General features: G+C 47.4%; 3 protein-coding genes across 3 annotated transcripts; 2 read left to right on the top strand and 1 right to left on the bottom strand.

Moving 5' to 3' along the window:
- Nucleotides 1-50003: 50003 nt before the first annotated feature.
- LOC135373145 (uncharacterized) lies at nt 50004-50963 on the bottom strand. Its single transcript, XM_064606403.1, has one exon. The coding sequence runs from the start codon at nt 50961-50963 to the stop codon at nt 50004-50006; it is 960 nt and encodes a 319-aa protein (XP_064462473.1).
- A 476-nt stretch (nt 50964-51439) lies between these two features.
- LOC135373143 (uncharacterized) lies at nt 51440-59441 on the top strand. The gene is made up of 2 exons (XM_064606402.1): nt 51440-56669; nt 58882-59441. Exons 1-2 carry the CDS (start codon nt 51440-51442, stop codon nt 59439-59441), a joined length of 5790 nt encoding a protein of 1929 aa, XP_064462472.1.
- Nucleotides 59442-64282: 4841 nt separating this feature from the next.
- Nucleotides 64283-68519, top strand: LOC135373142 (uncharacterized). The gene is made up of 6 exons (XM_064606401.1): nt 64283-64397; nt 64511-65202; nt 65656-66093; nt 66212-66916; nt 66981-67838; nt 68454-68519. Exons 1-6 carry the CDS (start codon nt 64283-64285, stop codon nt 68517-68519), a joined length of 2874 nt encoding a protein of 957 aa, XP_064462471.1.
- The last annotated feature ends 3570 nt before the right edge of the window (nt 68520-72089 follow it).

Below are 72089 nucleotides of genomic sequence, written 5' to 3'. Positions count from 1 at the left end.
GCGTTTTATTTCAACACTATTTTTAGACAGAGATGCCACCGCTTTTTCGATGAAAGACGGTGACACCTTTCCCAGCGGTATGCTTTTGTCTTTTTCAACATCAGAACCTGTCAGAACAATGTACTTCGCAGTGAACTGTTTGGATAAATTTTGTAATACTTCGGTACGTGGACAACCCGATCTCAGAGTCACGGAAAACTCAAGGTTTTCCAATACAGGTTTGATGAAATGAGCAATCCCAAATGTCACCTGCATTTCATGCTCATACATATGTGCAGGTCCGGGAGTTATGATAACCCGTTTGCCGGGGCTTGACCAAGACCCCGACCGCCACCGTACAAGGTTTCCATCCCTTTACCTTTCATCCCCTCGGCACGGTACGGATAACACCTTGGGACTGGGGGCTGGGCGCGGTGGCGCCACTCACCAAACACCAGCTGAAGCCAGTGCCCCCTGCGGGGTTTACCGAGAAGACACATCAAAGGAAAAAGGTCTATAAAATCACAAGGTACCATGAGGCGTGCGGACTTCTGGCACGTTCCAACGTTCCAAACTGGCAAGGTTTCGTTTGTCTTCCATGCTTCCTATTATGCACATAACTTTGAACTGTGCCACACCCCACTGACAAAAACAGAGGAAGATGCAATAGGTGGTAAGTAATACTTTAACTGATTATTACATTGGAATGTAGGATGGCTCCGTGCAGGCCCTTGTAAAACACTATGTTGTACTGGAATGTATTTATTTTATTTTTACCTCCAAGAAACTCTTTGTTTATATTAGGGAAACTACGTCATGGCGTTGCACTGAGCGTTCTATCCTATTCTATTCTATCTAATGGGTTCAGTTGCCCACTCGTGGTGGCCACACTGGTACTCTAATAGATCACTGTGTAACAAATCTCAAATTTGTTGCAATCTGCAGTAACAGAGCGGCCTATGGAACAATTTTGTACAGATGCCCTCACCTCTTGAACGAGCAAGCAACTCACGGGCGTTACTAAAACGTTCCCTTACCTAGTGAACATCGGCGGAGGTCCAGCGACGAACTTAACGGAATATTTAGCTAATTTACTTGACCACTACTACAAATCGCATCCTCGAGCAAACCGCTGTCTGCTAGCGCATGCGCACGCGAAGCGAGCAGACGGCAGGGATGGGCAGTAATAGTAATACTTTGTATTATAATACTATTACTGTAATACTTTTGAGTATTTGTATTATGTATTATAATACTCATTTTTGAAATGTATTTTTATCTGTATTATAATACACAAAACGAGGTATTACATGTATTATAATACTTTTGAAGGTGTAATACTTTCCCAGAGGTCGTAAGTCCTACCTGCAAAGTGTCACCCGTGCACGTTATCAGTAATTTTTCGGGTCCCACAAACATTTGAACACGAACAAGGCTCCTATTTCAGTGTTCCCCTGCCCCAAATTATCCCAAAGCAAGTGACTTTGGGGCCAGAGGTTACTGGAGGGTTCCTCGCATTCCTTCTACTTCAGAATCCGTAAGGATGAGTCATACCAGTACAAGCCCTTTGTCTTATGAAAGAATGCGTCCAGTGCAGCCAGTCACCCCTGTACGTGGTTGCACTATGGGCAGTCACAGGTTTTTGAACGGCCCACATTTTATCGTCCAGAGTGGATGAAATCAGGGCTCTGCCACAGTGAGAGCAAGTTGTTCACTGCGATCGAATTGATCAGCGCTATCTGATCTTATTCAGAAAGATCAGGCCATGTGCAAAAATGTAAGCGTGAATAAAACGTCATTGGAGAATGATTGTCTCGATAAGTAATGGGCATATATCTAAGTAATTCTTCTGTTCTTTTCCTTTTTTCTTCCCAAGTTAAGTATATTACAAGCGTATTACAAGTATTACTCGTGTAATACACAGAAGTATTAGTATTATGTATTATAATACTCATTTTTGAAATGTATTTGTATCTGTATTATAATACCGATTTCTAGGAAGTATTATGTATTAGTATTATAATACAAAATATGAGTATTACTGCCCATCCCTGGCAGACGGCAAGGCAGCGGCAGCAAAGAACGGCACGTGACGTCACTGCTGGCGCACGCGCAGCGCAATTGGTTTTCCTTTCCCGAAGGCTAAGTACGTGCTGCGGTGTCTGCTCTTCAGAGAGAAGGCGCCGCTTGTGAAAGGCTAGGTTTCCAAGCAAACGACGCGGCCGTCCTCTGATAGTAAATGCTGTATTTTGTGAAAGGTGAACGTCCGTCCACTGATTAATGCAGGAATGGAGTAGGCCAGTTGTGTAGCTCTATAAGAACAAGCGCTGAACATCTCCCTTACACGTGAGCAGTAAAAATTAAACCGGTCAGAAAGCTGACAAGTGGAGAAGGAGCGGAACGGTGCCTGCATGGTTGCATGCCGCCGGTGTTTGAAAATAAATGTGGTCCTGCTTACTGGTAGTGCAGTTGTGTTGTGATGCATTGACTCTATGTTGTGCATTTACTGGTACAGTACTGCTGTGCGCCCGGACACAGCACGGCTGGCACATTTATTTTCTACATTCTTCAGTACGGTTTCAGATCTATTGACACTGCGAAAGCAGTGTGCCGGATCAACACAGTAGTCTATTTAAAATTCCATCTATATTATTTGACTTCCTTTAAAGTGCAACTCCGGACTCGGAAAACAGCGTTTATTTTTCTTTAATGCACGAAAAGAATACAAAATAAAATGAGCGGAAGCACTGAAAGTGTTTTATGCGAACCTTCTGCATCTTACGTACCCTGCTCGGGAGGTGACCGAAATAAACCGTCAAAAATAAATCGTTCCGAAATAAATCGCGTTAAATTAAATCGTTCTAAAATAAATCGTCCTAAAATAAATCGTGCCGAAATAAATCCTATCAAAAGAAACCCTAGTAATACTCCCACGGTTTTCAAAGTCCCGCTACCAACGAGAATCCCACCGCCAGCTATCCCGACACCGAGTGCCGGTCGCCCATAGCCACAGGAGCGGTGGCGGCCCGCACCCCGCACCGAGGGGAGACGCAGCCGGCACGCCGGCAGTAGATCGTGATCGTCGGCCGCCGGCCACTCGCACAGCCTGCCCCAAAAAGCCGTCTCGACGTCCCCCTCGCCGGTCTGAGGAGCCGTGGCACCCCGCACCGCCACGTTAAACATCACCTACCCATGGGAAGCCGGCCGACCGGCCAGCCGGCCAGCTCCGCGGTGGGGCCAGTGGGGCGGCGGCTCCCGCTCGCACACACGCAGCTCGCGGAGGAATACATCTCCAGTAATTCCAGGAATACATCGTCCAGCGTGTTTGGTGATGTTTCGTGTGTTTCTGGATCGTGTATATCTTCAAGGAAAGGTGCTCTTGTACTTGAGCCCGTTTGTTTTGTTCTAGATCATTGCATGTTGCATGCACGATGGCATCAAATAACTTGCGCTGACGTATGTGGCAAAAGTAATTTTTGTAATTTCTGGTGAACTCCAAACCTGTTGCCTTTGTATGATGTATTCCTTTCGCAGAGCGCGGCAAGCTCTTTTGCCGTGCACTGCTAGCCGTTGTTGAAGTTGGAGCAGTTATGGCTCTTCTGACAATTTCTAGAGTTGTCTGAAATTGTGCAAGGCTGTTGTACACTCTTAGAAATAGGTCTTCTATCGTGCCGTCAAGAGCTGCCGTGTCTTCTATGTAGATGCACGCTCAAGGCCGAAGTTCTGGACGATAGATGCCCACGTGACCCGGGAGAAAAGAAAATACCATAAAAATTGTCTTGCTTTTTTTGGCGCGTACGCCGCGTAGAAGACACGTTTATCACGTGACCAGGAATTGGACGTCGTAACGTCTATTTCGTGTTGTCTAAATTTTTGCCGTGGTTTCTATGCGCTCGTAGTTATCACCTGACCGGCGTCGAGGACCGGAGTCACGTGAACTATCAGACGGGGCCAGACATGCTGGTGGCGCGGCACTGGTCACACCTCTTCTTCGATGCCTTGCCGCCAGCGTTTCCTCGCTTTGCTGATTCTGGGATTGTTTGACAGGTAAGACACCTCCGTTTACTAAATTTTATTGCTATAACTATGCTAGTAGCACTACTATTGTAGTGGCTACATGTTACTTCCCCACGCTTCTAACGAGCATTTGGAAGGTGCAGGTGCGAATGGAAGTGTCATGGCGGTCGTGACAGAACGTCAACGAAAGTTATGTGGTGATGCTTGAGAAGTTGAGTAGTGAAGGTATTCGAAAGGGGGGGGGGGGACGCAAATGTGTTATCAGCTGTATCCGGTTTGTAGCTCTGTTAGAATTGCCTCTAAACGTGGACTTCACGAGCGCTAACGTTTGTGTATGGCGCAGGATGCTTTGTCTTTCGGGGGCTCGTTTCGACCGTGATTTGAGTAACCATTCCCTGTCTCAGCTGGCCGCAGTGGGTATGGACGTTACCTACGAAGACTTCACTGGTGTTCAACGTGCCACCTGGAGGAAATGTGCGTGCGATTCATACCGAAGACTGACAGATATTAGCCGGTACACGGCACAAGCGTTACCCGGAACATGCGTCCAATGCTTACACTCACCTGTCGACCATGTGCAAGGTAATACAAGTGGTCGCGTCGTTCGCCTTGCATGCGAGACGAGTTGATTGTAGTCATTCTTTCGTCATGGATAGCTCGGCCTGACTGGCGTGTTGATCTCAGCCGCATTCAGTAAGATACCTCTTTGATCTCTCCTCCTATATACTCGGTACTGCTGTGGTACCAATGTACCATTTTTCTCTCCTCGCTGCCTCACCTATCATCGTTTTAGTATAAGCTATAGTTCGTACCGTTTCACTGTTGTCGATAGTGACTTTTATTACACTTAATGTTGTTCCTATCCACTTTATAATGCGTCTTTGTCGTCGTTTACTTTGTCACAGTTATGCCTTGAAGCAGAATTCCGATTCGAGGCCAGGACGGGAAGCATGGAGGAAACGCTGCACAACGGGTGACAACGGCCATATCAACAGCCCCCACAAAGAGATGTAGAGCCGCTGAAATATGGTGATCATATGCCCTGAGCAACAAACAGGTCTGCATCCCAGCGAAACTTGTTTCGTAGCGAGTTTCAAGCTTGCAAATAGTTTCGCAGCAGCGGCGTCGAGCCGCGCCGTTTTGTGCAATCTGTGATATTTTGACTATGTGTGGTTCTTATCATTTTTATTTTCTCTGAGTCATTTCTCTGTGAACAGGGTATTTTGCATAGTTTCCAAGCCTAGTCAATATTCACTGTATCACTGCCACAATTTCACAACTTTGCCGAAATAAAGTATATAATCCCCTTTGAAACAAATTACGTTGACAGCAAGCCTGCCCTCCAAGCCTGCGACGGGGGAGAAAGGAAGCAGGAGCACGCGGGGAGGGGGAAACGACCGGGAAAGGAGGAAACTGCCAAGCATAAAACAGACGCCACTTTTGTGGCTTCTTCGAGGGAAACCACGTGATGCGACGTCATTCCCCGCGCTTTCGCGTGGTCTCTACGTAGAAACCCCAAAATTGCTGTTTTTCGGGTGTCTGTAGAAGACACGATAGAAGATGCGTTTCTAAGAGTGTAGGGAACCAATATGCTATCTGTTATTGTGACTAGACATTTAGCGCTTCTGTGGAACAAGTTTGGAAGAAGCCGGATTTCTCTTCAGACGGGAAGATATTTTGCGAGGTCTGCATTGAAAAGGTAAGCCGTCTCAGACACTCGCGAGCCGCGTTCGCTTGCCCTCAAAAATAGACGTGGGGCTAAATTTCGCGTGAAGCTTTTTTCATTAATGTTTGATACAACTTAATTTGAACTTCCTGCTGTTGAATGCCTCACGCAGCGGTGGTAAATGGTTCATGGAAGGTAGCTCCGGTTGTCACAAAACCCGAATGTACAATGAAAACGACTATTTCAAAGTGTTGCTATTGTTTCTGTGTGGGAATGATTCTGTGTGGGAATGATGAACGCAACTTCACCAACTAAAGTTGGTGAAGTTGCGTTAGTGAATCAAGCTCTGAAGCCCAGTAGAGCACCGCTCTATGAGCACTACCTCGCTGAGCGCATGGGGTAGTCAGCCAATCAGACAGGGTGAATTCTACAACGATTTATTTTAAGCCGTTTAATATTGCACGGTTTATTCTGAGTGATTTATTATAAGCCGTTTATTATTGTACGATTTATTCTGAATGATTTATTTTAAGCCGTTTAATATTGTACGGTTTCTTCTGAGCGATTTATTTTTACGCGGGGATATTTGGGCGTTTATTTTGAAGCGATTTATTTTAAACGGTTTATTTCGGTATACACTCATCAATTGTTTCATCCGCACAGGCCCATATAGGCGCGTCACCAATGCTGTTCCGTAATTCGTTCAACGTTACGTTGTATGTATTTGTCCCTTCTATGTTGTTCCAGCCTCAGAACATCAGTTCTTTCATGTTCAACATTTGCCGCCTGCGTCGATCCTGTCGTATGAATGTGTGTATGAGTGAGCAAAAATGTAAGAGTGAAAGGAGGATGAGTGAGTGAGAGTGGCTGATTTGTACCTTCAGATGACGCACCCTGGAAGTCGCTGAGAAGGCGTGTTAGCTTAGCTCAATTGGTAGAGCCCTTGACCGGCAATCCAGAAGATGTGGGTTCGAGTCCTACAGCTGGCTAACCTTTTCAGTGACTTTCATCTTTCATCGTTCCGCGTATTCTCGTATATCAGTGGCAAATAGGTTTTGCGTAGCGTTCATTCATTTCATAATTTCCTTCCTGTGTAAATTTCCAAGGCCCTTCGTAGTCGTGGATGATCAAAGCCAACGCCATGTGATGTTAGCGTTTCACTCAGGTCCTTGTACATCTCATCCAAATCTAGAGCAGCGGTCAGTGCGCTAGGCAGCAGGGGTTGAACATTGGCAGTTTCCTTCGCCTTTTCCGGTACGTGGTAGAGTCTTCGTGTGCTGATCCAGTTGCAACTTCTTTTTTGCAGCAACCTAGCCAGAGCAGCGAAAAAGTAATGTACCCACCATTTCCTTTTCTTATCATTCCCACACAGAAACAATAGCAACATTTTCAAATAGGACAGTCGTTTTCATTGTACATTCGGGTTTACTATTTACCACCACTGCGTGAGGCATTCAACAGCAGGAAGTTCAAATTAAGTTGTATCAAACATTAAGGAAAAAAGCTTTACGCAAAATTTAGCCCCACGTCTATATTTGAGGGCAAGTGAACGCGGCTCGCGAGTGTCTGAGACGGCTTACCTTTTTATTGCAGACCTCGCAAGATATCTTCCCGTCTGAAGAGAAATCCGGCTTCTTCCAAACTTGTGAGCTTGCGAGAGGTTAGCAGCGAAAGCAGTGGTTTTCGGCATCACACTGCGATTCGGATTAAGAGTCGAGCAGTGTACGTCTTTCTGTATGCAAACGATGAGAAAGCAACAGGCGTCTTGCCTAGTGTTACAGCATCAAGTTAATTGAACGCTGCAGTGTACACTTGCGTGGGACATAGTTGCGTCATAGGAAAAGTTGCACGTGGCTGGAGATGCGGTTACAACATCACGGAAACAATGTAATGCAAAACTGTTAAACATGCGGCAAACTCTAGTACGCGATATCGTCCTGGATATCTGCAGCTTGCGAAGTACCCGCTGAAGTACCAGGATCCGCGCGCGTGTCAGCGGTGGAATTGTACGCAATGTATTTCCAATGGAGTGCACGACATTTCCTGGTGGACCACAGACCCGACTGCACTTATTGCTTCTTTTAAAGGTACTGTACACCAACAGAAATACAATGTTATACTCCTGGCTAATTTGACAGTCTGGGTGATCAGTATGCAAACGCCACAAATATCGTACAAATCCACCTCGTCGTTTATTAGAAAATTCAGATTTGATGTTGCGGGAAACCCTGTGTGCGAGGCACGACACGAGCTCCGCAGTTCCCGTCATGTTGGGCTGAAAACATAAACATGCCAATAACAACGGGAGCGGAGAGCGGCATACGTGGACACTACCATCACCACTTCGACTTGCCGGACTGGGGCATTTTTGCGTGGGTGCCTCTCATGGTGTTTCTGCTGACCGTTTATTACTCATTTCCACGACCTAGTAATGTTCTTGCATTTTGATATAATATATATCAGGAACTAGCTCGTTTGAATAAACTTTTCGAAGAAATTTCATGAAGCCAATATTTAGCCAATGACTTAGATGATAGACGGTTGTGGATATGCAACACTGTTGCTGAACGAATAGGCGATTTTTCCCTCCAAGCGTCGCCCCTCGTCTTTTCATTGCAACTTCAGTCGTGATTAAAAAATATGTAGAGTTTTCTGTCGCACATAAAATTTGCAGTGTGGAAGTTTTTTCATATGCCTGTGTTTTGTTTGTTCGTTTTCATTTATTTCTTTGTTGACACGAAAAAGATGATAGTACGGGGGCCTAGTAGAGCTAGAGGGAGGGCCACGCAATAAAACTAATTATTTACGGACAGCTTCAGAACATATTATTCACTGACAGTTACATACATAAAAGTAAACGGAAGAAATTACGCAATTTGAGTAAACCAGCATGTATAGCAATAAGCTATACACGTATTGCAATTCGGAATAAGGTTTCAAATGCCGCTGCCAATATTAACAGCTTGCTTGCTGCTTTACAGTACCTCTAAGGCCAACACAGACACCTAGAGTGGCATTCAAAACGTCCAGTGCAGTTGGATTTCGTTCTGTTTTTTCTATATTCGTTTCGCTGAACAGCCTCTCTATTTCGGCGTTAGACCATGATAGGACAAGATGAAGCGACGATGAAAGCGACGATCAGAGGGGTACAAATCATATCCGCAGTACAACAGTTGTACAACATCGGCACACAATATTGACACGAAGTTCGGAAGTCAGACGCAAGCAGAACAGGAGATACCGAAGTAGCAGACCACAGCCATCGGAAGCGGAAATGAAGCGCTGTCCTGCGCATGCGCTTCTGCTTCCGTCTACGTGGAATCGGGTCGATGTCCCGAGCCTCCTGACGCCCCCCCCCCCCCCCCCCTTCGAGCCTCCCGACGGCCAGACCCTCGCTGAGGGCGCGCACGTTTACGTTCGAGCAGTGCCGTGTATGCCAAAGAGAGTCTGGTCATTAGGAGGAGCCTAAAAAAGAGGCTCGACCTGTCAATCAAATTGAGCGTTTTTCATTGGCTGGCGTTTTCTATGCGGGCCGCCATGACACCAAAATTTTCCCGAAAATGGCGGCGTAGCTTGGAACGGCGAAGCGAGGATTTCATGACCAATTTTTTTCACAAATTACATCAATTTTATTCCCTAAGTGTCGATTCTGTTGCAATTATCTTGCAAATCACCCCGATCGTCCTACTCGTCCGTCGTACTACTGAAACCGTTGGACGCCTCCTCGGCCTGTCCAACCTACTCCGAGCGTCCCACCACGCGTATTTCCAAACCCGCTCCTGTACAACAGATCGCCGCCGCCGCCGCCTCCAGTTGACGCGCCGGCGGCGTAATACTACGTATCCCGGCGGCGGCAGAAAATGTCATGGCGGCCGCTATATTTGTGTTCGGTGGTTAGGAGCGCGTTGCTGGACAGCTAATGAGTGAGAAGTAAATGATAGATGTGTTTAGGTGTCCTTGGATGACGTTAATCAATGTACAAGTCCTTCGGACATTTATGTGCCTTGCTTTTGAGAACGTGGGACCACGGATAGTCAACGTTTTCAGTGAAAGTGACGACGTGCTGCTGCTTCGTGTCTTCGGTTTGCGATGGCATGAACGCCCATTGTCGTTCAAATTATTTTGAGCAACATAGCGCGAACAGTGAAAAACCGAATTTGGGTTAAAGCTTTGTTGTGATTAAGCACCTTCGATGGACTGTATAGCAGTAAGAGAAATAACCCTTGTCAATCGCGTCGTAACGTTCTTTACTGCAGTTGTTCATAGTGACCAGTCTCTGTGGAGTTGCTGATGAGGAACGTTGGAACTCAATTATTAAGGAAATAAACCGTCGTTGAATTATGAAGTGGTCTGGGCGTACCTGCAAAAACAGCAAGACGTAGTGCAAGTAACTGAAGTCTGTACCGTGGTGACGTAAACACAACAGTTAAGTGTGTACGGATAGGTTTCGAACAGCCTGCAGATTACGTTTAGTGCCCTGATACACAAAACACAATAATTTGGTTACATGGCAGTGGCTGACATTGAAAATCCACTCGTTCAGAGGTTCCAGGAAGCGGGGCAAATGGTCACAATTGTTGAAGGTCATATAAATCAGAAGCAAATATTAAACAACAAAATGAGCATGTGCACCACACTTATAATGCAGCGTGCAACTTTTTTGTTTGCACATTGACATTGCACGTTGGCAGCACAATATGTAAAATACCCAGTTATACTGAAGTGAAGTATGTACTATACAAGTTAAAAGTCAGTGTTGATAATCTGGGACCTGTACTTCTATTTGATTATCTCAACTTGGTAAATGCCTAATATTAGCATCGGACACTGGACATTTTTATATTCATGCTTGCTCGTGCAACAATGGCCTGCTCTCATTAGATGTCCTGAATCTCCCTGGCAGGACAATTGAAAGGGCTGAAAGCCATAATCTCTCATAAAGCTCATCACGGTCCCTTTGTGGCCCTTTACAACAAGCCAATACATGACTTTTGGCATGGGAAGTTTGGCGTTGTGGATCAGAATAGTCTCAATATTTTGTACAAAATTTCATTTTAAAAATTACTGGTGGGTGTTTTCAGAGCTTATCGGATAAAACCAAAGCCGTATCCCTAGTCATGCAATACTACCATCATTAATGTGCCGTGTTCTGCCCATCAGACTGTGATAACAAAAAAATACTGTAGTGGCAAGATAGGAAGAAGGCTGTTCAAGCGTTGGAGGGTGTGTGCAATAAGGTTTCAGTACCAAAACAAATGTTCAGTTACTAACACAACAACTTTATTTCAGTTGCTGTCATATGCATGTAGACCAAGCAAGTAATTCACTTTGCAACATATAGTGATTTTATGGAAAGGACACAGCTGCGCAACATTACAATATCAGTCTGTCAGCACTTTAGATTGTGGAAGCCTGCATACATTAGGAACCATGGTGAAGTGACGAAGACAAAGATGACACATTACTCATCTGACATGAATAACTTATGCATTTTTTTTTCATAGCACGGTAGCGCATGCTGTTTTTTACAGGGCTGCAGTGCTCTTGGAATTGCAAACACAGCATCCTCTGACACTTAAACCTCAATTTACATGCATACATATATGTGATGTAAGGAAGTAGCGACATGATGGTTTGAGTATGATAAAGATGAAGTCAAGTGAGTGTGAACACTGGTACTGAATTTTTATTTTTTTGTATTTAACCCCTACGCAGTTCCGGGCCGAAACTACCACTTACACATTGACTATGACTACATTGTCAGCAACACTTTCACCATAGGAACACCCTGCGTTGCCATCACTCCAGATTGGCTGTAACAACTTTTCGTTGGCTGCTCTCCTTGCCCTTGTCTTGCAACCCAACAAGTGGGCTGTCACTGCTGCTCTCCTCAGTTTTCTCAGAATCTCAGGACTCGTGAACTGCATGTGCCGTTGTTCTTGTGTCTCTTTCCTTCTTTCTGTTTTACCTTTTCCTTCTTTTTCTTTTCAGTTTTTCTTCTTTCTTTTTTGGAATAGCAAGCCGGTTCTTTGCCTGGCTAACTTTTCGTATCTATTTTCTTAATAAAGATATGCCGCTCCCCCTACGGCCTTGACCAGCAAACATGTAGACCTAGAGGTTTGTTTGCCCACTGTATCCTTTCCTGAATAATAACCTGAGCAGGGATTTACACGAACATACATGTATGTTCATTTCGCTCATACTCAAGCTTGTTTCGGCAGGGGTTTCGTCCAGTACCTAGACTGCGTTTATCTGCTGAACTTTTGGGTAACTGCTTTAAGCTAGTTTATCAATCACAAACGCCTTAGCTCCATGATTTATACCTGTGGCGCAAGTATCCGTTGCTCTGTACTGCAGAACGAATTCGGCTTTATTTTACCTTATTATCCCTAACAAAATACTCATTTTCTTTAAAAAAATAGGATTTTGGTGCATTGCTTTTGTACCACAAACAATGCAAAACAGTGCGCATATTAAGGATTTTTACTGCATATTTAGAAGATTTTCATTGCATAGTTGCATGCATATTTTTGCAGTGTTTAGTGCACATTGATTCATGCTCTAATAATAACAACAAGGATCAGTGTTGGGTGTAACTCATTAATGTAAAGTACCTTCCTTTATTCAGAGAGCTGACAAGAAGCTGACTACATTGCGGGTCCCCCTGTATACTTTTAAACCTAATTAGTCGATTTTGAGTTCCGGTAACTTCTTGAAGAACCTGTTTTTTTTAGGTTATTTTGTCAAAGTAACTTGGGGAAAGTTCCAAGCTCCTTTTGAGCCCCAACATTCCCACAAGAAGAAAATCCCAGCAAATCCCCGTCTTGTATTGTATTTCCTACATGATTCAGAACTGACAGCAGAAGGGATGCTGATAATTTGACCAAAACAACCAGCGAGACAAGGTACAACATGACGTAATCCCAGTGTTTGATAAATTCGTTGCTATTGAGAATGGGATATCAGAAGGAAAATCAAGAGGGAAGCTCAGCAGAATTAATTTACGTGAAATGCATGCAAAGGAGCATGCAGGTTCACATGGCGAGTGACAAAGGGCTGACCGTGGGGTGTGCATTGGAAATCACGCTGCGAATATATACAGGCAGATCTGAAATTGACACATGATCATGACAATTGATCTGACACATGAGATACAAGGTGAAAATCTAATTGACAGACTGTAGTTAACATCACAGATGGCCATTAAATTTAGCTTTGAATATTCCTTGTGGAATGTGCAGTGGGGGCTTGTGCTAAGACAGAAAATCAAGTAATGTCTTATCTAACTACACAATAATGAATTGAAAACAAAACAAAACAATGATTATATCTCTCCAAACAACAAAAAGTGTGAATGGCATTCCTCACTGTGAGGTGAGTAACGCAGCATGCTTCATAGCGTCATCATGATATGTACCTATAGTCTTGTGTTGTCCTCTTCGTATTGTGTCTTCCTCAAACTCGAGGAAATGTTACCTCTTTCAATGTTTTTTGTCTTTGCTGTATACTTTCATTCTGTTTTATTTTGTTGCTATTTGGTACACTTGCTGTATTTAGCATACCAATGTTTTTTGCATATTATGCATGCTATTTCTCCAGTTCATTGCCACAATTACCTGCTTGTAGTCACAAGTACTGAATAAAAACACTGATCAGGAGAAAAGCTCAGTAGATTCTTTGTTGTAGTACACTGTACGGTTGTCAAAACTATTAGTTACGTAAAGATAGTGCAGTGTCTCTACTTATAACTAGTGGACATGAACCCGAAAAGTTAGGACGCACAGGTGTCCATACACACAGAAGTGTTATCTTTTGTGCATGTACTATGTTCAGACTTCAGTACATACCGTAAGTCTTGCTGTTTTTGAAGATGCGCCATGACCATGTCATAATTCGACGACGGTTTATTTCTTTAATGACTTAATTCCAATGTTCCTCGTAAACAGCCTCAGAGAGAGTGGTCGCTATGAAGAATCGCAGTAAATAACTTTACGACGGGATTGGAAAGCGTTATTTTTCATATTGATACACTCCATCGAAGGTGACACACAACAAAGCTTTAGCCTATTTTTGGTTTTTCAGTCTTCGCGCTTTGTTTCTCACAATAATTTGAACGACAATGGGCATTCATGCCATCGCAAACCAGAGAGACGAAGCAGCAGCACATCGTCACTTTCACTGAAAACGTTGACTACCCATGGTCTCACGTTCTCAAAAGCAAGGCACATAAATGTTCGGAGAACTTGTACGTTCCTTATCGTCATCCAAAGACGCCTAAACACATCTATCTCTTTTCACTCATTAACCGTCCAGCCGTGCGCACGCTCCGACCACAAACATAGCAACATAACACAGCAGCCGCCATGTTCAGAGTTTTCTGCCGCCGCCGCCGCGCTAACTGGAGGCGGCGGCGGCCGATCTGTTGTACAGGAGCGGGTTTGGAAATACGCTCCCACCACACTCTCAGCCGTTTCGCAAAACGGACGTTTGGCGGACTTCCGACTTCAGACCGCTCTGCTACCACTGCGGAGAGGCCAACCACGTCTATCGCCGATGTCCCTACCGACGCCTTGGCCTTCCCGGGTTTTCACGCGACGCCCCCCGCCCCCAGCGCGGTAGTCGCCCCGCCGCAATTGAAGACTATCTACGGCAGCAGAATGCGCCTGCTGGCTCGCGACGCGACCTGTCCCCGAGCGTCCCACACCGCAGCAGGTCGCCAGGAAGAGCACGTTCACCGTCACCGGCAAGACGACCTGTGTGGCGCAGCCCTAACCCGGAAAACTGAAGACTGCAGCTCTTGGAGGTGAAGCTGCGGACCGACGACAAGTTACAATTCCTCCAACTCGACGAACAGCAACGCAGCACCAACACGACGCTCGAAAAATTACCAATAACCTGAAAATACTCATCGACGGCCATGAGATGATTGCGTTAATCGGTACCGGAGCCGACGACTCTGTTATAAGTGGTAGGTTGGCTAAGAAGCTTCGCAAGGTGCAAACGAAGTGGGATGAGCCTGACATCGGCACTGCAGGTGGACACGTCGTAACACCGACTGGCCGATGCACGGCAGTAATACAAGTGCGTGACATCCAGTACGTCGTCAGCTTTGCCGTCTTGCCGAACTGCCCACGGGATGTAATACTCGGAATGGACTTTCTAGTCGAAAACGAAGCAATCATCGACTTCACAAATGGAGTTTTCTCTTTTAAAACGCCGGAAACAGCAGAAAACAAGTGGTGGGCACGAATAACTCCGGAGAAACACGCAAACACGGACGTAACCGCCGTGACGACTCAGCACGTCAACCTGCCTCCGTTGTCGTCAGTCCTTGTGACCGCTACGTGCGACAGAGCACCGTCTGGCTGTTTGTTGGCTGAAGGCAACACGCAACTTCTCCTCGAACGAGGAATTGGGATAGCAAGAGAAATTGTGCCCGTAAGAAACGGAGTATTCGAACTCCTGGTCACAAATTTTCGCCCGGAGCCACAACACCTGGAAAACGGAACGAAGATAGCCGTCATCGTACACCAATACTCCACGGATGTTTGCCTGATGGACACTGCTCGCATCGCGGTCACCACGGAACACGAGGCCGGACATTTTGACGTAAACCCTCAACTCAATACAACTCAAAAGCAAACCCTTCTCCAGATGCTCAACGATTTCAGTGACTGTTTCGCTGCATCGTCGAAAGTAAGACAAACGCCCATTGCGAAGCACCGCATCATCGTCGACGAAAAGGCCCGTCCAATTCACCGCATGCCGTACCGGGTCTCCTGCAAAGAGCGAGAAACGATCCGGGCGCAAGTAGAAGAAATGCTAAGAGATGACATTATCCAGCCGTCGACCAGTCCGTGGGCATCGCCGGTGGTACTAGTGAAGAAGAAGGACGGAACACTCAGGTTCTGTGTCGACTACCGGAAACTCAATGAGATAACGAAGAAGGACGTCTACCCGTTACCGCGCATCGACGACACGCTCGATCACCTTCAAAACGCAAAATTCTTCTCTTCCATGGACCTCAAGACAGGGTACTGGCAAATTGAAGTCGACGAACGGGACCGTGAGAAGACTGCCTTCGTCACTCCGGATGGACTTTTCGAATTCAAGGTTATGCCTTTCGGCCTTTGCACGGCACCAGCGACGTTCCAGCGTGTTATGGATACAGTTCCCGCCGGGTTGAACTGGCAAACCTGCCTGGTGTACCTCGACGATGTCGTCGTCTTCGCAAGAACATTCGAAGAACATGTTGAACGGCTAGAGCAAGTCCTCGAGGCTATCAGAACTGCAGGGCTGACGTTGAAGCCTCAGAAGTGTCGATTCGGCTACGAGGAACTCAGATTTCTCGGCCACCTCGTGAGGAGCGACGGCGTACGCCCCGACCCCGAGAAGACGGCGGCCATAGCAAATTACCCCGTTCCTTCTAACGTGAAAGACGTTCGAAGCTTTCTTGGCCTTTGCGCCTACTACCGACGGTTCATTGCGAACTTTTCGAGAATGGCGTCACCCCTGAATGCCCTCACGAAGGACGGATCCACGTTTATCTGGAGTGAGTCCCAGCAACAGGCGTTTGTTGAATTGAAGACGCGTCTACGGACCGCACCCGTGCTTGCCCACTTCGATCCAAACGCCGAAACAGAAATACACACCGACGCAAGCAACGATGGTCTAGGAGCCGTGCTCGTTCAACTTCACGACGGCGTCGAACGTGTCATCGCTTACGCAAGCAGAACGCTAACCAAGGCGGAGAAGAACTATTCGACGACCGAAAAAGAGTGCCTTGCACTCATATGGGCCATCACAAAGTTGCGTCCCTACCTGTACGGACGACCGTTCAAGTTCGTTCAAGACGACCGTTCAAGACCCTCTCGTAAGGACGTGCCGGGAATGACAACGACGAAAAACGCCGCCGGTACGACCTTCTGGGTACCTTCAGCCAATCGCACCGTCGTCGGCGCCGTTCGAGCAGATTGGGATGGATCTACTCGGGCCCTTCCCACGTTCGTCTTCCGGAAATCGTTGGATAATCGTCGCCACCGACTACCTGACACGCTATGCTGAGACTAAGGCACCTCCACAGGGTACAGCAACAGAAGTGGCGAAGTTCTTCATCGAGAAAATCGTACTACGGTACGGAGCTCCGACCGCCTTAATCACCGATAGGGGAACGGCATTTACAAGCAGGCTAACACAAGAAATCCTTCGACTCAGCCACACCGCTCACCGGAAGACAACGGCGTACCATCCGCAGACGAACGGGCTCACCGAACGCCTAAACAAAACCCTTGCCGACATGATTTCGATGTACGTCGACGTCGAGCACAAGACATGGGACGAAATACTGCCTTACGTCACGTTCGCCTATAACACGGCTGTCCAGGAAACAACGGGATTCACACCGTTCCGCCTTGCACACGGCCATGACGCATCGACTATGCTGGACGCGATGCTGCCCCACGAACCCAGTGATGTGGAAAACGACGCTCTGGACTTCACACAGCGAGCAGAAGAAGCCCGCCAGCTGGCCAGACTACGCATTGATCAACAACAACGCGTCGATGAAAGAAGATACAATTTGCGCCGGCGAGACGTACGCTTCAGTCCAGGCGACTTGGTATGGGTTTCGACGCCGATTCGGCGACGAGGCCTGAGTGAGAAGCTACTGAAGCGGTACTTCGGTCCCTACAAAGTACTTCGACGCATTGGAGACCTGGATTACGAAGTGGTACCTGAGGGCAGCGTTCTCTCTCGACGACCCCCGAGAACTGAAATAGTTCACGTCGTTCGACTCAAGCCGTACTATAGCAGGTAGCGCTGAAGACTGGCTGGAAGAAGACAGCATGACAAAAGAAGAAAAAAAAAAGAAGGAGAAGTAACGGCATCGAGACGATCGTCTACGGAGGGGGCAATGCCACGAATCATCATCGCGAAACTTCCAGGGCTGGCACGAAACGGTACATCTCATCCCGGCGCATGCCGAAGAAGAAGCAAGAAGCGTCCAGACACATCGCCTGCTCTCTGGCAAACGCACGTACTGTTTCTAGACTTTTCGGCGCGACGCTTAAATGCTTGTGCGCTCCGAGCTGGAGCATTCATTGTTTGGACTCAGTTGTGTTCGGAGAGCTATCACTCTTGTGTTTTGCTACCAAGTAGTCTAATAAACCGTTCGCTGTTTATCCGACGACTCGCCGACCCATTGCGCTTCGTGACAGTATGCAGGGGATAAAAACCTCTCTCTACAACTGGTCACTACAAACATGGTACTTGTTTAAGGCTGCGCGAACCAGTCAAGTGGGGACATTGCGCTCGACAATGCGGGGAAAGTTGATACACTGGGCATTCCACATGGGGATAATGTTATTCCACGCGAATGACCAGTGCAATGTGTCTTACTAATCATGAGGGGTTAGAAAAGCTATTACAGTAAGATAATGCTGAATCATTCGCACATGAGGAAATAAATGTTATTATTTATTTAGATACCTTTTATCAAAGATCTTATCTGGACAATGTGCTCAAAAGGTTATGCAAAAGGAGCAACTGATAATATCGTAAAACCTATTATTTAATGGTTCGAAAGTTATCAAGTAAGCTATAAGATAAATTTTACAAACTGAGGACTGAAAGAATTTAGACACATGGTGAATTTGCTACCGGTTTTTCCTTTGGCTTATACAGCCATACAGTTGTATAAGCTTAAAAACGGTAGCCAAGCAGTTGCTGCTCTTTTTGTTCAAAATCTGTAATGCATGCGGAAAATGCCCTTGAGCAGCACATCATTTTGCATTTGACTCATTGCATTGCCGGTCATCTCTGTGAGTATTTTCGTCAATCGATTGTAATACGTGCTGCAGATCACCCGATGCAGCGATGCAACATGACAACATTGAGTTCCTGCATATATAGTATTGCGTGAGTGTACAGGATGCTGCACATGTTCATATGTTTGTATTAATATATAGTCGGGGTGGACCTTACATATATGCAGGGTGTTTCATTTAAATCGAAAACACCTTTAAAAAGTAACGGCTGACTGCATCACAACGAAACCAACTGCATAGTATTACTAGTAGCTCAAAGTGTTTCAGAGTATTTTTGTACCGCAATGAACTAATTAATTGGTGGAAATTAATTTTCGAACTTTCTAATTACGAGGTTTACAACTACTGTGTCAACTGTGAGGTTCTGGGCTCTGTCATGAGAACGCCACGCTGCCACGAATTCAGTTGGTTTTCATGTCTCTAGCTCTAACGGCTTCTTTTTTCCCGGGTCTCCAGCAATGCGCCGGACTTCCGAAACTTGGACGGAGCACGTTTCCAACGCGCAAAAAGAGCGCTTGATCGCAGCGCCCTCCCACGTCCACATGACGAACAACGAGATATGCGATCCATTCTGTCTACACTCTTTACTATCATCCTTGCATGATGCCGTATCTGCTAGACGATCAGAGGGCGCAGTGACGATGACAACGCGGCGCTTTGTGTTTTTATTGTTTGTTTAATTCCCTCCTGTTTTTTTCTTCTTTCGCCGTGAAGCAACTGAAAGTACGGGACAGGGAAGGGAAGGGGGGGGGGGGCTAACTTTCAGCCGAAGCACCTTGATCCTTTGTTCACTTTCGTCTTCGTATGCACACTCTTTGTTGAATGCTCTGCGGGTCAAATAATGCCCTATTCCAACGAAGAAAGAGCTGACACGGTGCTTGCCCTAGGTGCTACACAGCGCAATAAGAAAAAGGCAGTGAAGATTTTTTAGATGTGGCATCCCGGCAGGAGACCAAGACCTGCAATGATTCTTCGTCAACAGGAGACGCTAAAAGAATTTGGCAAGTTTTCCCATAAGCGTCGTAGGTCATCGACACCTACAGACGACGTTCGAACGACGTTGGCGTTCTTTGAGGCACACCCTCTAGCCAGCCTCCGCGAGGCAACAGTCAGATTGACAGCGGTTGGCGACGGTGTGGAGGGTAGCAAAAGAGGCCTGCCTCTATGCTTACCACGTTCAACTGCATCAACAGTTGCAGCAAATAGACTTCGAAACCCGGTTCCCTATGCGACCCTTATTGGGGCCGTCTTCCTTGAGGAGACATTGACAGCGGACAGATACCTAAACAAGGTTCTTCAAGGCCGCGTGGAAGAGTTCTGCGCCAACCTCCCACTAGCGCGATATGGTCCGCTGTGGTTCCAGCACGATGGCGCTCCAGCACACAGCCCCAGCCCAGCTCGCGCGTATGGCGGCAACTGCATGGAGCACTTTTGCCAACTGAATGGCAGCAGAACTTGAAAGGAACGGTGACCTACTAAGCGACCTACTAATAGACGACGGACCGATGAGCCGGTTTCTGCCAAGGAAGTCTGAGGAGAGGAAGTGACCCCACCTGACGGAACCGTGTGCGCCAATGAAAACACGCTTCACAGGAAATGCCACAAGCACGTGACGTCCTAGAAGGACACGAAGGTAGTCCATCGCGCGAACTTCAAGGAGGCCACCCGTGTGGAACGCCAAACTTGATCAGTATAAGGACATCAACTTAAAATATATCCTTTGGCAGAAGGTGGCAAGGTGTGTGCAAGGCGAAGGTGACTAAATGAAACATCCAAACATTATTTGTGGCACATGGCAAATCGGAAATGTGTGAGGAGATAACGGTAACAAAAATGCAGTCTGATATTTCTTCAGTGAGCATTGCTAGAAACACTCATAAGCCAACATTCTCTTCGTATCTCAAAATTTCTTGTAAACACCTGATTTCTAGATGTTATTAGCACCGTACTTGTTCAAAAACCGCTGAAATATCATTTATGTTACTAGACAATGCGTACAGCAGTTTACTACAAAAAGCATTGCCACATCGCCTGCAAGAAGCGGTTGTAAACGCGAGGCCGACGCTTCACCATGACAACCTCAACGTTCCATGCGGTTACATAGCTTCGATACCGTTCCGTTCACGCTGAGTTAGGGCTCCGTTGGCCCGATTCAGTTGGCAAAAGTTGCTTCATGGGGTTGCCGCCTATCTCGACCACGCATTTCCTAACCAGTGGGTGGGAAGGTTCGGACCAGTGCCATGGTCTGCCAGGTCCTCGGACCTTACGCCTTTGGATTTGTTTTCGTTGGGATATGTGAACGACCGCGTGCACGTCAAGGGCACAACAACGCCTGATGCCCTCAAGTAGATCATCACTCAAGTTTGCTGTGAAATTCCCTAAGACATGTTGCGGAGGGCGATCGAGAACACAATCAGGAGATGCCGATTTTGTGTAACGACGCAAGGCGAACTCAGCGAGCACCTGCTTTCAATGTCCATAATATTGTTACTGTTACGTTGGAATACATGTGCGAAATACAGTCTCACGTTGCCGTATCTTAAAATAAGTTGTCATTAAAATACGTTACCTCAAAAAGAGGCGATTACTTTTATCCTGCTCTTTTCTGTTTTCCCTGTGCAGCACTTAGAGGAAGCATCGTACCCGCTGGCTCTTCGCTGGAATAACGCATTGCTTGTGCCACAGACCATTCTACAAAGAAATGAGTAAATGAGTAAATACGTAAATCTTAAAAGATAGTCTGAACAAATGTCACAGCGACAGCTCCTCCTTGTGTTCTCTGGTTTGCTTGCTTTTAATTTTTATTTTGTAAAAACACGCTCGAGGTTCAAGGTGCTTCCGTTGAATGATAACCTTCCCTGTCGGGTGCTTTCAGTTGCTTCACGGCGAAAGAAGTAAAAAAGAGGAGGAAATCAAAAAACAACAAAAAGACAAAGCGCGACGTTGTCATCGTCACTGTGCCCTCTGATCGCCTAGCAGGTACGGTACCATGCAAGGGTGATAGATAAGAGTGTAGGTGGCATGCATCGCATATCTCCTTGTTAGTTCGTCAAGTGGACGTGAGAGGGCGCTGTGATCGAGCCGCTGTGTTCGCGCGTCGGAGACATGCTCCGTCCAAGTTTCGGAAGTCCGGGCGCATTTCTGGAGACCGAGGAGAAACAAGTCGTTAGAGCTAGAGAGATGAAAAACAACTGGATTCGTTTTCTTACGGCAGTGCTACAACTTCACAGTTGACATCTTCGTTGTAATCCTCGTAATTAGAAAGTTAGAAAATTAATTTCAGCGAATTAATTAGTTAATTGCGGTACAAAAATACTCTGAAACACTAGTAAAACTACGCAGTTGGTTTCGTTCTGATACAGTGAGCCTTTATTTTTTTAAGGTGGGGTACAAGTTAAATGGAACACCCTGTATGTTATCTCGGAGGATTCCTGAGTTTCTGTACGTAGGCTGTACAATAAGCTGTGAAGTACAAGGTACGAAAAATTTCACATTATAAGCAGGTTAAAACACACAATAAATATTCTTTGCCGGTACACAGTTGCACTGGTCTCTACGCACTCTACAAACACTAAATATCTCATGCACAAAATTTGTGAAAGCAAAATATGTACGATATTCGTAATATCCCATATGTATCCAAATATCCGTGAAAGACGTCACGGGGACCTTCAGTGGATCTACAAACAGGGCAGAAATGCTAATCGCTGGGATATCGCATGGATGTAAAACGGATCTGTGGCACACTCCAGTGGATATCCAAACGTCCCGGGCGAGATATCTTACGGACATTTGTTGGATGTATCTGGTTTGTTGCGAGCACTTGGCCAAACAATCGTTTTCTTTTTTGAATTGTCATACGCAGCATACAACAATGGCATTTGGAATAAATCTCCAACTCACAGGAATGTATTTAGTCGTACACACATGCCCATTACTGTTCACTAATTAACGACACCTCAGCGCAATCGGAAGAGAAACCAGAACCGCGTACGATCCACCTCAACCCGGGCCGTCACGGCAACACAGAGGCCTAGCCACGCCTTCTACACTATCCGCAGTCTTGCTTTATGCAAGACGTACGGGACAAATCATGTAAGAACGCAAGTGAATGTCAAACGCAAATAAATAGCAACAGCGTCTCAGTCGGTAAGTCGCCACGATTCCGGAGCTAACAGACGATTCTGCGGGGAGCGGACGCCTCCGGTAGCCAATGAAGTGTTCGGCCGCCGGACGTCACCACACGCCAGACTCGGCTTGGGGGAGACTGTCGCCGCAGAGCGCATTCTTGCAAACTAATTTTCTCAGGAAATTCGCGCTTCTCGAGGGAAATATTTTGCGTGATAGTTTATGAAGGTAGTACGTTCATATCAAGTAGTGAAAAATATATGTTCCAAATGATTTCCATGCTCCTTTAAGACAACTGTCTCTGCATTTCCTGGTGCGTCGGAACTGCCAAGGCTCAAACGCTTCTGGCACTGGAGGCGCATCTTTACCTCAGCATGACAGCATTGTATACAAAGGCCATAGCGATGCAGTGGAAATGTCGAAGCCTGCGTATCGAGCTCCCTGGTGTTAAAGGGTCTCTGACCAGAAGCTGGAAAGACTTTTCCGCAGTGGCTACCGATAGAATACAAAAAAGCAACTTCACATAGGAAAATGCATGCCTCAACACCTCGTAGTTTTCGTAAACTCGAATTTTAAACATCGCGGTTCACGCCGACGCTGGCACACCTAGGGTCAAACCGAGAAAACGTACGCCTATACAGAAAACTCATCTGGTCATCCCGCTGGGATGACGTCAAACGCCCATGCTATCAATGCGCAGAATGCGCTTGATCAAGCACTACAACAACAACTTTCTGTAGGAACCAACATTTCTATGCCAATATACTGTTGTCACAATGCCTGGAAATAAAAAGTATGAACATACTTCGACACTTGCGTCCTGTTTTATAACTGCGATAATCCAATTAACGACATCCGTGAAAAGCGAACTAGCTACGATGACTTTCGGGATCCAGCGCGCTGTTTCACAGTGTAAATTTCGAATTTTCATTTTTTTGATATCTTTTGGAACAACCGATCAATTTGTCGAGGTACATTGTTGGACTTCATTTGACATGCCTCTCGGTTGTGTCCTCAAAGCGAGATTTCTCGGCGGGCATCCAGTTCTATACGATACAGCGCGTTCAACCGCAGCGGCAGCTATGGCTTGACAGTACTGGAAGTTGTCCTGACAGCGACGTAGAGAAGTGCAGATTTTGCCAATCGCATTTGAAGAATGCAGACTATGAGAGGGATCCGTCATTTGAGCAACAACTGAGTTTGAGTAGGAAGAACCTCCTCCGACAGCAGTCCGCACTGCCTTCCTTGAATATATTTTCCAAGACTGTTGCATCTGGACGTCACGAGGTTAGTGTGTTCTGTATAATTCATACAGTGAGTACTCTGCTAAAGTGTGCCCCTAGTGACGCCACTGTGCACACCAGACAACATTCTGTGGTAACGGCTGTGCCCCTGTTCGCCCATTGCTTCTCGACGGAGGACACGCACAGAAACAGTTCGACAAAGGGGCACTGTTTGTGAAAAAAGAAAAAAAAATCAATGAAAAAATGGCTAGGAAGCAAGCGAGCTGGTGAAGATGAAGATGAAAAAAATCAATTTCTTCTAGCTTTAAGTACTGAGGTCGCCTTCTTTGTCTGTGAACTACGTGTGAGCTGCGGGACAATGTCAGTAATGCATGTTTGACCAATATATGTACAGGTCTAGACACAATCTTGCAGAACACCAAAGCAATACTTTATGCAGCACTGAACACTAGAGAGTACACTTAATGTGTCGTGCATAAAATACACAGTCGGATGGATTTATGGGGGGTGGGGCAGATGTTCTGACCCCCTCCCCAATTTCAGTCGTTACACAGAGATTCAATTGACTTTGGTGGTGTAATAGCTTGCTGTCCAAGGCAGGACACCCCTTCAGAAACATCCTGGATACGCGTATGTGCATATGTGCACAGTCGTCTGTCTGCATGTGTTCCTGTTCCCTGCAACGTGTTGCTCCTGTGAGGATATACACCACAGTTTCTTTCTGCATTCACATTCAAGAGTCCAATCTCTTACAATGCAAACGCTTGCAAAAGGGATATTTACAAAGTGGCTCACAAAAAAGGTTTAAAGAATGTGCTCATGTTGTTTTTTGTCGTGCTGGAACACCATGAAGTAGAAATATGACTACAGCTAAAGTGGCAATCAATTTTTGTCTTCACATACTGGATAACTCAAGTTACAAATATGATTAATAGCACCAGCTTTATGACATTCTACATACAGGCTACAGAATTTAAATCTGGGTTCTAAAGTGTCTGAAAGACTTTTCAAATGCGGTTGTAGTCTGAATATTGGTATAGTATGGTTATGAATGACCATGAACTGTACTGGACTAAGTTACTTATAAACAAAAGCTGTCCATATACTAAGTTCATTTTTTCGTAAATACGGACGAAATGAGGGAAATTATGGTAAGACGTACCTCCACCAAGTATCTTGGGTACTTAAAGCATGTAGTACTTACTATGAGAACGGCTTTGCGTATCCTGTTCACCGCACAGGCTGGTATAACCATTTCCTTGCTTTTTCCAAGTTTATGCAACACCTATCTCAAACTGTTGGTATGTAGTGTATCTGTATTTGCTGTATGAGACACGCAAGCTTTGAACGAAGCTAAATATAGTAGGACGTTGAGTATTATTTCAGCTGCACCCTTTCTGAATAAGTGACGAACAATGACGAAAAGTTCAGTATTGAAACCCGCCAGCATAAGTGTGCATGAGACACGTTCTTACTTGTGAATATGAGCGCTCATGGGTTCGTGCTGCCCTCGAAGTTCTAAATATGCTACACTGTAAACTTTTTCACACCTTTAAAGGTGTGCGCTATGCACATTCAATCTGGTTGCATAACATTGCATCTCCAGGATGATATTTAACAAAACACGGAACGCATTACTAAAGATCAAGTGTCAGTGCAAATCTTGCTTTCATTACGTCTTGGATATCGTAGGTACGAGCTAATGCATATATGCATCGCTATCGATAATCGAGCACGCGCAAGTGTCTACAATACTGTTGAACAATGTTGAGATGTTGCAAGACTGAATTTTTGGAGGACAGACAACACTCGAGTAAAGAAAATTTGTGCGAAACCGTGCTCCATTATGATGTTACCAAAATTACACCTAAAAAGGCGTGCGCCATGCACGCTATTACACCTTTAAAGGTGTGAAAAGATTTAGAGTGTACTTTAAGGACAGCTCCTTGCAGCATAAGCACTCGACTTCTTTCGGCATTATTATGCATGAACCACTCCGGCACCTTAAAAAGACGGCGCCGTCAAACACGAAATTTACACAAACTTTTCGTGCGCTTCATCATGATGAATGCTGAAAGCTCATCTAGCAGTCTGTTGTTGGAACTTCCTCTTGATGCTGAGGTCGATTCGCGGCTCAAAATTTCAAAAGCAAGGCTTCCAAACTCTGGTGCACGTAGCAGAACTTCCCTCTCAGTTGCTCAAAGGCAGCTGCAGAGCTGACTTGTTGACTCCGCTGTGCTTCCTCCCCCCCACTTCGATTTCCATGTTGAAAAAAGCACCCAGCAATGCGGAAGTTGCGGAAACTACACGAACTTCCAGTGTGGACTTTCCTCCAATAAACGTCGCGGGAGTTTTACGTCATACACTAAGGAAAACCAATGCATAATAGCTAGAGTTTTGCGCTTATCGGACGAGTTGAGTGTTGAAAGCGGAACCGCTTTTCGGCTCCTTGTTTAGAATAGTTCGCGGATCCGCAGAAATCAAACGTTTCCAGTGTAACTTGGAGGCACCATGTAGGTTCGTTATCCATACAAACAGACATTTAGCAGGTTCTGGTCAGATACCCTTTAATTCACATCTATAACAGCACAAGTTCCCTTTTATTACCGTATGCGAACACGGTATGGATGCTACACATCGCGTTAATGGATACGCAATCTATCGATCTCGTCAATCCTCTAAAAGCGTAACAGCGCTATACGCACGTAATGACATAAAAGTAGCTTCCGGTGCGTGTACAGATGCACAATGTATAAATATCGCTCTTTGTAAATAGATGCGTGTTTTGGGTTTGAAAAAGGATACTTAAACCGACAGAAGCACGTGTTTAGTAATGTTTGCCGTCGTGATTCTCTTTCCGCGACCAGACTTACAGTAGCTTTGGTGTGGACTATATACGTTTTCTGCAAGCCCAGTTTGGTAAATAACCCACATGCTAATACACTCCAGGGAATGCCCGTAGAATCGTGCGGAAAGTTCTCACCGCAGTCGTAGTGCACGAAAGGGCAGCGACTGAGACGAATGGGTTTTCTTTCGCCAGACTCGCATCGTTTTCGACCGCAATTGTCGACGCTCATGAGATAGCTGCCACGTGGCGACCTTGGAATTGCAACGAAAAACATAGTAAAACTGTACTTCGTACCGAGCATGCAGAGTGCACATCGTCGTCTGTCATTCCGAACTTTCTATTCGTTTCTTGGGTTTGGGTACACGTGACAAACGGGCACAGATGATATATTGCGTTCTCTGTTAGACCTCTGCGAGTTGCTGCACTCTACCAAGCAATATGTTTGCATTTTACTTCTGCGGTGTCGTGCAGAAAGAAGTGCTCGCAATAATGAATGGGACGGGTTAAAAGGGCCGAAAGTACGTTGTTCTACGAGGGGTGTTCAAGTGAAACCGGGACATTTCATTTTTCGCAAAAGTAAAATGAACTTACAGGCGAGAAATTAGTTTTATTTTTCAACGTAATCTCCAGCTGGCACTAAAGCACTTGTCTCAGCGTTTCACGAGGGCTTGGATGCCAGCAGCGTAGAAATCCTTACCGGCGCGTAGCAGCCATGATCGGACCGCATTCTCGACCTCGTCGTCGCAGCTGAAGTGGCGGCCCCCAAGGAACGCCTTTAGTGGCCTGAAGAGTGTCTTCTGTTTTGCACAAACTTTGGACCACCACGTGGTGAACGCGGAGCCTTTTCGCGTGTGAAAATGACGAAAAAGAAATAGCGCGAGCCATTGGTACACTCAGGAGACAGAAAGGCACGGTTTGACTTGAACACCCCTAGTATGTTCCGATATTCATGAGCGACTCCAATGGTCGCCTAGTGGATTACAACTGAAAGTATTTATCACGGGCTGAGCACACCGTCCTTAAAGGGGATGTGGAACCGTCTCAAAGCATTTCGAGAAATAACGTTATAAAGACTTTTTATGTGCATGTGCTAAGCATGCATATCAAAACGCTATGTTTTTGCGATCCCGTGCTACGAAGCTATTGCACTCCGAAGGTCACGCGCTAGACGAGCTGCTCAGTCGCTCTCAACTCCTGACTCCCTTGCCCGTTTTTTCAGTGACTTTTACCGTGAAGAAAGGAAGTGCATGCATATTTCAACAAAAGAAACAAAAATAGGGACTACGAAAACACACACACCTTTTCGTTTGCATGGCGAGGTAGGTGGTTCTTAAGAGGGAGCCGGCCAAAGGAAAGCCATCTTAATTCCGTATGATGACCTTTGGATACTTCCAACACTTGAAGCAAGCGTGTACGGCTTAAACGTCACTTCCCGTTTGTCTGCCGACGCCCCTGAGTGCTGTCCGGCGCCACCGTCCACGGTGGCTCGAAAAAATCGCGGCTTTAAAAACGCAACAGTAAAAAAAAAAAAAAAAAAAAACGTTCAGTTGAGGAATGTGGGACTTGGCGTACCGAGTTCATGGATGCAACGTACGAAAGGCAGCCATATATTTAGTGAGTTGCATGTAGTTTCTCAATCCCTTTGAATCACACGGCGCAGGACCTCGTGTCTGAAGAGTATGTACGACATCAACAGATTTTTGCGAACTTGGTCGGGTTCGAGCACGGAACTTTGGGTCCCGAACGAGTCGACGCACACCAGCGTGATAGGGTCCGTGCAATATCTAATGACGAATTCAGCCTGCCGATTGGTAGCGGCTTTTTTCGCTCTGCGACAGAGAAAGCGTGTGCCACATAATTGACCAACCGAAGAGTGCATGAGTACAGAAGAGAGACGCGAACCACTGTTCGGTTCTTCAATTATAAGTCTCCCAAACTTTCATTGCTACCGTGCTTCACTGGTCGGTTGGGATTGGATTCGCGCATTTCGATGGTCGTTCAATTTAACCAGCGTTGTCGTAATTGCGCATTTTCAAGCTGGAGCAACAGGGAATGTTGGGGAGACTCGTTGCGTTTGTCGGATGAGGGTGACGAGATTGTTTGCCGGTGGTCGATTCGGATTTGGACCCACCGTACCGGATTTTGCTGCTTTGCCGCGATAAGCCACATCTCGTAACGTGTTTAGTTTAAGGGGGTAAGAACTCCTATCTGCATGTATTTAGTTGCGTGTTTAATAGATGTAATATTGTTATTCTACGCTTCGTAATTCTAGTTACAATCTATTGTTCAATTCCTCTCCTTCGCAACTTGTGCAGCGTTAATACAAAAACGCACTCTCTTTCGTATTCGGGTGAGTACACGCACCGCCGTCCAGATACCTCTATCCATCGTTACGTCATCTAAAGAACTGTAGCATCCAATCAGACGCCAAGGCGGAGGTACACATAACGTTCTGCTTTACCCTCTTCAAGATCCATTTCACTACATGACACGCTCAGCGCCAACCATAATCCCGAATGACAACGTTTTCGTCTCTGATTTGTTGAAAACGAGAGGCGTAGCCCATTTTGTAGCCGCGCATGATAGATACATAATAGGCTTCGCCTCTCGTTATCAACAAATCATGGGCGAGAACGTTGTCATTCGGGAAGATGGTTGGCTAGGAGCATGCTCTGTGCTGAAGATACGCAGCTATCAAATTCGCCTGTACAAAAGATATGTCACAGGCAACAATTTGAAATCGCCGTTTGGAGCCGACACGGTCTGCGGGCTCGCTTGGTACAGTTCATAGCTCCTTTAACTGTGATGTGGAATACTTCCTTTAGCCGCGTCATTCTTTTCTCCACAGCGTAATGCATTTTTTTTCTCGATATGGTCCTGCACGTGGGGAACGAAAAACGACTTTTGATCGTTGGATTGGATTGTATTGGAAAAAGAAAGAAAAATATGGAGAGGTTAGTCCCGACCCACTCAGAACTGGCTACTCCAGAACGCGTTTGTAGGTGAAAAAAAAAGAGCTAAGCAAACGAGAAGAACAAACAACCAACCAACCAAAAGCAGGAACGGGGTAGAGTGGGTGTAGCAGGATAAAGCGTAAAGGAAAACGGGAAAAAGGAAAGAAGGAGACGTTAGGCACCTAGAAACATTCACTGCACGATGTCAGATGCAGTGCGAACACAGTGTCACCGAAGTTGTCAAAGAGTGTCAATGGTTCGAAGCGGTAAGGAAGTCCACAAGAGCGCGCAAAAGCCGTCACCTGGTGATGGGCAGGCCAGCAGCCTAGAACCTTCCCAATGGAGAAAGGGTGATTGTCGAAGCGGGCTAGTGCCGCCTCAAGGGAAAGACGAGGCGCCTCTGTGTACTCCAATACCCCGCACTCGGAACAATTCGGTGTCGAAACCTTCCCAAGTTTAAACAGGAGGCGGCCGGTATGTGGCACATTGAGACGGAGCCGGTGAATAATGGAAGTAATGGCCCGGGCAAGCGCTGGGGGCATTAAAAACTGCAGGTCCGGATCCACTTCGTGCAATAATGAAGAAACTGGGACGCATCGACGCCAGTGTTCCCCGCTCAGACGTTTCACTACTGCGTTTATCGTGCTCTTTGCATCCCCTCTTGTGAAGTAGACGGGGTGCGTGCGAACGCCACGCGCTAGATGGCCAGGGACCAAGTGCAACTGGATGTCATGTCCCCAGGATACGGCAGAGGTGTACACTTCAAGGACGTCATGCACCATTGGAGACAGACATCCCGATCCTGTAGAGTAGAGAATGGCTTGTAGGGCGGCTTTGGAGTCTGTGTAATTGGACCAGTGAGCTGGGGATGGAGAGGATGCAATGAAGACAAGCGCCATACAAATCGCGTGAAGGTCCGCCGCCGCCGCCGACGTGCGGTGCAAGAGTCTTGCACATCATTCAGCTGACAACTGCGGGATTATATAGGCGCAAGCAGAGGCGGAAGGCGTCGTTAATGCGTCGGTGAAAACCTGAATCTTCCTTCTATCGCTGTCAAGTACGGTAAAGGTGATCTGCCGTAGAACGACTGTCGACGCAGATTTCTTCGAGGACACTCCAGGTATGTCGACACGGACAGGGGGTGTGGGAAGGGCCCAGAGAGGGACAGGGTGCCTCGGCAGAGGTTTGTGCTTGGGGATGATGCTTTGGTCATAGAATATATATAATAAATGAAATTACAGTGACGTACGAGTTCTTATTTCATTTCATTGTGTTGTCCTGCTGCGATTTTTTTTTTACCTTCTTGTAATTCACAACAGCAAAGGTACTCAGTGACAAGTCATGATTGCGCGTTCAGCATGATGTTATTTAAATATGTGACAACTGTTGACAGTCGTTAAACAGCACGCGTCATTGGAGCACATAAGAACATGCTGCAAAAGAACGCATTGTTACGCAAAGCTGTCAGAGCCTCATCCGCCTGCACTGGTGTCGTACTATTTATTTATTTATTTGAAAATACTGTTGGCCTCAGAACAGAGGCCGTTACAGGAGATGGCACAAGATGGGGCTGTCCGAGTGTCTACCAGCGGGTCGGAGGGCTGCGCGTACCCTTATCGTTCTGTATTTTTCATCTAGACCGACTTCTTTGGCGATTTTTCCCCCTGGGCCGACTTCATTCGTAATTTTTTCAGGTGGCGCGTGAGTGGTTTACATGCGAGTAGGGACACGCGGTTAGGGGCTTCCGAGTGTCTACCAGCGGGTCGGAGGGCTGCGCGTACCCTTATCGTTCTGTATTTTTCATCTAGGCCGACTTCTTTGACGATTTTTTCCCCTGGGCCGACTTCATTCGTAATTTTTTCAGGTGGCGCGTGAGTGGAGTGGTTTACATGCAAGTAGGGACATGCACACTCTCATCCCAGTCAAGCGATGATACCGTCAACCCTGGCCGACTTCTTTGGCAATTTTTCTGCCTGGGCTGACTTCTTTCATATTTTGTTTTTCGCTACAGCAGCGGTGCGGTAGGCGGTTTACACGCAAGTAGGGGCATGCACACTGACAACACCTGGGCCGAATTCATTCACATTTTTTTCACGCTGGGCAGACTTCATTCGTAATTTTTTCCGCTACAATAGCGCGGTGGGCGGCTCACATGCAAGTATACTTATGCAAAGGATAGCCATACACAAAAGTACAAGATGAAATATATTTATTAAAGCCAAATAGTGGCAGGAATTATGTTGTGACTCTACGAGAAGGAGAAAAACTCAACGAAAACAACAAAAAATAAAAGCAGAAGAAACGCAATACATATAAAAAAATATATGTGAATCTAAGTTGAATATTCCAACACGACACAATTAATCAATTTCTTACGACGTGAATAGCACACACGCAAGGAAATAACGAGAAACACGATCAACAGCTAATAGAGAGCCTAACCAATGCACCACCGAACACGTAAAGAAGAGGTACACAAAGGAAAATTAATTAACAACAATTGAAAACAATCTATCACAACGATAAATATGCACGGACCTAACACTGAATAGCAGAGAAACGCTCTAAACGGCGCATCTGCCAACGTGTAAACAACAGACACATGGAGGAAAATAATATCGAAACAAACTATCAATCATTACAAACTTAATAAATTGAAATGGAAATAATATATCTTTTGAATTATCATAAAATCATCCTTGCTACCTAATCTAATCGAACAATATACAATTTTCATCCCACTCAGGCACTATAAACATTACCTTGACGGAGATATCCAACACGCAGTAAAACCAAGCCAGCTATGCTTGCTACTTGAGCTTGGTGGGACCATTCTCTCTCTATCCCTCTATACAGCCCAAAGCGAAGAAAGACGCACGTCCTTTGTCATTCTATGGGGTGGGGACTCTCTCTCTCTCCTCTTTCACATTCTTCATTCATTCATTCATTCATTCATAGTTTTTCAGTATGGCTAATGAAAACATCAGGTAAGTTTTGTGAATTGGATCTATGTTTATGTGTGCTGCTTTGATTATGTTTGCAAAAGGAATATTTACGTATTATAATTACATACCTTCCATTGTGTTTATGCATAGTGCTCTTTGTATAGTGGTTAAACATTTCTGATGTCAGTTCTGTGATTCGATTCTCCCAAAATCTGATTGCAGTTGTGTGCCGTGTGTTACGATGATTAGAATTGTAGACTCGGCCTGCATGTCATGCTTGTCCATCACTTGCTTCGCGTCATTTGATAATAGATTCCTTTCAACATATATTGTCAACTGTCCAATCGTTTGAGAAATATATACACTGTGCAAATTAATTCATAAAATAAGCTTTCGCAAAATATTAGTGATCCTCTTTTGTAAACAAAGATTGATGCAACATGCCCCAATTAGCGATTCTTCTTCTACAATTCTATGCTTCGGATGTCGGGGTTGTATAGAGTGTGGTCGTGTAAAATCTCTGATTTCCAGCGCTGATTCCATGCGGGGATCCTTGTACATAGTGTGGAATAAACGTCTCCTTATCAATCTTCAATCTAGCCATACTAATTAGCTGTTTTCGTTGCGATGTGTAGAATACATTACATTGATGACGAATATTACATTTATTATTTCTGTTATACACTTGTTTATTTCGATAAATTGCAGTTCTATTTTCGTTTTCGTTTGTTGTCTTGATTGATGAATTCCGAAGACATCAAACAGTTTATTCTGATTATTGGCAGCTTGAATCCGGCGTTGATTAACGCACGCGATACGTTGTCGTCGTGTTTGTATTGCTTCAGCAACTTGCACTTTGTTGCGATGGACTTGCACAGTCTCTTATTGATGTTTCCTTTCTTTGTATGAAGATTCTTGAATGGCGTACAAGAGAGTATTAGATGAAAATCGCCCGGTTGTCCACCGCAATTGATATGTTTGTTGAGTTTCAATAAGTGATGATACATCAGACCTTGCACGACAATATTGAACTGCTGTTCATTCGACATCATTGCAAGAACTGGTAGAAGAAAATAAACGTGTAGACGCTCTAGTGGAACATATCACGTGATAAGCTTTTTAAGATGTATTTTCCATTTCAACCGTTAGGTGTAATTTCAACAAATCCGTAATGAATCGCGCGATATAGACTGCTTGTATATGATAATTTGAACTGATTGGTATCTTGATTAATGCAATGCCCATTGCAATGATTACAATCACATCTGGTCTACTGTATTTCAATTCTTCGTTAGCAAACCTCAAACACTCCACGATCAATCCCAGCGGCCCTTCTGATGTTGACGTACAAATATTTTTATAACTATTGTAGACTCGGCATACAAGCTCTTGCACCGTCAATTCCATAATTTGCACCATATCTCCGAATATGACCATATCTAAGACGTAATGAAATGCTGTGATAATAGAATCATTTCGCTACTCTTCTTTTTCGAAGCAGCTTTTTATCATGTCCTTCCATGACCTATGGTAGCGAGTACAAAATCCATCCATCTCTTCGTTGAAACTACCTTGTTCTGATTTCTAGTGTGCTTCTGCACTTAATTAAATCATATCGGTGCTCATTTTATTTATTAAAAATGTATTATGTTATCAGGCTTAGAATGTTATTAATATCCCGCCGTGAGAATTATGGAAAAAGATGTGATGAGTAAGAAAAACGTGTGCTTTCAATGATTCTACGTACAAGACCACACTTGACTCCCTAACTTGACTTGCAGTAGCGAGTTTATGGTTTTCAACTATACATTGTGTACCAAGACCATTGTAGAATTCCCCTACTCCCTGCGGGCGTAACCTTAACGGAAGTGTACGGGAACTTTATGGCTAGCGGTTCCCTCCCTCACTTCGAATTCACTAGTGGGTTCTGAATGAAAAAGACGTGTTTCTGTGATGTATTTACGCTGCGTGGTTAGGAAAATTTTGGCCTAAATTAATTATTGTTTTGAATTTGTTTCAGATGATCACTCGACTGATATTAATAAAAAATATTCTACTAGATGGGAATGTATTTTCGAGCTGTGTGCGTTGATTTCCGCTATAGAAAGCTTTTACAATAATTTGCATTTCAAATGAGTTGTTTGTTTGTGGCTTCCGCGTGTAGAAATTACTGTTGCAAAGTTCTCATAAAAATGATGTAATCAAATTTGTTTCTCTTTTTCGAATTAGTATTGTTTCTTCCACTGAATAAACCTGACTTTCTCTCTTTGCTTCAGATGTTCACTAGATTGATATTTTGTGAGTTGAGAATAATGTATATAATATAGATAGTGGTGTCTGATCTGAAATACAATTTACAACGTTTCTCATTTTGATTGAGTATTGTTTCCGCCGATGATATTTCTCGCTTGCTTAGACGGCTTCTGCGTGTAGAAGTTACTGTTGCAAAGTTATCATAAAGAATGATGTAATTAAATTTGTTTCTCGTTTTTTGAAAGAGCATTGTTTCTATCACTGAATAAACATGACTTTCTCTCTTTGCTTCAGATGTTCACTCGATTGATAGTTTGTGAGTTGGGAATTATTTATGCATGATAGTTGTGTCTGTTGATTTCTTGAGTAACAGTAGTTTGAACTACAATTAAAATGTTTCTAGTTTTGATTGAGTATTGTTTCCACCGAAGATAGCATAATATTTCTCGCTTGCTTAGGTGATGTTTGTGTGAACCCAGTTTGCAGTGATATTGATGTCTGTTCGTAGATTTTTTTGCTTGCTACTGTTTGTTTTGATAGAATTCTTATTGTGTTCTTGAGACTCGAATGATACTAACATCTATTTGCGATGCCTTGCAGTCTTGCATATTTGCAAAGCCTTCGAGTTCCAGAAAGGTCTGAGGTCGCGCTCGTTGAAAGCCTGTTGTCCGGGGTGTTCTTAGCGCCCTTGTGTCCAGCTGTAAAGAAAAGAAGAAAAGAGGCAGCGGCCACTCCGAGAACACACAGAAAAAAAGTTATCCGGATATGCTTCTTACAGTTCATATCACTCCTTTATCCTCATTTATGAGAGATTGCAATTTGTAGATCAAGTACGATTCGCGTTGCTCTCTACAGCGATCGGATGTGAAATTTGACTCTAAAATAAAAAGTGCGACGATACTGCGAGGATACTGTCAACATTACCCGCGCCTGCACCAAAGGTTAGAACCACCAGTCTTAGCCTGCACCAAAGGTTAGAACCAGGGGGCACCGCATAAACACCAAAGTTTACGCGGTCGCCCTTGGGATCGTCGTTGCGTTTACCGAATAAGTTCCGCCGATCCGTTTGTCGTGCTTTGGACAGGGCGTCTTGTACTAGATTGGGTGTGAAATTACGATAAACAAACGTTTGCTCTAACTCCGCGAGGTTTTTGTTTAGATTTTTGTCGTCCGAGCAGATCCTCCTGTATCACAGTACCTGGCTATAAGGAATAGCGAGTTTAGTATGGCGTGGGTGGCAGCTGTTAAAGGAAATGTACTGCTGAGCATCAGTTGGCTTTCGGTACAGGTCAGTGGAAAAACCCTTCGCGGTTAAGGTTACTCTTACATCTAGGAAGTTAACAGTCGTTGCCGAGAAGGAGTGAGTGAACTTGATGGCGGGGTGTACCAGGTTCAAATCGCGTATGAATCCTGTGAGATCTTCGTAGTGTGGCCAAACCATCAATATGTCGTCCAGGAAGCGTTTGTATAGACTGGTTTTTTTTTTTTTTTTTTTTGGCGCACGGCTACAAATTTTTCCTCTAGTGCACCCATGAAAATATTTGCGTCCGTTGGTGCCATCTTAGTTCCCATAGCTGTGCCATTTATTTGTAAATAGTGACGGCCGTCAAATTCGAAGTTATTATTTTTGAGAATCAAGTTGAGTAGCGTTAGGAATACAGATGGGTCAACCGCGCGATCGGAGTACTTCCGATACGCCGCCTCCGCTGCTATAGCACGCCATCCTCATGTGGGCTGTTATTGTAGAGGGAGGTCACGTCTAGCGTTACAAGCAAGCTTGCATTGGGTGGTTTACATTTGCTAAGTATTTCGAGGAAATGGTTAGTGTCCTTAATATAGGGTATAATATAGGGTAACCGGGGAGGTATATCTTTAAGGAGGTGGTCAACGAAGCTAGAAATTTTCTCCTTGGCTGTGCCGACGGAGGAAACTATAGGTCGCCCTGGGTTTCCTGGTTTATGAATTTTCGGTAACATGCAAAACCTGCCTGCTTTAGGGTTGTGGGAGGCTGGGGGCACCGGCTGTGACGACACTTCTGTAACTTTTTAAAAGACCTTGTACATAGATTTTCGTCTTAGTCCCGAGGAAGGCGGAGCCTCCGCCGAAACGTAGACTTCCCCAAACCTTAGTTTAAATGCCAGTTTAATAAATCACTTTCCCCCACCCCCATTTCACTCTATGGTGTCTTTTTTCCCTGTCTATATACAGTCAACCCTCGATTTATGAACACCCTCGGTTCCCCGAAATATCGTTCATCAATCGAGGGATTCATAAATCGAAAATTCCGTTAACTGAGTACTATCGAGCAAATGGAACAGTATTTCCGAGTTGGGATTGTGTTTATAATGCCATATATTGTGTAATTTTGCTTTTGACCATGCCTTCTGCTGTATCAATCTCACAAAGAACAGACGTTAGCGCATTCACACTCTGTTTATTATGCAATACTAATTGTTTAATTTTGCTTTGGACCATGCCTTCCGCTGTTTCAATCTTGGAAAAAAGAGATGTCACCACATTCACACTGGACTGCTCTCGGATTTCCTCCGGGATTTTTAATCTCCGTTTATTAATCTACGGGTGACAGCGACCACCTTATTCATCACCTGAGGTCAGGAACACTTGGTCGCACCTTGTGCGACCCCTGAAAACCCGTTGTTCGGATTTCGAGGGGTTAAGAACCGAGGGTGCAATACCTGGAAAACGTTTTGTCCGTTCAGGCGTCATTCATAAGACCACGGAATAATCGCTTTGAAGGTTTCTGTTGACCTCGGAACGATCCGTTCATAAATTGAGGGCAAAAACGCTGGGCAACTTCTAGTTGGTGCCCAGAAATTATGTTCATTATTCGAATATCGAGGTTCATAAAACGAGGGAAAAATGAATGGAAAAAGTTTGGTTCCGCGTGCTCGTGTTCATAAAACGAGGGAATTCATAAATAGGTTCATAAATCGAGGGTTGACTGTAATGTCTATATTTGAAGCGACCGCACGACACAGCGGCAGCGGGCGGGCGTGTCGCGGATCTGAGCCCGTCGCTCGACGCCTCCCCGCCCGCTGCCGCTGTGCCGTATGGTCGCTTCTAAGATGATACGTGGTAATATATATACGCTATAAAATGGAGGTTCGAACGACCAGGATGTTGTATATAGACAGGGAAAAAAGACACCACAGAGACTGAAATAGGGAGTAAAGGAAACTTATTTATTAAACTGTAATATATATAGTATATGTAACATATAGCGTTGTCACGGAAACCAGGTGTGCAATAGCCAGAGGTTCTTTGCGCGCGTACCTCAATCACCGATCCGGACAATAAGAGTAAAATATGGGACGGGCTGTCCTATGTCGACCGACATACACTCAATGGGACACACATTGAAACAAAGTCCAGGTACCAGGATAGAACAATTAATATTTAATATAAGGTTTCGAACAACACTAACTATCAACAGTGCGGACAGTGATTTCAAACATAACTACAAGGACTAATTTCACAACAGTTCGAGTAGGACGGGGAGTGGGAATAAAATGTCTTATCTGATTGACGAGTGATGATGGCGATGGTTTCGTTGATGGCAGCCGTTGATGATTTGAATGGATGAGTTGTTCAGATGGAGTTCCTGATGACTGTCGATGAGACACTTCACCTCACTTCACAATTTTAAGACACTGATTCGCGGATAAACTTCGGAGTTGGTGCTGGCGCGTCCGTTCTGGGTTCACATTTCGATCCGACTGCCCCAGTCTTTGTCTTCCCTTAGGTTTTATACCCTCGGTTGTTTTTCTCCATATTTACTGTGCCATTCTTTGGGGTTCGTCGCTTCCCTTTTAAGATTCCGACTCGCATTACGTTCCTCCTACCCTTAACGACAAACACGTGATGGCAACTGATGGCAACGACAAACACGTGTTCCGAAGGTGTAGGAACAATAAGGACGGGCCTCCCAACCAACCCGTTGGTACCCTTTTTACTTGTGTCCCTCTTTTAAGTGGACGTAATGGGAGACACATGTCCCGACAGCCGTCCACTGCTGCACTGGTTGCTACGGAGGGGCCACTTTACACAAATGCATCTTTCGGCCTGTGGGTTATTGGCTACATATGTTTTCTTTTACCGCAAAGAGCTGGACGGAAGCACTCCCACCATCTCAACCCTACACCTTGACGGTGGAACAATGCGGCCTCGGAGAGCGCAGCTAAATAAATCCGCATGCTACCCTCGGGCATAGAGGGGTGCCCTCAACGTTGGTGCGATAAGCGGGAGAGGAAAGTGCCGGATTTTGTCACACTACCCCTCGCCTTAAGAATATTGTAAATTCATTTTCAATATTCACAAATACAGACAAAATATAACGGCGTTTTGCTCCTTGGTAATTCCAAAACTTTACACATTCAATAGGCCCATGCAATGCACACGCAATACGAGGACAAGTCAGTAAAGTGTCTCCTGCTCAATTCCAAATATCCATCATTGACTAAAATGATAGCTTCATGCCCATTACTGCTATACACAAATAACAACAGTACGTTTCATTCTTAAATTTCAATGTTTCGAAAGAGTGTACATTTGCAGATCCAAACCAAGACTCTCTAGCATGAGGGGTTATGAGCCACAGCTTTTGCGACATTATTAGGTGGGGTACAATCACAATAACAGAATAAAAGCCGCACAAGAACATGGCGAATATCGTTATACATATCATACCGTACACTGAAAACACTAAATACACATTCGAGGTGTTAAAAATGAAACAGTTTCTTCGAAATGAACAACTTCGTTCATCAGCATCACATCATACTAACATGTACACGTTGAAACATAATTCTTGTTTTTAACATATCATGGCAGACATCACGAATCTTATTATTGAAGAAAAATATGTACATGCGTTACATACATTTATCGCTCTCATACCGCTTAGTCGATACGGCTCATGTAATCGGCACCCACGTTTTCCTGTCCTCTTATGTATTGGACTGTAAAATCATACTCCTGCAGGAGGAAGGCCCACCGCAAAATTCGCATATTGAGGAATTTTGCATCGTTGAGATATTTAAGGGGCTGGTGGTCAGTTTGAAGGACGAAATGGGTACCGTATAAGTAGACATGGAACCGTTTTATAGCCCATATGATGGCGAGGCACTCCTTTTCTATTGCGGAATACGCTTGCTCACGGGGAGATAGTTTGCGGCTCGCATAGGCTACAGGATGGAGATCTTTTTCCCCCTCTTGAAGGAGGACAGCCCCAAGTCCGATGTCGGAGGCGTCCGTTCTTAGCACGAACGGCTTGCTGAAGTCGGGGGCCATGAGGATAGGCGGCTCTGACAGGGCGCGCTTAAGGGCGTCAAACGCTGTTTGATGCTCGTCGGTCCACGGAACCACGTTGATATGCCCCTTCTTGGTCAATTCGGTCAGTGGGAAAGCAATTGTGGCATAATTCGGGACGAAGTCACGGTAGTAGCCTGCTAGCCCGAGAAAAGAGCGAACTTGCTTTTTAGTCTTCGGCCTCGGTGCTTCCTGAATTTTATGCAGGATAGCGTCTTGCGGTGCAAGGCTTCCCATACCCACAGTGTGTCCCAGGAAAGGGAGTTGTCGAAAGCCAACTTCACACTTCGTAGGTCTTACAGTAAGGCCAGCTTCTTCTATTCTTTCGAGCACTCTTCGAAGGGCCTCGAGGTGCGCCTCCCACGTAGGTGTTGCGATGAGTAGATCATCGTAATAGTGATAAACGTTTGGCAGGTCTCTCAGGATGTATCTCATCAGCTTTGCAAAAACAGCGGGAGCGGTTTTGATCCCAAAGGGCATATTCTTGAATTGGTAATGTCCGTTCGTAGTAGAAAATGCAGTCAACTCCCTCGATTCGTTACTCAGGGGTACCTGCCAGTACCCCTTTGTAAGGTCCATTTTAGAGAAATACGTCTGTTGTCCAACTTCCGCCAGTAGGGAATCCGCTCGGGGAATGGGTTCAGCGTCTGATACCAAATGTTTGTTCAGCTGGCGAAAGTCAATGCAAAGTCTGTTTTTGCCGTCAGACTTTTTTACTATGATCGCCGGCGAGTTGTATGGTGACTGAGATGCCTCAATAACACCCAGTCGCAGCATGTCTTCTACCTCCTGCTCCACAGCCTGCTTTAAAGCGAATGGTAGCGGGTACTGCTTCGTGTGGATCGGTCGTGTGGTGTTCAGCTGCAGGTGGCATTGTACCTCGGAAGTTTTTCCCGGGATATCGGAGAACACCTTCATGTGGTCCCTTATGATTCTCCGCATCTCTTCTTCCTGTTCCAGAGACAGCGTCGTCGCAGTCACAACATCGCGGTGAGTTTCCTTGGGCTCGCAGCTGAGTTCGGGAAGTTCTAGATCTTCCTCCGCTTGATCGAGCTCGACGATGGTCATAGCAACCTGTTTGGAAGTGGTTTCTGGGGAGTCTAGACGCTCTTCGTATTTCTTTAGCATGTTTATATGGAATATCTTTTTCGCGTGACCAAGGTCCACCACGAAGTCGACTGCTCCTCTTTGTTCTGCGATGGGGAAAGGTCCCTGCCACTGCATGGTGAGTTTGTTGGATTCAGTGGGTAGAAGCAGTAGAACCTTGTCGCCCGGCTTTAGTCGTCGCTCACGTGTACGTGCGTTGAAATACCTAGCGTATCTTTCAGCTGATCGCTCGAGCTCCTCATGCGCGAGCTTACATGTTTCTTCGAGTCGATTTCTCAAATCGAAAACGTACTCATAGGTAGTCTTGAGTTCGGGCTCCATTTCCTCTCTCACCCAAAGCTCCTTGAGGATAGCCATCGGACCTCTCACGTTTCTCCCGTACAAAAGTTCAAAGGGAGCAAAGCCCAAACTCTCCTGCGGTACTTCTCGATAGGCAAAAAGCAGTGGGGCCAGGTAGCGGTCCCAGTCTCTTGGCCTCTCCGCGCACATGCGACGGAGCATTGTCTTTAGGGTCCCATTAAATTTCTCTACCAACCCGTTGGCCATCGGGTGATAGGGTGTTGTTGTCAGTCGTCGCAATGACAGCAGTCTGGCTACCTCCTTCATTAAATCAGACGTAAAATTTGAACCCCGGTCACTCAAGACCTCTTCGGGGACGCCGACACGACTGAAAATATTCACAAGTGCCTCCGCAACTCGCTCGGTTTGGATATTCGGCAATGCGACTGCCTCCGGGAAGCGGGTTGCATAATCCATGAGGGTCAGTATGTAGCGGTTTCCCCTCGATGATGGCGGCTGGAGTGGCCCGATGATATCGATGGCTACTCGCTTAAATGGTACGTCTATTACCGGCATTCTTTGTAGCGGCGCTTTACTAACTTTGCCCCTTGGGGTGGTCCTCTGACATATATCACAACTGCCGACAAATCGTTTGGTGTCAGCCTGAAGGCCTGGCCAGTAAAATTCGCTGAGTATTCGTTCAGCCGTTTTCCCGCTCCCGAGGTGACCAGCCATCAGTCCGCTATGAGCCAGTTCCAACACCGCGTTCCTGTATTTCTTGGGCACCACCAACTGCATCATATCTCCACTCCCTTCCGTGGACATACTCTTCCGGTACAGTTTTTGCTCTATTATGACGTAGCTCGTAGTCGCATTTTTCTTCCTCTTAGTTCTTTTGACTACGTCCACTTCCGTGAAGCACTTCTGCAGCGTGTCATCTTCTCTCTGATCGCGTGCAAAATCGTCAGTGTTTACCGCATTAGCAAGCTCGGGGACTTTCAGCTTTCGGAACGGCCTCTCTGTTTCTTCCCCTTTTCTGGCTCCCTGCCTTGTAACTACAGCGTTAACTTCATCGCCGTTGGCGCCGTCTCTGTCGCCTGACCCCTCTTCCGGGACGGAGCTCCCTTGTACTTCCTCCTTTTCTTGAGGGATTACAATCTGTGACGCGTCGTTTACAGCTTGGTCGTCAGATAGTTCGTTAGTTACATTCCAAAGGGGATCGGGATCTTCGGCGCTTCTTACACCTTCCACGTTTCCTAACACTAAGTCATACATGGAGTTTTCCATACATCGAGCCTTGACCCGGCCCGTGAAGTACGGCGTCTGTACGAATATATCGGCCTCGGGCAGCATTCTTACTGTGCGATCAATCAGAAACACCGGGTGCACGGTTCCGGTTAGTTCGTCTTCGCTGACCAAATCTCTTCGCACAATTACTGTGTTGCATCCGGTGTCCCGGAGTACTTGAACTACCTTGTCACCGAGTCTTCCTTCCGTAACTGGCAACTGCTGTTCGTCGTATAGCTCGTGTGGTTTAGTAACGGCCGCCTGAACTACAGGAATTTTCTCGCCACTCTTGAGTTCTACAAATCCCCCTTGCACGCAGAGCGACACTGATTCCTTAGAATGGTCTTTTCCGGACGGCTTCGCGTGCTCGCCGTCATGCGCCCTGCAGTTCCATGAAGAGTGGCCCATTCGGCCGCATCTCCTACATCTGAGTAACGGTGGCCTGGTAGCCGAGCTTCTACATTCTGATGGACGGTGTCCTGTTCTATTGCACAAATAACAGTGCGGGCGATCTTTTACAGGAGCGTCCGGTCGCTTGCCGAACTGCTCGTTCCTCCGATCGCCGCTTCCTCGACTATCTTCCTCGACGCCTCTTACTTTCTTTCCGAAGTTTTTCAGGCTGTGTGCCTCTACATATTGTTCGGCTTTTCTTACGATCTCTTCCAACCGCTCCTCCTTACGCTCTCTCATGTAGAGAGTCAGTTTTGCGTCGCTATGTGCAAATAATTGCTCCTTCAAAAGCAGTGCCTTAACCTCTTCGTAGTCTTTTTTGGTATGTGACAGTTCTATCCACCTTTCCCAATAGTTGTCTAACCGGGCCACGTACTGGGATACCGTTTCGCCGTCCTTTGGCGTTGAGGCTCGGAACCGTTCGCGAAACCCATCCTCGGTCATTCGGAACCGTAACAGTAATGCATGCTTCACCTTTGAATAGTCAACACAGTCCGTGGGTGACATACGTCCATACACTGCCAAAGCTTCGCCCGTTAAACACACACTTAGAGCACTTGCCCACTGGTCTTTTGGCCACTGTTGACCCTCGGCGACCTTTTCAAATCTCACAAGGTATGCATCCAAGTCATCCTTTCTATCATCAAAGGGGGGCATTAACTTGTGGGGACTGACTCCTTGAAATCTGGCAGAGTGTCCGGATAACCCGTTTTCAGTTTCTCCGCGGGAGCCATGTTGGACTCTTAGCAAGAGTAGTTCCTTCTCTTGTTCCAGTAGACGCTGTTTCCGTTCGAATTCCTCCCTTGAAGCTTCGAGTTCTAAACGCTTCAGTTTCTCGGCAGCCTCTGCTTCTAAACGCGTTAATTTCTCGGCAGCCTCGGCCTCTTCTTTCTTTCTGTCGCGTTCAGCGACCCTTTCGTCACGCGCCCTGTCGCGCTCTTCCTTAACCCAGTCCAACAACTCTTTCCCCTCTAAGCCTAGGGTCTTGCCCAGCGAGATTAACCTTTCCGTTAATTCGGTCTCCATTCTTGGGGGTATCAGCTCACACGGACGCCAGCACCAACAATATTATAACTAACACCTTTCCTCTCCGTTTCAACGTGTGCGGACAGCCGTCCTGTCGCGGACGCCAGATTTTTGTCACGGAAACCAGGTGTGCAATAGCCAGAGGTTCTTTGCGCGCGTACCTCAATCACCGATCCGGACAATAAGAGTAAAATATGGGACGGGCTGTCCTATGTCGACCGACATACACTCAATGGGACACACATTGAAACAAAGTCCAGGTACCAGGATAGAACAATTAATATTTAATATAAGGTTTCGAACAACACTAACTATCAACAGTGCGGACAGTGATTTCAAACATAACTACAAGGACTAATTTCACAACAGTTCGAGTAGGACGGGGAGTGGGAATAAAATGTCTTATCTGATTGACGAGTGATGATGGCGATGGTTTCGTTGATGGCAGCCGTTGATGATTTGAATGGATGAGTTGTTCAGATGGAGTTCCTGATGACTGTCGATGAGACACTTCACCTCACTTCACAATTTTAAGACACTGATTCGCGGATAAACTTCGGAGTTGGTGCTGGCGCGTCCGTTCTGGGTTCACATTTCGATCCGACTGCCCCAGTCTTTGTCTTCCCTTAGGTTTTATACCCTCTTGTTGTTTTTTCCATATTTTCTCCATATTTACTGTGCCATTCTTTGGGGTTCGTCGCTTCCCTTTTAAGATTCCGACTCGCATTACGTTCCTCCTACCCTTAACGACAAACACGTGATGGCAACTGATGGCAACGACAAACACGTGTTCCGAAGGTGTAGGAACAATAAGGACGGGCCTCCCAACCAACCCGTCGGTACCCTTTTTACTTGTGTCCCTCTTTTAAGTGGACGTAATGGGAGACACATGTCCCGACAGCCGTCCACTGCTGCACTGGTTGCTACGGAGGGGCCACTTTACACAAATGCATCTTTCGGCCTGTGGGTTATTGGCTACATATGTTTTCTTTTACCGCAAAGAGCTGGACGGAAGCACTCCCACCATCTCAACCCTACACCTTGACGGTGGAACAATGCGGCCTCGGAGAGCGCAGCTAAATAAATCCGCATGCTACCCTCGGGCATAGAGGGGTGCCCTCAACGTTGGTGCGATAAGCGGGAGAGGAAAGTGCCGGATTTTGTCACAAGCGTATATATATATTAGGTATTTTCATCCGTGAAAATATATATATATATGAAGGGGAAAAAATTAGCAGGAGCTCTTTGGCTGCAAGTATAGCATATGTTTGTAAGTAAAACGTCGCCATGCCAGTACTGGACAGCTGTTTCGGCCTTCTTGGGCCTCATCAGCAGTACGCAGACAGGCAACGTTTGAGCGGATGGCGTCAGAAGGTCACGTGGCACGTGATGCCTCCCGTCAGGATGTCATAAGACGCCTCTGAAAGCCCAGTGCAACGCCAGTCAAGTGTATAAGGGGGAAAAAATTTGCAGGAGCTCTTTGGCTGCACGTATAGCATATGTTTGTAAGTCAAACGTCGCCATGCCAGTACTGGACGCAGGCAGGCAACGTTTGAGCGGATGGCGTACTGCGTACGCCTGCGTACTGCTGATGAGGCCCAAGAAGGCCGAAACAGCTGTCCAGTACTGGCATGGCGACGTTTGACTTACAAACATATGCTATACGTGCAGCCAAAAAGCTCCTGCTAATTTTCCCCCCTTATACACTTGACTGGCTTTGCACTGGGCTTTCAGAGGCGTCTTATGACATCCTGACGGGAGGCATCACGTGCCACGTGACCTTCTGACGCCATCCGCTCAAACGTTGCCTGCCTGTGTACTGCTGATGAGGCCCAAGAAGGCCGAAACAGCTGTCCAGTACTGGCATGGCGACGTTTGACTTACAAACATATGCTATACGTGCAGCCAAAAAGCTCCTGCTAATTTTCCCCCTTATACACTTGACTGGCTTTGCACTGGGCTTTCAGAGGCGTCTTATGACATCCTGACGGGAGGCATCACGTGCCACGTGACCTTCTGACGCCATCCGCTCAAACGTTGCCTGCCTGCGTACTGCTGATGAGGTCCAAGAAGGCCGAAACAGCTGTCCAGTACTGGCATGGCGACGTTTGACTTACAAACATATGCTATACGTGCAGCCAAAGAGCTCCTGCTAATTTTTTCCCCCTTCTACACTTGACTGGCTTTGCACTGGGCTTTCAGAGGCGTCTTATGACATCCTGATGGGAGGCATCACGTGCCACGTGACCTTCTGACGCCATCCGCTCAAACGTTGCCTGCTTGCGTACTGCTGATGAGGCCCAAGAATGCCGAAACAGCTGTCCAGTACTGGCATGGCGACGTTTGACTTACAAACATATGCTATACATGCAGCCAAAGAGCTCCTGCTAATTTTTTCTCCCTTACGCACTTGACTGGCTTTGCACAGGGCTTTCAGAGGTGCCTGAGGACATCCTGACGGGAGGCATCACGTGCCACGTGACCTTCTGACGCCATCCGCTCAAACGTTGCTCGGGAGATTTTATTCGTCGCGCGCTTCGGCGCTATGTTGACGCTGACGATACTGCCGCCACAGTGCCCCCCCCCCCCCCCCCCTAGCGAGTGTCCGGTGAACAACAACGAGCGATCTCCGGTAGAGTGGGTGACCAGCTGACGTGACGAGTTGTAGTCGGTGGAGGAGGCGGGTCAAAAGAGGGGAGAGAAAGAGCGACGACACGCATCGAGCGGGTGTGTTCGCTGTCGATGTAGGCAGGTTTGAAGCGTTCGGTTGCCACGGTGTCCTCGCGACCATTCATACAGATTGCGAAGTGCTGGCTGGATCGTCGAAGGACTTTTTAAGGGCCGGTATAAGGCGGCTGGAGTGGCTGCCGGACCGCGTCAGTCCAGACGAAGACGTGAGAGCAAGAATCCAGGTCTGGATAGTGGTATACATTGGAATAGTGGGAAGGTCGAGTAGAAGGTGGTTGTAGGGCGTTCATGGTACTGCGCAGACGAGAGACATAGTCCGAAGTAGCGATGGGTGGGTCGTCTGCTCGGGAAGACACGAGCTCAGCGGGAAGTCGCAGTGTGGTTCCATAAACCATCTCAGCGGCAGTGCAGCCCAAATGAGGTTTAAAGGCCGCGCGCGGAGTTCAAGCAAAGCAACTGGGAGCACCTCGGGCCGAGGCCTTTGCGGTGAAGCGCGGAGGGCTAACTTGAGCTGGCGGTGCAGTCTTTCTACAAGGCCGTTGGACGCGGGGTGATACGCAGTGGTTCGAATGCGCCTAGCACCGAAGATGTTGGTAAGGGCAGTGAACAGGGCGGATTCGAACGGTCGTAATGATCGACGGTACGCCGAATCGAGAAATCCAGGTGCTGACGAGAGCAAGGGCCACAGTTGACGCTATGGAATCGTGGACGGGGACTACTTCTGCCCAGCGGGTATAACGGTCCCGCTGATGATGGTGAGAAAGTGGCAAGGGTCCCACAAGATCGATGTGGATGTGATCAAAGCGGGAATCAGGTGGTAGAAAACTCGCAGGGGCCAGGCGTGTATGTCGCTGGGTCTTGTTGCGCTGGCACTCTTGACTACCGCGCAACCAGTGCTTGATGTCAGCATTCATTTTCGGCCAGACGTATCGTGCCCCGATAAACTTCTGTGTTGCGCGGACACTCGGGTGGGACAAGGAGTGGAGGCTCACGAAAAGGAGTCGACGCAGCGGGAGAGGGACGAAAGGCCGTGGGCGACCTTGAGACGTGTCACAGGCGACAGGTGTTGAGGCGTTCGTGAGTAAGAGATCTTCTATTTTTAAAGCAGACGTGAGACTGTTTCGAAAGGATGCGAGTTCCTCCTCAGTCGACTGCGCTTCGGCCAAGGCGTCTAGGGAAAGGATGGTGGTACGATCAGAAACGACTAAGAGCATCTGCCACAGGGTTTTGCGCACCGCTCACGTGCTGGATGTCATTCGGGAACTCTGAGATGAAGGACAGTTGTCGAATTTTGCGAGGGGAATAACCCGACCCGGATGACGACAAGGCATACGTCAGGGGCTTGTGGTCAGTATAGACGGTGAACGTACGTCCCTCGAGAAAATGGCGGAAGTGTTTGATGGCAAGGAAAATGTCGAGGAGCTCACGACCAAAAGTACTGTGGCGGGTCCCCGCTGGCTTGAGTTTGCGCGAGAAAAATGCAAGCGGCCTACAAACGGTGGATATACTCTGCCGCAGCACTCTGCCAACAGCGGTACTCGAAGCATCCACCATGACGCTGGTGGGGGCATCATGCCGGGGGTGGATGTGGAGAATAGCTGCAGCAATGTCTTCACGGATCTTCCTGAAAGCAGCAGTAGCCTCCGGGGTCCAGTCCAATGTTTCTCGACGACGAGGTCGGGCAGAGAGAACGGCTTCGATTGGGGGCAAAGTGTGAGCGCAGGATGGAACGAAACGTCGAAAAAAGTTAACCATCCCAAGAAACTGGCGGAGCTTGGTGGCCGATGTCGGCTTGGGAAAATCGCGTATGGCGGAGACTTTGGATGGCAACGGGAGTATGCCTTGGCTGGTGACACGATGACTGAGAAAATCAAGCTCCGGGAGGCCAAATTCACACTTAGCAGCGTTGATGACAATGCCGTGGTCTTGGAGACGGGTGAAAAACATACGAAGATCTTCAATGTCTTCTTCTGCGGAACGGCTCGCTACGAGGAGGTAATCAATGTAAGCATAGACAAAGGGAAGTCCTCGGATGATGGAGTCAATGAACCGCTGGAATGTTTGCGCGGCATTGAGTTCTTGTGGATGCCTTTCGGTTTGCGCAAAGAGTCCAAATGGCGTAGTTATGGCGGTCTTAACAATGTCGTCCTCGGCCATTGGGATTTGACGGTATGCCCTGACCAAATCGATTTTGGAGAAAAGGGACGCTCCTTCGATGTTCGCGGCAAAATCCATGATGCTGGGAACAGGGTACCTATCCGGTACAATAATCTGTTCAGCGCGCGGTAATCCCAGCATGGCCTCCAGTCGCCTGATTTCTTCGGAACCATATGTAGAGGGGAAGCCCAGGTGCTGGAGGAGGGTCAAATGATCCCAAGCTCTAACATATGCTCAAATTCCGCCTTAGCGATGTTGTACTTCTCAGGAGCTAGACGGCGTGGGCCGAAATGCACACGGGGACCCCGAGTCGTAACATGATGGACCACTTCGTGCTGAACAGGTTGGGTCCCATCAGGCGGTTGAACGAGTTTGGGGAAATCTTGCAGAATGGATGCGTAGCCAGACTCAGGAACAGTATAAGACAGGACTCGGAATGGTAGCGTGTGAATCCGCAAGCCGTGGACGGGGAAACGGGTTGTGGTGTCGATGAGACGTTTGCGGCAGACGTCGACGAGGAGGCGAAAATGCTGCAGGAAATCGGCGCCAAGGATAGCGTGGGTGACGTCAGCGATATGGAAGAGCCATCGGAAGTCCCGGCGCAGGCCCAAGTTCAAGGTCAATGACTTCTGAGACTGAGATAGTTGAATTGTTGGCAGCCTTCAGGGGGGCGTGAAGCAGGGTTGATAGGAGCGGCGATAGAGCGCATTGGTGGGTATGACTCTAACTTCTGCACCGGTGTCAACTAAAAACCGCTGCCCGGTGACGCGTTCGACCACGCGAAAAAGGCGGCTGCAGCAAGGGCCGTCTCCACTCGCCGCCACTAGTGGTTGGCCGGTGGGTTTCCCGTCCAAGTGCAAGGCAGCAAACAGTGGTGTGCGTCTGCTCCAAACCAGCGGCGGTACCAGCAAAGGCCGTCTGACTGCGCACTTCCGGATCGAGGACGACGAGCGGAACGAGAACTTGGTCTTGAACGGGAACGGACTGGGCTAGGCGAACGACTGCGGGTGGCAAGGGTCGCTACGAGTTGAGTGAGGCTGCTGACCTGCTGGGCAAGGTCGTCCACAGACACGGGTCGAGGCGACCGCTCAAGCACAGCGAGGCGATCGATATGAGCTGCCTGAGGGGTATGGACAGCGTTAACGTCTACGGGTGTCGGAGTAGCGACTTCCATGACCGCGTCAGCAAGAGCAGCGAGCTCGTCGATGGCGAGAGTTGACGCGGTGGCCAAAATCATTTGTACGTTACGGGGAAGCCTCTGTAGGAACAACTCTCGAAGGAAATCGCCGCCAGCGGTTGGTGTGCTGTTGCTGAGAAGCTGTTTCATCCGACGAAGTAGTTGGGTAGGCCGTGTGTCGCCGAGCTCTTCAGCAGAGAGAAGCTGCTGCTGACGCGAGCGCGCGGAGGTGGTCGTCCTGGTGCGAAGAGCGGATTTGAGACTATCGTAGGGGTTGTCCGGGGGAGTAGTAGTAATGACGTCGTAAACCTCGTCGGCGGCTGCAGGTGACAACGCCGACACGACGTGATAAAACTTGGTAAGTTGAGAGGTCACCTCGGACAAGTGAAATTGGGCTTCGGCCTGTGCAAACCAGGTAGCGGGGTTACGATTCCAATAAGGAGGCAGCTTTACCGCAGCGGCACTAGGAACATGAGCGACGGGCGGAGCGGCAGATGGGTTGTCGCCGTGGTGCAAAATTCTGGTGGATCGAACGTTCGGGTCACCACTGTTGCGAAGCGACAGGCAGAGTACGCAACTGCTCAGCAGGAGAACCTTAGCTCGCATGAACTCGGGAGATTTTATTCGTCGCGCGCTTCGGCGCTATGTTGGCGCTGCCGATACTGCCGCCACTGTCCGGAAATTTTATTTAAAGCGAGCGATAAAAGAGAACCGAGCGCTACTTTCTTTTCAGCGCCTTGACTAAGAAACACAGGTGCTGATTAGGACTCCTGGTAGAACGATACTCAGGAGACCCGTCCAGCACCTCTACAAGCTCGAGTCACAAGAAAAATAGTCGAAATCTTGAAACACTACGTCGTTCTCATCTGTGGGTGGCAGGCTGTTGAATACTATGTTGAAGACGACGACTCAGCGCCTGCACGCCCACGCGATTGCTCACGCTTTTTCATTCTTCTCCCAAGCACCATCCAATAAACATCGTCACCTACTTGCTCTCCCTGTACTGTATTCCAAAGTGGTGCCGTGACCAGGATCCAGAACGCAACAAGTACTGACCGGGAAGACTACAGGGAGCTTGAGCGATGGACCGAACTCAGCTGAACAAAAAGCGCAAGATTCTGCGGAACCAGGTGACGACGATCCAGAACGATCTTGACCGACGAACGGCGGGTGAAGAACCTCAGGACATTACCGAATTGGCAGCACGCATCGACAGGCTACAAAGCCTCAACGCCTCTCTCAAAGAAGTCGATAGTCAGATCGAACCTCTTCTTACTGAAGATGAGTTTGACCAGGAGTTCACGAAGCAGCTGGATTATCAAAACAGATTGGAAATGACCCTCTTCATGGCAAAGGCACACGTCGACGCCCGTAGACGTGCTGTGACCACCTCTGATATCCCTGCCATCGCACATCCACAGGGAGATGCCTCCCCTGCGCGGGTACACACCGTTCAAGCACCACAAACGCAAGCCGCTGTTCGCCTTCCCAAACTAGAAATGCTGAAGTTCGACGGCAAACGATGTCACTGGCAGCAATTTTGGAGTCAATTCAATGTGACTATCCACACCAATGCCTCACTCCCTGAGAGTAGCAAGATGCAGTACCTAATGGCTGCACTACAAGGGGAAGCTGCGAACGCCGTGGAAGGTCTACAGTTGACTCCTGGCACTTACGAATCTGCCGTCGAGATTCTCCGCAATCGTTTCGGCAACGATAATCTACTAATTCAAGAACACCTCAAAAGCCTGGCGGATATCGAACCCGTACGTTCGAGCCGACATCTCTACGACTTGCGGAGGCTATATGACACAGTCCAGGCTCACATTCGAGGACTGAACTGCCTTGGCACTACTACAGAGTCTTACTGCTCTATGCTGTACCCGATCTTGCTGAGATCTCTTCCGATGGATATGGCATTGCAATTTAACCGTGTACTTACCGAGAAAACGGTATCAACCGCTTCGACATCAACCGCTTTGACATCAGCCTCTACAGGCACATCGTTTCACAACAACGCGTTGAAGTCATTACTGACCTTCCTAGGAAACGAAGTAAGGCACCGCGAAGAAATCACCCAGCGTACCTTTCAATCTCCTCCCGAACATGACCCCACAAAGACGCCGCACTTTCGCAAATTTAAACCGGCGAATGGTCGTCCAGTGGTCACATTGCAAAACATGGTCAAGGCAGGCAAGGGAAATGAACGCTGCCTCTTTTGCAACATGACAAGCCATGCGATAGCAGATTGTACAAGCACAAAGTCTCTTGCCGAAAAGAAACACGTATTAGCAGAGCAACGCCGATGCTTCAGATGTTGCAAGCCGAATCACGCTGCAAGACATTGTAGAACCCGCCCAAAATGCCACAAATGTGCCGGTCACCACGCAACGACGATGTGCGACCCAGAATATAAGCCTCGGCCATCTGCCCCTGCTCCCGGAACGTCCGCGGCAGTCACTCTGAAGACCACAGTCAATCGCTCCCCCCAACGCATTCTACTTCAGACCGCCACAGCCTGGGCACACGCAACTAAGGAGGAAGTCTTCACGCGCCTAATCTTCGACGGCGGCAGTCAACGCACGTTCATCACTCGTCACTTGTCGAAAGCACTCGGATGTCAGATCGTTCGCACAGAGCACATCTCCATTGGGGCATTCGGAGTTCAACACAATCGTCCAGAAGTACTGGAAGCCGTTGAGCTCAGTTTAAGGACTATGCATGGAAGAGGTGAACATCAAAAGATAACAGCCCTGGTGGTGGAACAGATATGCTCTCAAGTCTTGGACGTTCCACCTGATGTCATCAAAGAGCACATGCAGCAGTACAAGCTGGCAATAGCCGACTGTCGCGACGGTGCCCTACGTCAACAAATAGAGATTCTGATTGGTGCGGACCACTACTGGGAATTTGTTACCGGGCGCACTCTTCCGGTGTATCAAGGTGTACAAGCCGTCGAAACGACACTTGGCTGGACGCTGCAAGGACCATGCTCTCTACCAAACGTGGTGCGCACAGCAAGCTGTCACACGGTGACTGTGTTGCACGCAAGCCAACATCGCGAAGCGGTGAACGACATGATGGAGCGAATTTGGAACTTGGACAGCATCGGCATACGTTGCGATGAGACAGACGCAGCACAGCATCACTTTGTCCTCGATAACTTCAAGACGTCCATTCAGTTGAAGAACGACAGGTATTCAGTTGCCTTGCCGTGGAAACCAGTTGTGTCAATGCTAGACAACAAGCACATTGCGGAGAAACGTCTTTCACAAGTCACGAGGCGTCTAACCAAGTCACAAGGGTTAATGGCGAGATACGACGCAGCCATACGTGAATATCTTGTCTCTGGAGTAGCAGAAAAGGTTACCCAGGAAATGGATCAGGCCCAAAATGCAGCACACATATACTACATGCCGCATCACGCAGTCATCAGGGAGGATCGAATAACTACAAAGATGAGGATCGTCTTCGACGCATCCTCTCATGAAGCTGGCACCAGCTCGCTCAATGATAATCTGAACGCGGGCCCCAACCTAAATCCGGATATCATGCCACTACTTATGAACTTCCGCCTTTATCCAGTAGCCTTGGTATCGGATGTACAGAAGGCATTCCTACAGATCGCCATACACGAGGATGACAGAGACGCGCTTAGGTTGCTGTGGTACAGCACCACGCCGGTAGACGGCCAGCTACTGCCTAACGTTGAAACGTGGCGCATGACTAGGGTGACTTTCGGCACGGCCCCTAGCACGTTCCTCCTGGCAGCCACGTTACAGCACCATATCCAGCGGCACGCCAGTGAGCATCCGAGACTAGCAAGGATACTTGAAAATTCCATTTACGTGGACGACGTCATTTTTGGTGCGGCGAACGAGGAGGAGGCAGAGGAGATGTACACCGAAACCTTACAGCTGTTTGGAAAGGCTTCCATGAAGCTCCAAAAATGGGGTTCGAACAGTTATGCGATGCGCGAGAAGTTTAAGTCAGAACCGGATGCTGTTTTGATTGGAAACACAACGAAAGTACTTGGCATTCCTTGGAACCAGGAGCAGGATACGCTGTCTCTCCCACTTGACTTCCACCGCACATCAGGAGAGTACAACGGCATGACCACGAAACGACAGGTGCTGCGCTCTGTGGCACAAATATATGACCCATTGGGCTTCATCCTTCCGTACACCGTCACCGGAAAGATGCTCCTACAGGAAATCTGGAAGCACGGGTTGGAGTGGGATGCTCCGCTACCAGATGATATCGCTCGTAAATGGGGCGCTTGGCACAACGAGCTCCAGGATCTCAAAGACATTGAAATACCACGTTGTTACTTACCGGACATGAGCACTGAGATCCAGCCACAGCTACACTTTTTCTCTGATGCTAGCCCCGGCGCGTACGGTACCGTTGTTTATCTACGTCTCGGCGGCTGCGCGGACGGATACAAAACACAACTGATCGCAGCAAGATCAAGAATAGCACCAGTGAAGGAGGTTACTCTAGCTCGTATGGAACTACTTGGTGCGCTGATGTCAGCTCGTCTCGCCAGCTACTTGCGGGACAATTTCAAGCTCACCACCTCAGATTTCTTTTGGACAGATTCAATGATTGCTTTGCAATGGATACGAGGGGACGCAAACCGCTGGCCGCAGTTTGTGCGCAACAGGGTCACAGAAATTCAACAGAAGGTAGAGAAAGATCGATGGAGATACGTGGGAACAGAAGCAAATCCAGCCGACTTGTTGACGCGAGGAACAAGTCCCAAGAAATTGCTTCAGTCCAAGCTGTGGTGGAAAGGACCATCATGGCTGGCGCAATCTGATGACAAATGGCCATCTCCTGAAGTCAATGAGATGACACGCACTCACGTTCATAAAGAGCAGGTTGTGCTCCAAACCATCGCACCATCGTGCTCGGATCCAGTGATGGATCTGGGACGATTCAGCAATGTCAATAACCTCCATCGTGTAACAGCGTGGATAATTCGATTCACCAAGAACTCCAGAGGAATAGGTCGGATCAACGGTCCCTTAAGCGCTAGTGAGATTCAACAGGCCGAACGCTACTGGGTAAGGCAAGAACAAGAATCTGCATTCGCGGACGAAATCAGCGCACTCGGAAGCAACAATGCACTTAAGCGAACATCGAAGTTGAAAGATCTAAGGCCATTTATTGACGACGACGGCATCCTCAGGCTTGGAGGACGAATGGGTGGTAGTCGTCAAACATTTTCGGAATGTCATCCAATCATACTGCCAACTCACTCGCATTATGCTCGCCTTTTAATTTTACAGTCCCATCGACAAGTTTTCCACTGCGGAGTGCGTGACACTTTAGTGCAGCTACGCGAAAGGTTCTGGATACTCCGAGCACGCCAACAAGTCAAGCGAATACTACGAGGTTGCGTGACATGCAGAAGAAACGACGCAAGGCATCTGACACAACCTGATGGCCAACTTCCACCTGACAGAGTGACGATGAGTCATCCCTTCGAGGTCACAGGCATCGATTTTGCGGGACCAGTAATGTTGAAGCGAAGGAGGAACTACCACAAGGGCTACATTGTCCTCTTCACTTGTGCCGTCACAAGGGCTGTGCACCTAGAGCTGTGCGAGGACATGTCGGCGATCAAGTTCTTGCAAGCCTTCCGAAGATTTACAGCTCGTAGGGGAATCTGCCAAACCATCTACTCGGACAATGCCTTGACGTTCAAAAAGGTCGCAAGAGAAATTCGGGACATACAGAGGATCTTAACGGACCCACTGGTGCAGGACTATTCTTCACGTAACGGAATCCGCTGGAAATTCATACCGGAGCGCGCACCATGGTGGGGTGGCTTTTATGAAAGACTGATAAGATCCGTAAAATCAGCATTGAGGAAAACCCTGTCCAGGAACGTCGTAGACTTCACCGAAATGCAAACTCTGCTGGCTGAGGTGGAGGCGATGATGAACTCAAGACCTATAACCTTTGTTTACAACGAAAACTCCGAGCCGACACCACTCACTCCAGCAACCATGATAATGGGAAGACGTCTACTCGCACCACCATCGACGGAATCCACCACATCGCGGAACACAATCCATGACTCATCGTCCACGAAGATAAGGGAGACATGGAAAAGACAGCTGCACTACCTCAATGCAGTATGGAATAGGTGGCAGCAAGAATACCTCTCGGAACTACGTTCTGCATACCACTCCAAAGGGACAAACGACTGCGACGTTCGAACCGGAGATTTAGTTCTCGTCAAAGAGCCCAACTGTCCCAGGCTTCAATGGAAAATGGCCCTCGTTGATAAAGTTTTCACAGGTGCTACTAGTGAAGCAATACCTGTTTCTTACTCAAGTAGCAGTAAAGTACAACTTGCTTTTCTTTTATCGCTCGCTTTAAATATAGTTCTTAGTTTCTTGACACGTTAGAGCAAACACCATTTATATATAGCATCGCCTCGGTGGCTGTTGACGAGCTTCATGCAGGGAGAATGTTGGTTGTCTCCTACGCAAATGTTATATGTGAACGCTAGCAAGAAGCGGCAACGTGTAACGGCTATCCTGTCGGTCTAAGGGGCCAAATGCTATAAGCGCCACATAATATAGCTTAGTCTAAGTTCTACGAACTATATCTGTACAGACATCACGTGATGCCTTTTATATTAGCAGCACAATATCGCTAAAATGTGCCGCTGATTAAGCGTTTTCGTTTAAGATTGTAATAACAAAATATTAATGATCACACACCTCATAGGAACAATAACAATGGGTGTACCTGAAGCACTAGGGCATATGAGCTAAACGTACCAGCTAATTACTACCTGAACAAAGAAGAACAAGGCACGCTCGCCGACGTATACGCGAAAAAGGCGTAACGTCTTACAAAATACTCGTTATTAACTGTATCCCATGCTGCTCACACTTCCAGGAAGTTTGCTCCCATCATTTGATCACCTATTAAGCGTTAGTGGTGTGATCAACCGAAAGAACGACTATCCAATGCCCGCACCTAATGTATGGGTGATTGCATTCTAGCTGGTACAATCTTCGAGATTCCAAGTACAAACGGGCTGCGTGATTGATCTAATTCTAATTACTAATTCCAACAACTCTGCTATAGCGTTACGTGTAATGCATCTTTCTTCTCTATGGCGTAATCTATAGCAGAAGTGTACGCATGCCTCAAGTAAACACATATGTGTAAAACTCAGTTCTGTGCGCGCAGACTAGGGTTCCGAATCCCGAGCCGTTTTTACAATCCCGGGATTTCGAAATATGGATCCTGGGATCCCGAGATGGGATCGGGATTTTTTCGCAACTATACCCAGGATGTCGTATAGGCTGTATCCACTTGCACAACCATGCTATTCACAAATTCTGATATAGTTCGCGTCTTTTGTCATCCCAACGGAACATTCTAGCGGACGAAAAAGCGCAAAAGAAATTGCTCACGGGGCAAAACCTGCGTATTACATTTGAGATGACCCAAGACTTGCCAGTAGGAAGAGTGATAAAAGATTTAATGCAACATAGGAGCAAAAGAGAGATGACCCGAAACAACCGCTTCGGAGGGACCAAAAGCAAAAACAGAACTACGTGCACTCAGGCACCTCTTCTTCTTCGCGGCTACTACATCCCTCCCTCCTCAGCTGTAGCCATAGCGTTCCGGGCTTTTCCGTGTGCGGGTGGGATAACGCTGGACAGCATTGTCTCCGGATCCAGTTATATGGGGTGGTGGCCGATGGTCGATACCGATACCGATGGCACCGATACCGATGGATAGGGTGGTTCTCGTTCTCGGGCGCCTAGGATGCGGGTGCCTCAGGAAAAGGTAACGGCGGAGGGAACCTCTCACGCAGTCGAGAAACGCCAATGGAAATTGCCTGGTCCTCCTACGACTCCACCGAGTTTCGCCCCTTGATGTGGTCCTTGTGCACCAGATGCCGAAGCTGGTGCTCATCTTGGACTACATAAATGACCGATCCCTGCTTAGCCACAATGACACCGATTCTCCAGTGCGCCTTCTTGCAAGGGTCCAACATCCAAACCTTTTGATTAGTCTGAAAACTCGTGTTTTCCTATTTAAGTTCGTCCTCTGGCGGTCCCGTGACGCGCGAACTTTCGCAGACACGAACGGCTGACCCGAGCAGATAATGTCCAACGTGTGGCGGTAATGTCGGCCGTTCAACATTTCACAGGGCGGACGTCCTGTTGTGACGTGCGGTGTTACTCGATACTGGAACAAGAAGTCGCGAACAGTGTCCTTCCTCCCCTCCTCTGTGGAGCGGCGAAGAGCCGTTTTGAAAGTGCAAACAAAATTCTCTGCTAACCCGTTGGACTGGGGGTGGTAAGGCGGAGTAAGAATGTGTTTGATTCCATTCGCTTGAAGAAACCGGCTGAAATCTTTGCTGGTGAAAGGCGGGCCATTTCGAAGCAAACATTTCACTGAAGGCAGTGGAGGTGTGCGCAGCCGTGGTGCTCGTTAGGTGCGCTATCTCAGGCCATTTGCTAAAAGCGTCGACCACGATCAGGTAGCGCTTCCCGTCCAGATGTGCAAAATCAGCATGCAGACGTGCCCAAGGCTTTTCGGCAGGTTCCCATTGATGAAGCGGAACCGGGACTTCCTGTGCTGCAACAGCAGCACATGGTCCACAGGACTTCACTTGCTCTTCAATGTCCCGATCTAGGCCGGGCCACCATAGATAAGACCTGGCTAGCATTTTCATTTTCGTCTGACCTACGTGCCCCTCATGCAGGATGCTCAAAAGAGAATTCCGGAACTTTGGCGGAATCACTGTTCGGATCGGAGACCCCAAAGCAGACACCCTTTGTGCAATGTCAACTCCGTGCGGCGCACATGGTATGGCTTGACGTCTGCATCGACGTTTGTTGGCCAGCCCTCGCTAACGGCTTCAGCCACCCTTGCCAGCAAGGTGTTTCGACGTGTAGCCTCCGCAATATATTCTACCGCGATGGGCAAGATGGAAACAGTATGATGCAGGACAGCGTTCACTTCTGTGAGAAAGACGTCAAACACACCCTTCTCCATATCCAGGTCACCGGAGCTCATCCAAAACTGCCGTCAAACTAAGGAAGCCGCCATTAAGCGTCCCCGTGTTGCCAGGGCAGAACTGGCGGAGCCCGCTAGTTTTGGCGGAGGAAATCTGAACAATGGTTTTGGTTCATGTTTGTCGTTTTGTCACTGTGTGTACCAAAGACGTGTGAAACGTGATAAAAAGCGATTAAATCTAGAGTGGGGTTATATGTTGTGTGTTTTATTGTTCCGATGTATTCTTTTAGACTGGCCTCCACCTTTGAGCTTTCTAACTCGAGCCTGCTTAGATTTCGGTTTCTTATCCGTGGTTGTCAAACCTGTCAAGCCATAAAACGCGTGAACGTGTCTTTAATTAGTAAGTTTATTGGCGATTTCAAAGATATCGTGATTACCGATGCCTTTCATTAGAGCCGAAATCCGAGAGCTTCGACGCTGTTCCGGAAGTCAGCAACATGAACATGAAACTCCCCATTGGCCTCTGGCGATGGAGCTCCCATGTTGTTATTGTTGTTGCCCAATAAATGCATAAAAGAGAACTGCACGCAGTGCAGAGAGGGTGGATCAGGAGCATCTTTCCCAAAGTAAGTAGCCTGCTTTTCCTACTTTCATGTGTGTGAAATTCTTCCACTATGTTTTTGATTGAATTAAGTTTGTCTTTCCCTGGCCGTGCAGCTTTGTACATCAGAGTGCAAATATGTACAAACATAGCTTTATATTTGTAACATTCACCCAAACCTATAAATTTAAACATCAGAAATATTTTACTAACATAGCATTGACTAGAGGGCACATGCCGCAAGGTAGCATGCCGCTTAGCACCCACCTTGTCCCAGTTACTTATATTTGTTGGATCCCATCTGCCATGTCTTTGTTCAACCATCTGAGAAAAGGTACCGAAAGAATCAGTGCAAGTTACTAAGCAAATAACTGCATTTCAGATACAAGTACACGCACATATAGGAGCACCTTGTATTTTACTCACGATAATACAAGCACTCAGATATTTTCACTCTGGGAATACGGCAAGCAGATGCTGCACCATCCCATTAACAGCTCCACTCGGGAAGGCTCTAGGGATGCATGCACCTGCAGCTGGAGATCCTCTAGCTTTTTCCAACACATTTGAAGGTGTATTATGTGTGTGCTAAATAAAGATAAAGAGGGCACTACTTCTGTTGTTTCTGTAACATTGTTAATGAAAATTTGTCGCCCTCACAGACTCCCACAACAACTTACGGAACGATATTCGATATGGGTTCAGCGACTTGAGGAAGTGAATGTGAAATCCTACAGTGACTGCAAACACGACCTCATGTGCTCCACTCATTTTCAGCAATGCTTCTTTTATGGTGGACACAGTCGAGCTGTACTGAAGCCTGGTCCATGCCCTAGCATTCTGGCTCCATGTCAACAAAGTATACATGTTCAGGTGATGAAGCTTACACTGTTTCATTCCTTTTAGTGTCAGTGTGCCTCTGTACTTCTCTGTGAATTTTCTCAATTTATCCTGCTTGTGCTTGTGTGCAAGAGTCAGTTCAAGTGCAAGATTCAGTTGAAAGTCGGTTTGCAGCGTACTTTTTGCTTGAGCAAGGGTTTTCAAATCCTTTAAAAAGTAAAGTACTAATTCAAAGTACATGATTGCTGCATAAATGTAATTTTTAAAAGCCAGAAAAGCCAAAAAAGGGTGGCCAGATAGTTTGTGTGAGGCATATTCATCTGGCACGTGTTACATGACTAAAATTCATGTACTAACCACAAAACTATGGCTTAAATCTTTGTGCAATTATACCAAAACCAAGGAAGAATCTCCAGCAAAGTACGCGGGCACTACGACTGTCCACATCAAACAGCTATGTGCTACATGTTCTACATCGTGGCTGCTCACTCGATCATCTCTTTTATATGGGGAGTACCGACACTGACAGTGCAGCGTGGCGTAGTGAATGCTCCTGTGTAGTACAGTCACAGCTTGTTGCAAAGAAAGTCAATGCAATTGTATTTTCACTGAAACAAAATAGAATCATCTCTTGATTGACGAAATTCACAAATTCTTTTATTTTATTAACAGTGCTCTCTCAAACAAAACCCATTGCATTATTTATTGCAAAATTATAAGCCTCGCTTTATGAATCTCAATTCATTATAATATTTTGCAGGAATATTGACCATTCATAAGTTGTGTGTTAAATGTATTCAGTACAATAAAGTAGACCACTCATGATCACCATCCACTCTTTTAATATAGAGGTGTACATGTGTCGAACGGCCTGTCTACCTACAACATTATATTTACGGTCTGACTTTTTCAAGTTAAACTCATCTCCTACTGATTATTACCCCGAATCAGTTGAGCCCCAATTCTGGTTGAACGTGATCTCTGTCTGAACTCCAATCATGTATCATATCTGCTAATTAGTGGCAATATGAATGCATGTGTATGGTGTAAAATTATTTTAGCGCAAAAATAAACTATGCAAGGCAGGTTTGATATCACAACATTCAGCATTTGTGACCATTAATTGTGACAACTGTATATTTGACTTCCTTTACGTGAAGTCCAGTTGCACAGAGAAAAGAGAAAAATTACGAAGCTTATAACACCCAAATGCATCAGCAGCACCTGATGTCATCCTGATTTACAGACGGGAAACTGAAAGACTGTACCTCCACATTTTTCTTCCCTTTTCTACGGAGCATACCTAAAAAAAGACAGACAGAAGTATAGTTTGCCCAGACGTAACGCTGTAGAACAGCATCCCATCCACGACTACGTTTTTACATGCTCCTTGGCAGCAGCAGCTACATGTCTGTTGACTACCCCGTGAAACAGCTTAATTTTACTGTACTGTTCTCTAATGAAATCGTGACTCGCATTAATAAACAGATTTTCCTTTGTTGCAACAAATTTGTGTGTTGCTCTCTCATTCACCTACACGTTTCCCTCTACTTCGTGCATTCGAACAGCTATTCTGCCTGAATCACGGCAGATTGTGATATCGCACATCGAGCTACAGAGCTCTGTGCCAAGTACCGTCAACATGCGCAGTTCATTCGATGCAAACAACTTGATGCATCTATTAATAGTTCAATTGCATGATGCAGCCAGCACGATGATTCATATGCTGCGTACTTCACTTCGCTAAACTTGAAACGAATTCACAAAAATCGCAGGTAATCGTTTATGGTAGAAGTGGTAAATGGCACGCAAATGTAAAGGCCACAGCACCGACAACACTACTCCAACAAACGCGACGACGTAAACAAGGCTTGAAGCCCGGAAGCCACGAATCACCAATTTCACAAAACTGTGCAGCATATTGTAGATCAAGAACTTCGAAAAATACGTTCCCTCAATTCACAAACCGACGATTTCGCATTATCTTCGCCTTCGCGGTGCTTCTTGTTGACATTAGGAGCATTTGGGCTTGGCTTGGGCAAGTTGCCAGTTGGATGGCTTGGATTGAGTCTGTAATCCACTTGGATCCAAACAATCATCCAACTTTAGGCACAGTGTGCCCAGACACTTTATGCTTTGCGCCAAGTATGGGGAGAGATATTGATATTTCTGTGCTAATAACTGTGGGACGTCTGATAGCTGCCGCCGCCGTTTGACGCGCTGAATAGGGAGAAATGCATGGGAAGATGGCGACTTACTCCCACCTGTCCATATCTGTGTCGAAAAGCTTGTCTGGGCCTTCCGGAAGTCTGCAGAGCCCGTCTGCGTTTCCAAACTTGGCCGTCGGTACGTACTCTATATCAAACGTATAATTCATGAGAATCAACGCCCAACGTTGCATTCGGCTTGCCGATGTCACAGAAACTCCCTTCTTCGAGCCAAAAATCATAGTAAGCCGTTTGTGATCAGTGTATAACGTAAATTTCCTGTCCCATAAGTACTGATGAAACTTTCTAACTCCACAAATTATTGCGAGGGCCCCCCTCTCGATCTGGGCGTAATTACGCTCAGCATCCGTAAGAGTTTTCGATGCTCGTGCTATTGGCCTTTCTTTGCCATCGATCTTGTGGTATATGACTGCTCCGAGTCCTGTAGATGACGCGTCGGCGGCTAAGAAAATGGGCTTTGCAGGGTCAAAGTGTGTCAATGTGTCCGCCGGAACCAGCATTTCCTTGACCTTCTCAAACGCTTCTACACATGAACCGGTCCACTCCCAAGATGCTTCTTTCTTCAACAAATCGTTCAATGGTGAAATAACGTCCGAGAGTGACTTCAAATACTTGTCGTAATGTTGCACCATACCCAGAAAGGAACGTAGCTGAGAGACATTCGTCGGTGGTGGCATGTTGAGAACGGCAGACACCTTTTTTGAAGACGGCCGAAACCCACTTGCACTGACCACATGCCCTAGGTACTCCACTTCGGGTTGGACAAAAGCGCACTTTTCTCGTTTCAGCGTGAAGCCAAAAATCTCGAAGCGTAGACAAAACACTGCGGAGGTTGTCCAGATGTTCAGCATCTGTCCTGCCCGTAACAATAATCTCATCCAAGTAGCAGGCCACGGAAGGAATTCCTGGAATGAGTTGCTCCATGGTACGCTGAAAAACTGCCGGGGCCGAGGCAATGCCAAAAGGCATGCGCGTGAACTGAAAAAGTCCCTTGTGCGTGTTGATCACCAGGACTTTCGTGGCCTCTTCATCCAATTCCATTTGGAGATAGGCTTCGGATTGTAGCGATCACCGCATCTTCAGCACACGAGTCGTCACCATCAATACCTCCTGCGCACCTGCATCGCCATTCCCTGTCATTAAACCGTCATACATCGTAGAACTCACTCGTCTCTTTCATAGGCTCTACAACTGGTGACTCGAGACGTTCTACCTTCACCACCTGCGCCGCTCTCTCTCCTGCCGTCAACGCCATGGCCTGCACCGATGACCATCTCGCCCCACCGACGGCGACCCCCGCTCCAACGGTCGACATGCTAACGCTCTCTCTACACCAACTCCAGAGCACTGTTACCATTTTGGCGGAACGTGTGGCCGCCATCCAACCTCCCCGAGGTCCCCGCCGCAGACGCCCATGCTCGCCTTCGCCCGCGTTCTGCTGGTATCATAACACCTTCGGTGACTCGGCCCGCAACTGCCAGCCCCCTTGTTCCTGGTCGGGAAACGACACCCCCACCCAGTAGCGGCTGGCACGGCTGGGGGAAGTAGCAGCCACCTCTTTTTCGTCACCGACCGCACCTCCGGTTGTGGATTCCTGGTCGACACTGGAGCCGCAGTCAGCATCCTTCCCCCCACCCCCGCTGAGAAGAGGCACCGCAGAGCCGACTATACCCTTCAGGCGGTCAACAAGTCCAAGATTGCCACCTACGGCCATAGATCCGCCACGTTGAACCTTGGACTGCGTCGCGCCTTCCGTTGGATTTTCGCCGTGGCGGAGTTTCCTTACGCAGTCCTAGGGGCATACTTTCTTACGCACTTCGACCTGATGGTGGACATGCGTCGCTCACGTTTGATAGACAATACCACTTCCCTACACGTCTGCGGTGTTCCGTCATCCGTCCCCGCCATTTCGCCCACCCTAAGACTACCCGATTCCCCGGTGTACGCCAGCCTGCTCCGGGAGTTTGAATCAATCACGAGGCCGACCCATTCTGACTGTCCACTCAAGCATGCCGTTACTCACCACATCGTGACCCGCGGCCCTCCCGTGAACGCTCGTCCTCGACGCCTTGCTCTCGAACGCCTGCGCATCGCCAAGCACGAATTTGACCATATGCTGCAGCTCGGTATCATCCGCCCCTCGTCAAGTCCTTGGGCGTCTGCTCTCCATATGGTCTCGAAGTCTACACCCGATAATTGGCGCCCCCGTGGCGATTGTAGGGCCTTGACGATGAAATATGAAAGTCACTGGAAAGGTTAGCCAGCTGTAGGACTCGAACCCACATCTTCTCGATTGCCGGTCCAGGGTTCTACCAATTGAGCAAAGCGAACACGCCTTCTCAGCGACTTCCAGGGTGTGTCATCTGAAGGGACAAACCAGCCACTCTCTCACTCAACCTTTTGCTCATTCACACACACATTCATACGACGGGATCGACGCAGGCGGCAACTGATGAACATGAAAGAACTGATGTTCTGAGGCTGGAACAACATAGAAGGGACAAATACATACAAAGCCTTAAAGGGCCAAAGGGCCTTAAACCTCGCCACCTTACCCGACCGTTACCCCCTGCCTCATATTCAGGATTTTACGGCCCATCTTCACGGTGCTCGTTTCTTCTCGAAGGTCGACTTGGTGAAAGCGTATCACCAGATACCGGTCCATCCACCAGACATCCCGAAGACGGCCATTACGACGCCATTTGGCCTTTTCGAATACGTCCGTAGGCCGTTCGGTCTCCGCAACGCCGCGCAGACGTTTCAACGGTTCATCGACCAAGTTCTTCGTGGCCTGGACTTCGCTTTCGCCTACCTAGACGACATTCTAGTCGCCAGCAACACCGAGGCTGAACATCACGAGCACCTCCGGCAATTATTCGCCCGGTTGCAGGAGTACGGTGTGGTCATTAACCCCAACAAGTGCGAGTTTGGAGTTTCTTCTATCACTTTCGTCGGGCATACCATCACGCCCGACGACATCCACCCACTTCCGGGCAAAGTGCAGGCTATCTCCGACCGCCCTTTGCCAGACACCCAACGAGGCCTGCGGAAGTTCCTGGGGCTTGTGAACTTCTTCCGCCGTTTTGTCCCCCATTGCGCCACCCTACTGGCCCCGCTCCACGCACTCCTCTCGCCCACCCACCATAAGAGATCGCTTGCTTTACCTCTCGGGTGGACCCCAGCAGCTCGGGAACGCCGCCCTCCTCCACCACCCTCAACCCCACGCTAAAACGGCCCTGCTCGTTGAAGCCTCCAGTCAAGCTCTCGGCGCCGTGTTGCAGCAGCGGCAAGGCGGTGTTTGGAAGGCTCTCGGCTTCTTTTCTCGCAAGGTGTCACCCGCTGAGCGCCGCTACAGTGCCTTCGGCCGTGAGCTCCTCGCCGCGTACGCCGCCGTGCGGCACTATCAGCATTTTCTAGAGGGCCGCTCATTCTCATTATATACGGACCACAAGCCCCTCACGTTTGCGATACGCGCCCCTACGGCCAACCACTCTCCCCGCGAAGCTCGCCATATGGCTTTCATCTTGGAATTCACGGATGACGTGAGGCATATTTCCGGCCACCCCAACGTTGCGACTGACGCTCTCTCCCGGCCATTCGCCGCGCCGCTCACAGCGCCTCCCCAGCATTCACAAGTCGACTTCGAGGCTCTCGCCGCTGCCCAGGCCACCGACAGCACCTTGCGCACCCTTGGAACCGCTACTGCCAGCAACCTCCGATGGGAGCCTGTTGAATTTCCATCATCTGCTACTCCCATTTGGTGCGACATGTCAACCGGTTCTGCGCGACCCTACGTTCCTCCTTCTCTGCGCCGCGCAGTCTTTCTTGCCCTGCACGGTCTGGCGCACCCTGGGGTCCGTGCGTCGCGCAAGCTCTTGCTTAGCCCGGTACGTCTGGCCCTCAATGAACCGCGACGTTGCGACCTGGGTCCGTTCTTGTCTGTCCTGCCAGCGCGCTAATGTCTACCGCCGCACATCCACTCCACCTGCCAGTTTCCTCGTTCCAGACGCCAGATTCGACCACGTCCACAGGGATATCGTGGGCCCCTTGGCGCAAGTCCGTGGCCTCCGCTACCTCTTGACCTGTCTAGACAGGTTCACGCGGTGGCCTGAAGCCATTCCCATACCTGAGATCACAGCAGAGACTGTCGCCGCCGCTTTCGTCGCCGGTTGGTTCCGTAACAACCGATCCACCGTAACAACCGACCGCGGCAGACAATTTGAATATCATCTCTTCCGTGAGCTCTGCTGTCTCCTCGGGACCCGACACTGCCGTACCACAGCCTACCATCCGGCAGCGAATGGCTTGGTCGAGCGCTTTCACCGGCAACTCAAGACCGCCCTGTGCGCCACTGGCAGCCCGCTTTCCTGCCCTGATCGTCTCCCGCTGGTTCTCTTGGGCCTGTGTTCGGCCGTTAAGCAGAATCTGCGATGCTGCCCTGCCGAGTTGGCCCTTGGCACCACGCTGCGCTTGCCCGGTTCCTTTTTTACCCCAGTCCCTGCTGACGCTGTACCAAACTATTCGTCCTACCTCGCACGCCTGCGGTCCACCTTCCAAGGCCTCCTGGCCACTCCGACGCGGAACCAGTCTTCACGCCTGACTTTTAGACCACAAGGCCTTGACACGGCTACGCACGTGTTTCTGCGCCTGGACGCTGTGCGACCACTGCTCCAGTCACCTTACAGCGGGCCGCACGAGGTCCTGTCGCGGTCGCTGAAGCACTTCCGCCTGCTCCTTCCCCGCGGTCCGGACTCAGTTGCGGTCGACCGCCTCAAGCCAGCCTACCTGGACCCTTGCCCGTCTCCTTTGGTAGGAGTCTGTTCAGCGGACACCGTTTCAACCCCCCAGTCTCCCAGAGCGACGAGATCCCTCCGCCACGTACGCTGGTCTCCAGTCCTCGTCCAGCAAGCGTCGCGCCATTCTCCTCTCCGGGGGGGGGGGGGGGGGGAGCCATGTAGCGATCACCGCATCTTCAGCACACGAGTCATCACCATCAATACCTCCTGCGCACCTGCCCCCGAGGCGCGATGTTTTGTTTTTGACTGCATCGCCATTCCCTGTATATTAAACCGTTATACATCGTAGAGCTCACTCGTCTCTTTCATAGCCTGTACAGGATAAATCCAACTTTGAAAAACGCTGTCCACCATTTAGTGTCGCCAGTAGCTCTTCTGGCCTGGGAAGTGGATACTGTGCTACGGACAGTTGGGGGTTTACAGTCACACTGAAATCACCGCAAACTCGTACAGCGCCATTCGATTTTGGCACAACAACCATTGGAGTCGCCCACTCTGACACCTCCACCGGTCGCAGAACACCGTTTGCGACTTGTCTTTTCAAGTCCGCTTCCACAGCCTGTCTGATTGCGAATGGTATCGGGCGTGGCTTAAAAAATTTTGGTTGTGCCTCCTCTTCAAAATACAGATGGACCTTCGTCTTGGAACACTTCCCCAGTCTTGCTTCGAACAACTCAGGAAACTGGGACAGTAACGATGCTAATGACTCCTTCGCCTCTGAGATGGTTCCCACGAAGAGCCGGTTTAGATCCACACCCAACTCCCGACTCCAGTCTCGGCCAAGTAGGTCCGTATGTTCCATGTCAGTAAAGAAAACGTCCAACCTTTTCTTTCGGCCCCTATACGATACTTCCAGTTGAGTTTGCCCTCGAATCGGTATGTCGCCCTTGCTGAAAGATCGTAGACGAAGCTGTGAAGGAAAGAGCTTGGGCATTCCCAGCTTAGCATAAGTTGAAGTGTCCAGTAGTGTCGTGCCAGAACCAGTATCCACTTGGAGGAGTACGTTGCTGCCTACTATTTGACAAGTAACACTCTGACGTTCATATACGCCAGACATGAAGACATTTGAAATGTGTTCGATGCTGTAGCTTTTCCTCCCTCTTGTCGGACGACCTCCACGGCACATTTTGGCAATATGCCCACTCTTGCCACAAGCATGACAGTTTTCATCTTTGAATCTACATTTTTGCGAATCGTGATTTAAATTTCCGCAGCGAAAGCATCTCAAACCGTCAGGTCTACCCTCTAGCTTGTGCACGGCTTCGGCAGCGTTTAGCTCTCTTGATTCAGCTTCCGCCGTCAAGACATTCTCGGCCAAGGTGACAGCTTTATCCAGCGTCAGCTCCTTCTCTAGCACCAATCTTGCACGAACGCGTTGGTCACGCAAACCCACAATGAATGTTGTCAGCAAAGAACAAGTACGAACATTCGTTTCAGTTTCGTATGCACAGTGTGCTATGGTGGCCGAAAGGCGTTGCACGAAATCCTTTACTGACTCCGTGTCGCCTTGCTTTGTCGAGAAAAGCTTGAGGCGTCCAAACTCCTTAAACCTTTTGGGAGTATAGTGAACAGCAAGTCTGCTGGTCAGCTCTGAATACGCGACGGTCAAAACGTCGTGAGGTTGAAGAAGGTTGTACAAATGTTTGAAAACCTCGGGAGTCAGAGACGTTATTAACAGGCTGCCTTTGTCCGCGTCTTCAGTGACCCTAGCCACCCCAAGAGCTGCTTCAAACCTTACTTGGTACATATTCCACTCTTCTTTCGAAGGATCGAACACTCCTGGGCTGCGAAACCTCCGAGTGCTGTCTTCAACAGCCACTGTTTGTTGGGTTAGCGCCGGTGGAGTCGCCATCCTCGTCGCCAGTTGAGATGACCCAAGACTTGCCAGTAGGAAGAGTGATAAAGGATTTAATGCAACATAGGAGCAAAAGAGAGATGACCCGAGACAGCCGCTTCGGAGGAACCAAAAGCAAAAACAGAACTACGTGCACTCACGGACCTCTTCTTCTTCGCTTCTGCTACAACATTGAGCATTTGCACCGTGCCGGAATGTCAACTGAAATGCCTCAATAAAATGCGTCTCTTCTTGTCGTCTGCTACGGAATATCTTGCGGCTGCGCTCGAGAATATTTCCCGTAGTTAGTAGTGCACGAGAAGATACATACTTATGACGTACAGCAGTTCTACTACGCAGCCGCTAAAATGAATGAGGTATTTCGCATCATCCGCTCGAGTATTCTGGGGAATGTCACTTGCGTGAATACATGGAATAATGCAGTTTGCTCGTCTTGCCTTTTATTTATCCACAGTGACTATTGTGTTCTAGTCTGCTGCAGCCGAGTCTACAATTTTCTGAAAAGGCTGTCTCCATTTTCTCTTTTTACTTCCAAATATATATATATTGACGTTTCAAATATACTTATTCGTGAGGATCAAAAGAAGAAAAAGAGAGATTCTGCAGAGAGAGAGAGATTCTGCAACATTTCTTGTTGTATAGGATTAGAAGACCCTGATTTCATGGGAGTTTTATGCTACTTGAGGGCTGTTCTCCGCTATGGCTTGCGTAGTTCACATGATCGAGTCAGCAGCTAACGTCTTTGTAATGTGTCATGGACGACAAGGTTGGCTCGGTTTCGAATTGCAAATATTTTTCGGTGAAGGGACGCTTGAAACGCAAAGTTGATTAAACACTGTTCTTTCCCTTTCAGTCGTACCAGCGAATATTTGTTGTCAAAAAAGCCGAATTTTATAATCTCGAAATCCCGGGATTTGGCCTTGCGAAATCCTGGGATTTCGGGATCCCGGGCTCCGAACCCTAGCGCAGAGACATCGAGGCCTCGGACCAACGTCGCCCTCCATTGGCGATGTTGATTTACGGGTATACGTCACATGGAATCGATTCTGTCAAGTCCCCGCAGGCGAAGCGCTAACAAACGGGAAATACAAGACCTGGGAGCGCTAAACCTCATTCAAGGCTCTCTCTCGCTGATATCATTGTCTGTTCGACATGCCTCTTTCTCTTATCCTCGTCATGCATGGCAATAGAACCCTTGGTAATGGTCGCCGCGTATTGGTCTTACGAGGACAGAAGGAAAACACACCTTCGTGTGCAGCTTTAGTACAGGCTTCGTGTGCATAATGCAATGACCAATGCAATCTCATTTTCCAAGACACATTTCTATGACTAGCATACAGAACTTAAAGAATGTCGCACACTTCATACCTGTCTAGTTTAACTCGTGATAACAGTGTGGAACGCCTTAGACAAGTAGATAAACAGGACGGATGCTATTTTCTACAGTGAAGCTACAGGTAATATTAACTGTAAATGTGACAGGGCTGGGCATGTATTGAGATACTATGTATTATAATAGTATTACTGTAATACATTTTGTATTTGTATTATGTATTATAATACAGGTTACAGAAAACTATTTGTATTACGTATTATAATACACAAAACGCGTAAATTTTTGAGAAAATGTTTTTAAAAACAAGTAATCAGTAATGCATCTATTGTTTCATACAACAGACACTGCCAATTGTAAAATATTGTGTACGTCATGGGCTTTTAAAAAGTTATGAATTATTTCATTACTATAATCTATTACAATACAGCATTAGTATTATGTATCATAATACACATTTTCAAAAAGTATTCGTATTAGTATTATAATAAGAAAAAATATTATTACTGCCCACCCCTGAAATCTGAGAAGCGCACCTTCTGTGAAGAACTCCCTACGTATTTGCAAACTACGTATTTGCTCTTCATAACGAACCCTGAGTCTGGGCGAAGAACACACTAAATTGGAGTCTCCTGTTCGATGTGTGTTTTTTTTTTTACCAGTTTCAGGGTTCGTTATGCAGATCAATTATCACCAGCTCGCCTGCTTCGTTGCCGCTCTTTACGTATTTGCCTTTCAGTAAATAAAACTTGTTCAGGTAAGAACCCACTTTATTTAGTTAGGCAATATTGAAATATTTTCCTCAAATATGCAAATAAATACGGCGATCGTTGTCTGCGAAACATGAGAGCATTATCAATAAGGCAATGCACACACAGCACTAAGAGCGCTAAAAACATACAAAGACACGACAGCGCACTAACAACACGGTTTTCCTCAGGCACACACGGACCACTTAACATAAGATTATCCGATCACGTAATGGGGCTGTATCTAGTACTGAAATTTGTGATGTTCTACAGTACACGGTAGTACAGATAGAAGCCAAGATTCGGAGTAAAAAGCATTGAAACGGG

Source organism: Ornithodoros turicata, unplaced genomic scaffold, assembly GCF_037126465.1.
Source record: "Ornithodoros turicata isolate Travis unplaced genomic scaffold, ASM3712646v1 Chromosome21, whole genome shotgun sequence".
Classification (NCBI taxonomy): domain Eukaryota; kingdom Metazoa; phylum Arthropoda; class Arachnida; order Ixodida; family Argasidae; genus Ornithodoros; species Ornithodoros turicata.
The sequence above is the reverse complement of the archived record's forward strand: the minus strand, read 5'-3'. Positions and strand labels throughout refer to the sequence as shown.

Coding starts and splice junctions, on each gene's coding strand:
- LOC135373143 (XM_064606402.1), top strand. CDS start 51,440: ATGGACCGAACTCAGCTGAACAAAAAGCGCAAGATTCTGCGGAACCAG. Junction 56,670..58,881: donor CGTTGATAAAGTTTTCACAG/GTGCTACTAGTG, acceptor GACCACGATCAG/GTAGCGCTTCCCGTCCAGAT.
- LOC135373142 (XM_064606401.1), top strand. CDS start 64,283: ATGGCCTGCACCGATGACCATCTCGCCCCACCGACGGCGACCCCCGCT. Junction 64,398..64,510: donor TGTTACCATTTTGGCGGAAC/GTGTGGCCGCCA, acceptor CGCAACTGCCAG/CCCCCTTGTTCCTGGTCGGG. Junction 66,917..66,980: donor GCAAGCTCTTGCTTAGCCCG/GTACGTCTGGCC, acceptor CTGTCCTGCCAG/CGCGCTAATGTCTACCGCCG.
- LOC135373145 (XM_064606403.1), bottom strand. CDS start 50,963: ATGCGAGCTAAGGTTCTCCTGCTGAGCAGTTGCGTACTCTGCCTGTCG.